The sequence below is a fragment of the Haliotis rubra genome, unplaced genomic scaffold, assembly GCF_003918875.1.
Source record: "Haliotis rubra isolate DU_JTF1 unplaced genomic scaffold, ASM391887v1 Scf2132, whole genome shotgun sequence".
Classification (NCBI taxonomy): Eukaryota; Metazoa; Mollusca; class Gastropoda; order Lepetellida; family Haliotidae; genus Haliotis; species Haliotis rubra.
Window position 1 is genome coordinate 1 of NW_025766151.1, and position 63,365 is coordinate 63,365.

The 63,365-nt window shown below is 39.0% G+C and overlaps 5 protein-coding genes, 1 long non-coding RNA gene and 1 pseudogene across 6 annotated transcripts; 1 reads left to right on the forward strand and 6 right to left on the reverse strand.

Moving 5' to 3' along the window:
• Window positions 1–6,554: 6,554 nt before the first annotated feature.
• LOC124276807 lies at window positions 6,555–14,055 on the reverse strand. Its single transcript, XM_046712462.1, has 3 exons — window positions 13,762–14,055; window positions 9,596–9,714; window positions 6,555–7,116 (listed from the first exon to the last, which is right to left on the reverse strand). Exons 1-3 carry the CDS (start codon window positions 13,946–13,948, stop codon window positions 6,712–6,714), a joined length of 711 nt encoding a protein of 236 aa, XP_046568418.1. The 5' UTR covers window positions 13,949–14,055; the 3' UTR covers window positions 6,555–6,711.
• Window positions 14,056–14,221: 166 nt separating this feature from the next.
• On the forward strand, window positions 14,222–21,511 carry LOC124276809 (cell growth-regulating nucleolar protein-like). Its single transcript, XM_046712464.1, is given in 8 exon segments — window positions 14,222–14,300; window positions 14,723–14,869; window positions 15,498–15,612; window positions 16,853–16,963; window positions 17,347–17,430; window positions 18,485–18,612; window positions 18,615–18,948; window positions 19,242–21,511. Coding segments are annotated over 7 exon segments (1,035 nt in total). The 5' UTR covers window positions 14,222–14,300; window positions 14,723–14,744; the 3' UTR covers window positions 19,380–21,511.
• Window positions 21,512–24,422: 2,911 nt separating this feature from the next.
• Window positions 24,423–26,632, reverse strand: LOC124276811 (alpha-(1,3)-fucosyltransferase C-like). Its single transcript, XM_046712466.1, is given in 3 exon segments — window positions 24,423–25,077; window positions 25,079–25,787; window positions 26,467–26,632. Coding segments are annotated over 2 exon segments (1,167 nt in total). The 5' UTR covers window positions 25,760–25,787; window positions 26,467–26,632; the 3' UTR covers window positions 24,423–24,591.
• Window positions 26,633–29,961: 3,329 nt separating this feature from the next.
• On the reverse strand, window positions 29,962–35,333 carry LOC124276810 (protein toll-like). Its single transcript, XM_046712465.1, has 2 exons — window positions 35,279–35,333; window positions 29,962–32,533 (listed from the first exon to the last, which is right to left on the reverse strand). The coding sequence occupies exon 2, from the start codon at window positions 32,287–32,289 to the stop codon at window positions 30,268–30,270; it is 2,022 nt and encodes a 673-aa protein (XP_046568421.1). The 5' UTR covers window positions 32,290–32,533; window positions 35,279–35,333; the 3' UTR covers window positions 29,962–30,267.
• Window positions 35,334–38,742: 3,409 nt separating this feature from the next.
• On the reverse strand, window positions 38,743–44,256 carry LOC124276808 (ADP-ribosylation factor-like protein 2). Its single transcript, XM_046712463.1, has 5 exons — window positions 44,016–44,256; window positions 42,775–42,852; window positions 42,467–42,540; window positions 41,474–41,705; window positions 38,743–39,412 (listed from the first exon to the last, which is right to left on the reverse strand). Exons 1-5 carry the CDS (start codon window positions 44,074–44,076, stop codon window positions 39,180–39,182), a joined length of 678 nt encoding a protein of 225 aa, XP_046568419.1. The 5' UTR covers window positions 44,077–44,256; the 3' UTR covers window positions 38,743–39,179.
• A 2,078-nt stretch (window positions 44,257–46,334) lies between these two features.
• LOC124276812 lies at window positions 46,335–49,733 on the reverse strand (annotated as a pseudogene).
• Window positions 49,734–51,061: 1,328 nt separating this feature from the next.
• Window positions 51,062–55,332, reverse strand: LOC124276814. The gene is made up of 5 exons (XR_006898664.1): window positions 55,026–55,332; window positions 54,426–54,498; window positions 53,348–53,421; window positions 52,457–52,709; window positions 51,062–51,856 (listed from the first exon to the last, which is right to left on the reverse strand). It is a non-coding gene; the product is annotated as an uncharacterized LOC124276814 (long non-coding RNA).
• Between the last annotated feature and the right edge of the window lie 8,033 nt (window positions 55,333–63,365).

The window sequence follows — 63,365 nt, forward strand, 5'->3', positions numbered from 1 at the left end:
CACGAGCGAACAGCTTTAAACCATGGCCCCACCGCCCACGGGGCTGTATGAGCAAGTATGATAACATACAAGATATACGCAAGCATAGATTGTCAGAGTTCGACGTATGTTAACGTAGCAAAGGGATGCCCAGTATCGCCCAGTTAGATTCGCGCTTTCGACCCATGGGATTTCATTTACAACCATCAGTTCGTTGCAGGCGAACGTTACTGAACTACCAACAGGGCTGTTGAAGACGTTACTAACAACGCATCATCTTTTTTGCTCCTTTCCTGTAACACTCTTCACCCTCAACATCTGGCCCTTGCTTCAAGATAAATGGATAGGACCTCCAGGCCCCTCATCGTGGCGGTGCACCGGGTACTTCAAAAGAACTTTGTCCACATAGACTGACAAGGGCGTATAAGGTTTTATTGCTGCTTCTTCATTTGCTATGGTAACTTTGCCCTTCTCCACGAGCCTCTGTGTGACTGTAAAATATTCAAACAAACGTAAGAGTACTCGTCGGAAATAGAAAACAAAATGAGGGTTTTCACATTTACATCTACAATTTATGTAGTTAATATGTGTAAGTAAAATATTCTGATAAACTAAGTTTGGCCTAACTATAGTCCCAAAGTGGTAGGATATGGAAACGTCAAAAAAGGACTTTTACTGAGTAGAGATGTAGTGCAGAAGTATGAACATAAACGGTCCAAATCGACTTAGATGAAACAGACCATGGCTTTATGCAAATTAGAGTGCGATGATATTGTACTACAAAGCGATCAATTTTTATATGCCAATTTTTTGAGAAGTGAGATTATGGCTTCATCGCCAAATGATAGGTGACGTGAAAACATAATAACTTTAAAACTGAAACTTGTCACTATTGAAACAAACAGGTAGGGAGGTTCGTCTCAAAAATACAAAACAAGAACGGGTGTCGCAGACAGTGGTTGAAGAGGTCGGGCCGGGGATAGATATATCAGCTAAGTGATAAGATAGTCCTTTAGGGGAATTAAACTGGGGAAGCAAAACGGTATGTCATAACAATTTACAAATCTTCTGGATTTGCTGCAAAGCCACCCTTATATGGATTGAGGACATTAAAATTTCACGATGGCTGATTTTAAGCTTTCTATGGGTATCATGCTCTTTACGCAACTGGAACATGGAACTTTAAGAAAGAAAAGACACGTAAGATGGAAATCAATGGATGAGACATATTCAACACACAAGAAAAAAAAGCATAAAATATCTTGGGAGATGACACTGTGCCTGTGGGAAGCTACATGCAAAACAATGCTGATCGAGTCGACGGTCCGTCGTCATACCAGTCTGTCCTAATTGGCATCTATAGTGCTGATCTGTTGTTTTCAGCAGCTATTCGTAATCTTTGCCCCGATTTCGACGGTAAACATGCTTTTCTGGATATTCCTATTGCGCTCATCCCACTGAATGCCCAGTTAGGCCGATATTGGGTTATTTCGTACTTCTTTATTTTAGCAATTATAGTAACTTTTAGGGTTCTGTTTAACAGTCTAAAGCAGAGTTTTTTTCTATTTCCCGGACAATACTTTATTACCGAAATCTTAACGAGGGATATGCTGTGCTGGGTCACAGCATATTTACCACCAAATCCTACTCAATGATTAACCATAATACTATCAAGGAAGGTCTTTCTCGATAATCACAGAAAGTGTTTGAGACAAGCAGAATTATCACCATGTGAATCCGACGACAAATAAACGGCAAAACACTTCGCTGCTTAAATTAATGGGCATTTGTAAATAAACATATTGGAAACCAAGATGGCATTCTACATATCTAATTTCAGAGCTGCTTGAACGGTGACCACAGCCGCACCTACAATATTCTATACTACACATGCAACGTCGTCATATGAGCGAAATATTCTCAAACACCGACCCGTAAAACCAATTTCACCTCACCTCACCTTAATCTTAACAGGAAGGAGACATCACTCAGAATGATCTGGAAATGCACTTAAAATCGGCTGAATAGTTTGGCTTTGAGCGCTTGTCATGGCATATGGCATAAACAAAACGGACATTGAGTACCATCATATATATGTAGTAACGCCCTAGGGACGCAACTATAAATTATAGACACGATACTTACAAAATACATGTACATGCATTGCTGACATTAAAATTATCAAACCAAGAACTTTATACATGCAGGAGTCTTTGAATGTAATGACAAGCATGTTGTTTCCTCATCGTCGTGTTGGAAGTTTTCTATATATCTCCTCCTCTCGTCTTTCATTTTCAAAATAGAACCTGTAATTTATCCAAACTTCTACTGGACCGAAGTCACACCCTTGGACTTCAGTGACCTTCTTGTGTTCATTTCTGTCAGAATACTTCGGTTGGTGAACTGGAGTGATATTTTAAAACGTTATTTACACTTCACTGGAATGACAAAAACACTCAACAAATCGTCTACATTGTTTGGTCACCATACAGTCTCCTTTTTGCCATTTAAGGCTGGGTTTTCAAAACGTAATTCTTACACTTCACAGGAATGGCAAATGCACTCAAACATTGTCAAAATTGATTGGTCACATACACTCTTCCTTTTGCCATTTTAGATTGGATTTTTAAACGGTTTTGTCACTTTACTGGAATGACGAAAGCAGTTAACAACAACAATACTTTTTAATGATAACTTGGATTTTACTCATTGAGGACCATTGAGATATGAAGTAAATGGAAACTATGTAAAGCACTAAAACTGCAAATTATGGATAAGACAATTACTTTAGTAACAATATACGGACCAAACACCGATGCGCCAGAATTTTACCATAGAAATCATCCTCAATTATCATGAGGTTACAATCCGACAGCGCTTCTCCATATGTGATTTGGAACTTTGTACAAATCCTAAAATGGATTATTTCAACTATGAAAACGTTAATAATGCAAAAGCTAGAGAAACCTGGTTAGAATTTATGGAAGAAAATGATCTAATAGACCCATGGAGAGAACAAAACCTAGATAGCAAGAGATACACATGGAGACAGAAAACTCCCGTCAAACAGGCAAGACTAGACTACTTTATCGTTTCCAAAAACCTCGAAAGTTTAATTCACGATACCGGCATTGGGGCAGCATACAGGTCTGACCATTCAATAATTTGGATTTATCTAAAGATCAGTGAGATAGAAAGAGGCAAAAGCTACTGGAAATTCAACTATTCTTTACTCTATGAAAAACATATGCAAAAACCAAAATACTGATAAATGAAATCAAAGAACAATACAAATCTTACGTAGACGAAACAGGGAAATATGTCTTCAAAAGTAAACGATCAAGCTATTCTTTGAAACACTTTTGTTAATGATCAGAGGACACACAATAAATTATTCATCCTATAAAAACAAAGAAAATTTGAATATACGTAAACGCTTGAAAAACATAGATCAGCTTGAAATAAAAAGATTCATCACATGATACAGATTCCAAAACAAAGCTACAGGATGAATTAAAAGAAGATAATAGAGAATTAGAGACTATTAATAAAAAAAGAATCAGAAGGGATACAACTACGATCTAAAGCTAAATCGAAAGAAGAAGGAGAAAACAAAATATTTTTCTCTCTAGAAAATCGAAACTTTTAAACAAAGCAATATATAAACTTGAAAACAATCAAAGGAAACCCTAACCAAAAAAGAAGAACTTATAACTGAAACTAAATCGTTTTACCATAACCTATACACGAAAACCATGCGAAAAAAGTGAACCTAACAGGAATTGCTTAAAACATAGACGTCCCAAAGCTATAAAAAAAATATCAACAAAGAAAATCTAGAAGGGACAATTAAGATATGAGGAAATATTAAACAGTTTTAAAAAAAATGAAAATGAAAGAAGTCCTGGCTCATCGGGTTTCACTGTTGAATTCTTCAAAATTTGTTGGTCCAATATTCACGAGTATCTTATAAGATCATTACATTTAGCTTACGAGAAAGGAGAATTGTCTTTGACTCAAAAGCAAGGCATTATAACCTGTTTTCCCCAAAAAGGTAAATCCAAACATTTGCTTCAGAATTGGAGACCTATTTCATTGCTGAATGTAGCGTATAAAATCGGATCATCAACCATTGCAAACAGACTAAAAACAGTCCTACCCTCTATAATAAATGAGGATCAAAAAGGGTTTATGTCAAAAAGATATATTGGTGAGTGTACTCACCTAATATATGACTATACTGAATATATGAATATACCACGAATTCTACTTCTTATTGACTTTGAAAAGGCATTCGATTCTGTTGACTGGCATTTCGTTCAAAAAGTTCTTCTATTCTTTAACTTTGGACCATCGATTAGAAGATGGATAAATACCTTCTTTAATAACATTCAATCATGTGCTGTTGTAAATGGTTTCCTTTCAAAATATTTCAATATCTGAAGAGGGATGCAGACACAGGAGATCCCATCTCCCTTATATTTTTATACTGTGCACAGAAATTTTTGGCAACAATGATTAGAAATAATAATAAAATAAAAGGAATACAAATTGGAGATACAGAATACCTAATTTCCCAATACGCTGATGATACTTCGCTGATACTAGATGGCACTGAAAAATGTTTACAGGCGACATTAGAAATTCTTAGTAAATATGCCTCATTTTCAGGCTTATAAATAAATGTAAACAAAACACAGGTATTATGGATAGGCTCAGAAAAAAACTCTAAAAGAAAATTTTGCAGAAACTGGAATTTAGACTGGAAGACTGACTCGTTTACACTAAATAGGAATTGTATTTACCCACAACATCGCAGAAATGGTTGAACGCAACTATAAAGATAAACTTAAGACTCTCAAAATATCAATGAATCAATGGCTAGCAAGAGATCTAACTCCCTTAGGTAGAAATACCATATTGAAAAGTTTACTTTTACCGAACTTAATCATTTATTTGTAACTCTACCCAACCCAAACGATCAAATGATTAAGGAAATTGAGCAGCTCTGCTTTAAATTTATATGGAAAAACAAACCAGACAAAGTCAGTCGAGAAACTATCACAAAGAATTATGAATACGGAGGAATACGAGCCCCAGAGATAAAAAGTCTTATTCAATCACAAAAAATATCATGGATTAAAAGACTCACCAACTCAGATTCAAAAGTAAGGAAACTGCTACAAACGAAGACACATTGGGACCTCGACAGCTTTATACAAACATGCGAAACACACATACTTGAAACAGTAATAACACAAGAAACAAATCATTTTTGGAAAGACACTTTGAAATCATGGGGTAAATTCGTAACCAGAAAAGCAGAAAAAGCATGTGATATTTTATCCCAACCCTTACGGTTAAATGACAATATTAAAATAGATTGAAAACCAATCAATTATAAACATTTTTCAAGCAAAGGGATTACTTATATAAACGACATGTTTTGACGCCCAAGGTAACTTTTTAACGGTTGAACAATTAAAAAAAATCGTTTGGGTGCAAAACTAACTTCCTAGAGCGTCAAGGAATAGTGGAATCAATTAAATACTACTGCAAATCCATAAACATCCATATTGAAGAAAAAATCCAAGCCCCGGTCTTGCCATATCTTTTACGAAATATAGTAGGAAACCCAAAAGGATGTAGAGATATCTATGACATACTCATAAATGGTAAATCTAGAAAACCTTTAACATATCGAAACAAGTGGCAAAAAGAACTTAATGAGTCTATTGACGATAATATACGGGAAACGATAGAACAAACAACCTTTAAACCGTATAATAGTGTAAAACACTCGTGGTTCCAATACAGCATACTGCATAGGTTTCTGCCAACAAATGATTTGCTAACAACAATGAAATATATTCCAACACATGCACATTTTGCAAATCCGACAAAGAATCAATTCTACATCTATTTTGTGACTGGAAAGTCACAAAAGCTCTTTGGAAGAAAATAGAAGAAAGGATATTCGAAAAATCATGGTTAAATATTATCTTTTTAAAGAAAATATTATTCTAGGATATTGTGAAAAAGAGAAACCATGCTCCGAATTTGTTAATAACAGTAGTGAAATATAATGTATACAAAATGAAACAAAGAGATAAAACACCAAATTTGAACTACATTATAGAAGACGTAAAGACAACATATTATGCTGAACGTTTTAATGCCTATTCAAATTGCAAATACGACAGCTTCACAAAATTTTGGTCACTATGTCACAACCTGTTCTGTTAACCTAGCGCTATATATAATGTACTGCTGTTATATTTTCAAGTACCTATTCATTTTGCCTGTAAATCGACTTTGTATATATTTGCGGATCGTGTTTATACCAACCCGTTATGTAATGAACTGTATGGCCTGGATGTATGGAGAATAAAAAATAAACAATTATATAAAAAAAAAAAAAACACTCAACAAATTGTCCAAAGGGTTGGTCACATACAGTCTCTTCTTAACATTTATAACTTGCGACTTGTTTTGGTTCTAATGGTCGGAAAGCAAACAAACATAGATGACCCTCATTGAATTGTTCTCACCTATATGCTGTGTGGTATTTTCTAGAGGTCTTGCCATTAAATTAGCGGAACTGGCTGGGTGATCGACGGAGAGTGACGATGCTGGCATTCTGTACCGGGGAGGTTGCGGTGGCGGTGGCGGGGAGGTTGCAGTGGCGTAGTGGACCATATCCAAAATGTGGCGGATTTGGATAAGATTGAATCAAGCAGAGGTGGTTGTCCCTGATAGCGTGGAACAGGAACACGTGGGTACTGGTAATGAGGTTGCCAGTAGTAAAACTGGTTTGGATCCACAGCATAAAATGGCCGTTGTGGATGAGCAGGACCTGGAATGCGGATGATACACTGGATGGTTGTAAGGAACATCATTTGGGTGTCTTGGTGGTAAACCATGTGAAGTCTGTTGACTTCCGGCTGTGCTGGAATAGTTCCTGTTCGATGACATGGATTCTTCAGAAGTACCTGCTCTCGTCCGCGTCTGCGGATTTTCCACATTGTAGTTCATCGACTCAAAATGTGACGGTTCTTCTGGAATGTCCTGACGAAGCCGATCATTTTCTGTAGGAGATGAGGAACCATTGTTTGCACTCAGAGAATGCATCGTCCCCTGTAATTTATTTCATTATAATATTAATATCATATATTAAATTATTATACATTTTATTTGTACTGTTTTATTTGTAATTGTATTTGTAATGTTGTCAGCCACCTATGCAAACACAAGTAGCCCTTTGGTTGAAAGAAAATCTAAACAAATACATGGATTTCAGTTACATAAGCATTCAGATTAAGACCCTTTGAATGTCGTTCAGGTATACGGGTAGTGTTTGGATTGGTTTATTTTCTCAATATCAATAAACAGAAATACTGACTGAATAATAGGCTATGTTGCTGCATCTCAGTACAATATTTTGGCAATAGATAAAATATCAGGAAGGATAATAGCTTTACAAAACAGCTGCTGTCAGTATTGAAGGTATCGACAGAACTTCTGATGAAAACAATATTAACAAATATGAAAACAAGTAACTTCATTTCCTCAATGTTTCAAACCCGGCAAGAATGATTTATGTTTGAGTGGCATTCTAGAAAATGATGGTATAGAGATGACAAGACTTATGGATGATCAACTTCTTTCATTTCAGAATAGCGACGTTTCGGTATAGCTTCTTATACATGCTTGAAAACGGTCATATCTAAAGAGTGGTTCTATTTTTGCAGAACAAGCAATACATACTGCAACACATAGCCCTTTAAGTAATACCATAGCCAAAAACATGAAGCATGACAACGTTTTGCTTCGATCCTGTTCTGGCAATTTCAGGAGACATTTTTACAGAGCCACTAACGCAGTGCTTACTGAGGCGAAATGACAGTGGCCATAGAAAGGTTTTCAATATAGCAGCCATCGTGGCCATTTGTAAATCAGATTCGAAATTTGTGAACACATTCAGGTGTCAACATTGACGGGAAAATTGTTTGAAGTATCAGCTTCATTGGTTTAGGGCTTTCTGAGATGATGTTTACTATGTTTTTAATCACGAATAGATTGTCTTCAACAAACGTTTACTACAAAAGATGGCCATCTCACTGTTCAAATTATGCATAAATCAAAGATGGCTACATGCATGTTGAAATTCCAATTTTAATGACATAAACAGACATGAAACGCTTTATGGTAACATACATTCATACAGAATTTCAGCTGTATCCATCTAGTAATGTCACTGTTGAATTCGAATATGTAAAAGGGTTAAAGACGGCGACTACAAAAGCTTACGTGGCACCAGACAAGGTGAGTTTAACAGAGGACAAACCAGAGGGGCGGAAACTGGGCCATATATTGCCTACATGGATAGCACATCGTTCCGGTTGTAACATTCAATTTCGTTTGCTCATCCCACGCTCTCCTTGATGAAACTAGCCGTTATACAAATATAAATCGAGAAAAAAGAACTTGCAAACTATGTAACTTAAAATTAATTGAAGAGGAACACCACTTTTAATTTGTTGTCCATTATACTTGTATAGAAAAATATATTCCATCATATTATTATAATTATCCGAACACTACTACATTTCCACTATTGCTAACAAAATCAAATGTAAAAATGTTGATTTACTGTACCTTGACCTGTAATTTGATAAATGAATAAATAAATCAATAACTACTCTGGATATGATTTAATGTAAATATGTATATACTGTATGAATTGTTTATTATACTCAGAATATGATCTTAATGTAAATATGTATATACGCTATGAAATGTTTATTATACTCAGAATATGATCTTAATGTAAATATGTATATACGCTATGAAATGTTTATTATACTCAGAATATGATCTTAATGTAAATATGTATATACGCTATGAATTGTTTATTATACTCAGGATATGATTTAATGTAAATATGTATATACTCTATGAATTGTTTATATTGTATTAATATTGGATTGTACAATAGGCCCGTGGCTTGTGAGTACTGGAATAGTTTGAGAAAGCGCTTCTGCTACATCCACATGTGAGGAACCTGAAGCCGTTTCAGAGACATGCAAATACCTATCAGAGAACTTGATAGGATTGAGTGAGTGAGTTTAGTTTTACGCCACACTCAGCAATATGGTGGCGGTCTGTTAATAATCCAGTCTGGACCTGACAATCCAGTGATCAACAGCATGGGGATAGGAGTGAGTAATCATGATATATTATTTCTCGTCTTCTCGTCTTATGGTCGTCTCAACATATGCTTTTCAGCAACCCTGTGTAATGTTTTAGATATGACATTTAAATGAAACCCAATCTTGTGTACATGTATATGCACATATTGTTGTTTTGAAATGAATGGAAATATAACCCAAAAATGGAATATTAGAAAAAAATGATACATTATTTCACGCCGCTCTTAGCAATATTCCAGCGATCATGGCGGGGTAGACCAGAAATGGGCTTCACACATTGTATTTGGTTTGGTTTTTGTTTAACGCTGTCACACATTGCTCCCATGTGGGGAATAGAACCCGGGTCTTCGGCAAGACGTGCGAACGCTTTAACCACTAGGCTACTCCACCGCCCCTTTACATGCCTGAGGTTCCGGTGCGGGGTTCTTCCATTCTGGCGGCACATTTTGAGTTCCACAAGGTGATACAGTAAGCTGACATCCTCCGTAAGGAGGAAAACCCTTGTCCAGGATTGCAACTGCATCTGCAATGGTTAATGGATGAACATAACTACGTCTTTACATAGACTGATTTCATTTACCGTTGTGTTTTTTTTAATCATTATCTTGCTAATTGTCAGCACCTTTACTTAAACACTGTCGCCTTATGATAAAAAAATATACTTGCTTTTTGAATGGCTTGACTTCTAGTGAGCCACAAAACCTGTGTTTTGTATAAAAAACTCGATGTCTTCACAGCATAAAACCTGTGTTGTGTATAGAAAAATGTAAAAAAAACCTATGTTTTGTACAGGAAACTGAATGTCTTTAAGTACAAAACCTGTGTTTTGTAAGGAAACTATACAAAACAAGTGTTTTGAATAGGAAACTGAATGTGTTTACACTACAAAAACTATGTTTTGTAGAGGAAACTGAATGTCTTCACAGCACAAAACCTGTGTTTTGAAAGGAAACTATACAAAACAGGTGTTTTGAATAGGAAACTGAATGTGTTTACACTACAAAAACTATGTTTTGTATAGGAAACTGTATGTCTTTACAGCACAAAACCTGTGTTTTATGAATGGCTAAATGCCTTTAGAGTACAAAACCTGTGTTGTTTTTTGATAGGAAACTGTATCTTTTTTACACAACAAAACCTGTGTTTTGTATGGAAATCTGCATGTCTTAACAACACAAAACCTGTTGTGTATAGGAAACCGTATGTATTTTGAGCACTAAGCATATGCTTTATATTGGAGACTGTGTCTTTACGACACAAAAGTTATGTTTTGCATTGGAAACTGTATGTTTCACAGCACAAATTAAACCCGTGTTTTGTATATGAAGCTGTATGTCTCTACAACGCAGAGCCGTTGTTTTGTACAGAAAATTGTATGTCTTTTCAGCACAAAACTTGTGTTCAATCTTTATTCATACTGAAGGCCACAGGCCCATAGTATACAAGAACATAGTACACAATATCATAGAAAAGAATAAAAATAGTCAAATCACAATATGTCATATCGCATCAAAATGTACCACATCATATAACATCGCATTACACATACTTTGTCGTATCACATCATATCATAACACCCAATATTACATCATGTCATATCATACCACGTATCACATCATATCATATATCATATCATATCGCACCACATCATACCATATCGTAACAAATAACAATATGAGTACATACATTCTATGAATTATTATGTTTATTTCTTAGAGACAATGCTTGATAGATAAAGGTTGACAACTTACGGATAAGAACATTGTCACCAGTACTCATTAACAAAGAAAATTTCACCCTATCGGGATATACAGAATAATATCTTTGGACATTTTTTTTTCTTAACTCACAATATAATGTGCAAATTAAGAGGAAGTGATATTCACCTTCTACACAATTAAGATCACAAAATGTACAAATTCTATTTTCCCTCTCTATTTTATGATATATCCCTGTTTCGATTGCCAAGTCATGTGAGGAACACCTAAACCGAGCAAAAGCCTTTCGAAATTTCTTGATATTTAGTGAGAGCAGATAATTCTCTCTGTATATATGGGATTAAAGCATCCTATAATAGAAACATTTACTTGACAATGACAGTGCTCCTACCCATTCTTGTGTACATATATCTTTGAGCCTTTGAGTAACATTATTCACAAACTTTGTATGAAAGTCAACATTTTGCCTTTGCCATACCTCCCCAAAACCTATTGTATTTAACAATTCTCCAATGTTAGTCACCCAGTTAGTCTTCCCCGTTGTTATCGTACATTAACATCATATCATAAGTCTGTCTAGGGTATCTATCAGATGGCATATTTAACAGACGTATCCAATATTTTATTATTCTAGCTTTAGCAAAAATGTGTATGGGAAATCTTCCACAATCTCCACATACCATGGCATTAGGTGTATTTACTTTCACTCCTAAAAATTTCTTGCAAGTATATAAATGTATTTTCTCAATTACGTCAAAATTATTGAAACCCCATACCTCGGAACCATACAATAGAATAGGAAGGATTTTTGTATCAAATATTTTGAAAAAAGAATGATAATCAACATCTACGAGTTTGTGAATACTTTTAAGAACCCCAATAAGTACCTTTTTGGCTAGTGTGGAACAATATTTAGCATGTGCTGAAAAGCCAAGACGATTAGTGAAGTAGACTCCAAGGTATTTATATGATTGTGTGACTTGGAGCGACTCTCTCTCCTTTATAATACCATTTTTCCGTTTTAGATTGTTTGCCCCCATTTTTGAATACGACTATTCTAGTTTTCTCAAAATTAACAGTTAATCCTGCCTCATTGCAATAATTGCAAACTTGTGTTCTGTATAGGAAACTGTATATCGTAACAATATGTGTCTTGTTTAGGAAACTGTGTTTTCACAACACAAAAATCTGTGTTCTGTATACACTATAGGAAACTGTATATCTTTACAATACAAAACCGGTGTTTTGTATAGAAAACTGTATGTCTTTACAACACAAAACCCGTTTTCTGTATACAGTATAGAAAACTGTATGTCTTTACAACACAAAACCTGTGTTCTGCATACAGTATAGAAAACTGTATGTCTTTACAACACAAAACCCGTGATCTGCGTACAGTATAGGAATCTGTATGTCTTTACAACACAAAACCTGTGTTCAGTATACAGTATAGGAATCTGTATGTCTTTACAACACAAAACCTGTGTTTTGTATAGGAATATGTATGTCTTTACAACACAAAACCTGCGTTCTGTATACAGTATATGAATCTGTATGTCTTTACAACACAAAACCTGTGTTCTGTATACAGTATAGGAATCTGTATGTCTTTACAACACAAAACCTGTTCTTTTATAGGAAACTGTATGTCTTTACAACACTAAACCTGTTTTGTATAGGAAACTGTATGTCTTTACAACACAAAACTTGTGTTCTGTATACAGTATAGGCATCTGTATGTTTTTACAACACAAAACCTGTGTTCTGTATACAGTATAGGAATCTGTATGTCTATACAACGCAAAACCTGTGTTCTGTACACAGTATAGGCATCTGTATGTTTTTACAACACAAAACCTGTGTTCTGTATACAGTATAGGAATCTGCATGTCTTAACAACACAAAACCTGTGTTTTGTATAGGAATATGTATGTCTTTACAACACAAAACCTGCGTTCTGTATACAGTATATGAATCTGTATGTCTTTACAACACAAAACCTGTGTTCTGTATACAGTATATGAATCTGTATGTCTTTACAACACAAAACCTGTGTTCTGTATACAGTATAGGAATCTGTATGTCTTTACAACACAAAACCTGTGTTCTGTATACAGTATAGGAATCTGTATGTCTTTACAACACTAAACCTGTGTTCTGTATACAGTATAGGAATCTGTATGTCTTTACAACACAAAACCTGTGTTCTGTATACAGTATAGGAATCTGTATGTCTTTACAACACAAAACCTGTGTTCTGTATACAGTATAGGAATCTGTATGTCTTTACAACACAAAACCTGTGTTCTGTATACAGTATAGGAATATGTATGTCTTTACAACACAAAACCTGCGTTCTGTATACAGTATATGAATCTGTATGTCTTTACAACACAAAACCTGTGTTCTGTATACAGTATAGGAATCTGCATGGCTTTACAACACTACACCTGTGTTTTGTATAGGAAACTGCATGTTTTTACAACACAAAACCTGTCTTTTGTATAGGAAACTGTATGTTTTTACAACACAAAACCTGTGTTCTGTATACAGTACAGGAATCTGTATGTCTTTACAACACAAAACCTGTGTTTTGTATAGGAAACTGTATGTTTTTACAACACAAAACCCGTGTTCTGTATACAGTATAGGAAAAGGTGTGTCTTTACACCACAAAACCCGTGTTCTGCATAGAAAACTGAATGTCTTGATGGCACAAAACCTGTCTTGGGCAATTTGACAATATCCTCAGATCTTGGATATGTTTTCCAGTCCTGTTAGTCACCCTCTTCTATCTGCCTAGCCCGGGTAAGCCCTACTATACATATAACAAGTATGAGAATAAATCTGACCTTCCACACTGTGGCACAGTATAACCCACTCCGGTGTGTTCGTGACAGACAGCCTGTGTAGTTGGCAGATTTTTCTATTCTGTATCCCAGCTAAGTCGTCCAGAAGACGTTGTATATCCTGATGGGGGTTAGGAGTTTGAGGAAAGCCTTGTAAAAGAACACAACGTTGATGTATTGCGTCCTCCATATTGTACACCTGTCTACTTTCTCTTTCCCTTTGCGATGTTTCCCTTCGTCATACACAGATATAGCCCATACAATTAGCATAACAATAGTGTAGATCTATATTGTGACACTCGCCATGAATTTATATACTGCGCGCATTCTTTTTAACTTCCCGACGTGCCCCTATGTATCACTGATAATGAATCCTGTTATCTTATGTGTTAAAAGTTTCCGAATACTGAAAGAAGTTTCATAAAATCACCAGTCTAGGCGTGGCATTAATTTGCTTTGTTGTAAGGGGCTTTTCGCTGAGGTGAAGCGGCTTTAGGAAACAGTGTTGCTTCCGGTTGTTTCCACACGTGTTGCAGGATACGGTTAGTTTGTTATTATGATAATCCAGATGCACATAATACTGACAACTATAAAGTCCGTGTATTCATGATATTCTTGAAATAATCACATACTGACATTAATTCATGAATCCATACATCGGCAGAAGTAAAATAAGAATACCGAGAGTGTATGATAATAGGCTACTAAAGGCTCGTCTTCATTATGTTCATAGTTCTTTGACACAAGGTATAACTTCCGCCCGTATCCCCCCTAAATTTTAACAATGAGATACAATTAAAATACATGTTAAAACTCATCCTTATCAGATAAATATATATATTCAGGTGATATGATTTGACTAGAATGAAATTTAAGGTGGGATACAGACGGAAGTCTTTCCTTAAACATATTATTAATTCAGAGTATATCAGAAAAATCAACATTGTTTGTGATGTCCTTTCAGACAAATCCTGATTAGCTTGACCATGGTGTTTTTCTCCTGTAACGTATGTAATGAAGCCCTTAAAAAGAACCAGGTTGAAAAACACTGCATGACAAAATGTCGAAACTGTCAGTCTGTATGTTGTATTGACTGTGGCCAAGACTTCTGGTGAGTTATTATTATTTTATTATTATTATAGGATATTTATATAGCGCACATATCCACGCACTAGTGCATGCTCAAGGCTCTGGTATTTTTTCCCTCGATCATTGGATGTCAATCTCAACGGCACATCGCATTATCAATCTCAACTCCCTGGGGATCATACAACTCTTGCAGCCACTAGGTGCACCGAGTTATTGTGGCTTTCTCATCCTAACGAGTTCACTAATTGTCAAGGTAACCATGGCTTCATTTTCGTTTAATACATTACAAGACGCCACTTCACCCTATCATCATAATAATCATGTCAACATGATATGTTTTTTTATTTTATTTGTGTTCATAAACATTGCTAAAAATACATTTCCACTATGCCAACTATACACTTTACAAAAGCATGGATCGATTAAGCCTCATAAAAATGCTTAACTCCCCGAACTGGCTAGTTGAACTTGTTGTTATGTAATTTAGACAACAAAAAGAGCTGTTTACGAAGAATGCCAGTAGCATGTTCACCTGATGTAGGGGCAAGAATTAGCCTAGAAATGTTGTGTTGTAAATAGTAAAGAAGTTGTAAAACCATACCATACGTTGTTGTGTTTTCCTGTTTGTTCAACTCATGTCATGGTTATAGGGGAAATGACTTCGAGAAGCACACAAAGTGTATCAGTGAAGACCAGAAGTACTCTGGGAAGGGATATGTGGCCAAAGTCAACAAAGGCGAGGCCAAGCAGGATCGCTGGATAGAGGTTAGTGAAGACTGCATTGGGAGTGATCTCCCTGTCTTAAGGAAAATTGTTAATGTAACCGTAACATGATCGTGCATGGAGCTGTGAGACTATTGGTTTGTGCATTGTGTAAATGTAAGTTTTCATTTTTAGGCCATGATGTTCTTGATGTGTATTCTTAAGGAACGATCGTAAAATTATTGTCCCCCTGAGAGGGTACGTAAATCCCAAAACTCTGAAAGTCAATTTAAACTTACCTGTATTTTTAAACGTAGTATTCTTGTTATTTTAATTTTGGCTAACATTTCTTATAATCGCCAACGGCTGAAGGGATGGTGTAAATCCAACTAGGGTCCATGCAGGTAGCAAAGGTACTATAAGTCCCCATGGTCCCTAGTAAGGTGATCTACCTTCTGTTGTTGGCAATCTATAGCCTGTTTTTTATATTGTATTGTCCCTATAGTGCTATTAGTTTTAAACTTTCCACGCTAGTTTTAATTCTAATTGTGATATTTTAGTTGTTTTACTGTCTTTCGTCGACAGGTTTTTAGAATTATACATATATTCCACTTCAAAATCAAATATGTTCTCGTCACGATATGGCTGAAATATTGCCGATGTGAAGTTAAATAATAACTCACTCACTCTTAATGAACGATACAGAGTTAATGAACATGTTTAACTTTATACCCTCATCATATCCCACTCGTCACCATGATGAAGACGCTGTGAGGAATCTGGGTATCTCAGTATCCCAGATCAATGATAACCCCAGGGTAGAACTGGTTTTCAGCAACCAATTCTTGTCGTAAGAAAGCGGTGGGGTAGCCTCGAGGTTAAAGTGTTCGCTCATCACACCGAAGACACAGGTTCAATTCCCCGACTGCTTTAATGTGTGAAACCCATTTCTGATGACCCCCACCGTGTTAATGCTGCAATATTGCTAAAAGCGGCATAAAACTAAACTCACTCACTCGTAACAGGAACCTAACAGGTTCAGGTGGTCAGGCTCGCTGACTTCGTTGACAGTAATGACACATGTCATCATATCCCAGTTGCAAAGATTGATAATCATAATCAGTGGATTGTCTGGTCCAGACTCATTGTCATATTGCAGTAGTAAAAGCTATATTGATTCTTAGCTTTATGATATTTTTTAGATTTATTAGTAATCATAGTAACTCACTTATAAATTTAAAGGATGATGTTATTACGAAAGCTGTAACCATGGTAACTGATATTTTTTATGATGATATTACAGCAGGTCCAGTCAGCCATAGATAACCAGAGGGGAGGCAACCCCAGACTACGAGGCACCCTGGAGAGCATCAAGAACTATCCTAACATTCCTCGAAAGAAGAACAAGTTTGAGGTCAGTAGGGCTGTCACTGAAAAGAAATTGTAATATTGAGAAAGAAGTATCCACAACGTGATATTTATACTGATTATTAAGGTTAATTATTATGTATTTTTATAGCTGTAATTTGAAATGTTTGCCTTCTCACAGCTCCATCTTAACCATGGTGATCTTTACATAAGTAAATGTCAATATTTATGTGTCAATGAACTATTGATTTTGTTTTGGTATTCATAAGTTTGTATGGATGTAGTATCGCCATCAATACTGTAATAATATCATCCTATAACATGACATGCTTAGGTTTTGAAGAGGCATATCAGTTTGGATTTAGTTTCGCTATTACAAGTTTAATGATGTGTAATTGTATATTCAATATTTCTTTTTGGGGGTTTCAGAATTTCCTGATGAACAGCCTACGGATCCGTGATCCAGGCTTAATCTCCCAGCTGTGGAATGTGCTTATGGAGCAGGCTGTCAAGGTGAAACATAAGCACCTTTGGTACTACAGTATGTCAAGATAAGACTACTGTCACAATATCACATATATGACAATGGACCCGTGAAGGTCCGGGTTAGAATATTGATCTTCAGTAATTTATGTTTGTCGTAAGAGGCAACTAACAGGATCGGGTGGTCAGGCTCACTGACTTGGTTGACACATGTCATTGGTTCCCAATTCCCAGATCGATGCTCATGCTGTTGATCACTGGATTGTCTGGTCCAGACTTGATTATTTACAGACCGCCGCTGGAATATTGCTGAGTGCGGCGTAAAACTCAACTAACTCACTCACTCACCTTTGACAATGCTTGAGTCATGATATCATACATATCATAATGCTTGTCCTGATATCACACATATAACAATGTTTGGGTCACAATATCTTACATATTACGATGCTTGAGTATTGATATACGTATCACAATGCTTAATTAATGTTATCATTGATATCATAATGCTTGAGGAACAGTATCATACATATCATAATATGCAAGTAACGATTCAATAAACAATACAATGTTTGTGCCATGATATACATATTGTAATGCTTGAGTCATGATATGATTGATATCTCAATGCTTGAGTCACATCATACATATCACAAAGCGTGAGTCATGATATCATGCACATTGTAAAGTTAAGTCATGATACCGAACATATCTTGTTGCTTGGGTCTCGATACCATACATACAATGATGCTCGAGTCTCAATATTGTACATGTCGTGCATGTTAACCATGTAAACTGTTTGCCATCTTTTAGCATCTTCCATGTCCCTCAGCTTGCATGGCTAAGATGTGGTATTCACTCACTCACCCCTGAAGATCCGGGTTAGAATTGATCTTGAGTAACCCATACTTGTAAGAGGCGACTAGGTTGACACTTGTCATCGTATCCCAATTGCGTAGATCGATGTTTATGTTGATCCCTGGATTGTCTGGTCCAGACTTGATTATTTACAGACCGACACCATATAGCTGGAATATTGCTGAGTGTGGTGTAAAACTCACTCACTCACTAACTCTTGTTTCAGAACATGCAGCACGCTGCTCAGGACAAGCAAGATCACAATAAGGCAGCAGCAGAAGCTGAGAAAACACTGACACAACAAACATTCAAAACGGTGTCAGTGAAAATGGACACGCAGAGAAAGAGCAGAAACTGAGTAAGAGAGAAAGGAAGGAAGAAAGGAGGAAAAAGATGAATAAAAAGGAGAAAAAGGACAAGAGTGGAGCAGACGATGAAGATGAGGAACCAACAGAAGAGCAGTCGAAGTCAAAGAAGAAGAAAAAACGGAAACGTGAGGAAGAGCAGGTTGAAGTCAAGGGAAAGAAGAGGAAGAGGATGGAGGAAGATGAGGTGGAGGAAGAACCAGATGAGCCTGAAGAGGAGGAGGAGGAGCCTGTTAAGAAAAAAACTAAGTTTGACTGGGAAAGTGTGATCACTGAAGTGTTGACATCGAAAGGGGAAATTGCAATCAAGAAATTGAAGAAAAAGGTGGGTATCTGTTTTCGTTTGTTGTTTGAAATGTTCAATGCTGCTCTCAGTAATATTCCAACTCGGCAGGATGTAGAATGATTGACATGTATGTGTTTACAGTCTTTCTTTTTGTACCCGAGGTGATATCAAAATATCCGCCCTCTGTGTATGTCTACAATCTCTCTCTCTGTGCCCTCTGATATTCGAAAGTATCTATTCATGTCTCTGTGCCAACTGTGATATGTGATATTCGAGTATCTATTCATGTAGAATGATTAATGTGTATGTGTTTACAATCTTTCTGTCCCCAGGTCATCTCGGAGTATCTATCACAGATGGGACCACCAAAGTCCGAGGAAAAGCTTTGGGCTAAGTTTGAGAAGAAGGTTTCCAAAAACCCAAACTTCAAAGTAACCAAAGAACGGGTTAAACTTGTAGGAGAGACGTGATATAGGATTTGTGTTTTATGATGGTATCAATATGTCTACACTGTTAATGAAAAATAACATCTTCAACAGATGTTTATGACTTGTCTAATAACTCAAAGCGAGAGTGTAGACTGTTTTACTGTGAAATTGAAATAATTTTACAAAGCATTAAGGAATTTATTCTTAACAATGATACCCAAACATAATGTTCAAAATAGTGTAATTTGAAGGTATGGAAATGAATTCCATGCTGTTATTTTAAACAGCTATGTGGTAATATCAGTACAGCCAAAGTAGAGGAAGACCTTATCAACATAATCACTGGTCTACTTCTGAGAATGATATGTGTTAAATATCAAGACTCAAAAGTTTAGAGTGTCCCAAATTGTAGATCCCACTTATCGTAAATACCCTATGTCATGTTTCACACAGCGATCATAATGGTACGGCTATCATAACTCTCACTCTCACAGTTTAACATGGACTTATGACAGTCGTTGTGCAATGATGACTTCACGAAACTAGACCACAGACCTTCTTGGTCTCTTTCATCATTTACAGATCCAGAGGGTGGTTCAATGGATGCTCACTCCCAGAGAGGGATGGTGGGGTAGCGTAATGATTTAAAGAGTCCACTCGTCACGCTGAAAATCCAGGTTCGATTCCACATACGGGTACAATGTGTGAAGCCCATTTCTGTAGTCCTTTACCATGATATTGCCATGATATTGCTAAAAGTGATGTAAAAACATATTTACACGCTTCCAGAGAATTTCCATTGCAGATGAGTGTAGTTGAATTTATTGCTTAGTTTTTGCTCACTATGAATCTAAAGCTATGGTAGAGAGTGGATTCAGAATAGATGTGTGAGTATGATCTTAAGCCACTTGTGCAATATTTCAGCAATATCATGGTTGGGGATACTGGGAATGGGCTTCACACATTGTACATTTGTGGAGAACTGAACCAGGACTTGAGTGTGACAAGCCAACGCTTTAACCATGATAACCATTAGGCTAACCCACCTAAGATGTGTTCATAAAGTCTGAGGGGAAGTATTTCTTTCTGAAATGTACTTACAGTTGATGATAACATCCCTGATAGTCCAGCGTATCATAATTCCATTCCATTATGATTACTACTCTGGAACTCGTGAAGATCTGGGTTAGAATATTGATCTTCAGTAACCCATGCTTGTTGAAAGAGGCAACTAACCGGATCAGGTGCTCAGGCTCACCGACTTGCTTGACACATGTCACGGTAGATTGATGTCTTTGTATACCAGTTGCGTAGATCGATGCTAACGCTATTGATCACTGGATTGTCTGGTCCAGACTCGATTACTTACAGACCGCTGCCATATAGCTGGAATATGGCTGAGTGCGGCGTAAAACTAAACTCACTTATTCACGTTACTACTGTAGACTCATTCCATTTCATTTTAAATCCAATACAATTGGCAACACACTAATAATAGCCAATCATTAGAACTACACAAAATTGCTTACGGGCACTCCTTATAAGGGAAGTAACAATGTCGTGTCTCAAATACAACCTGGAATTTCCGGTAGCAGTAGGCATGTCCCTAGCCTTTATTCTTAAGAAAAGATTTTGTTTATCTGAAAGTTCATTCTGATTTGTAAGAAAGTCCTTGATTTAGAAATATATATTTGATGGACTTGCTTGAATGAGGCTGCTAGTACTACTTGGCTTGTTTTAATGTAGATCTGTGCCAAACTGATTCAAACTCATGAGCAGCAGAAATTTTGTGCTTGATGAGAAATGATTGGGAAAGGTTGTAACATTACTTCCACAGCACACATTCAGTGGCGTAGGGATCCAGCTTAGAGCATGATGGAATGGTTGTATAATAATAGTCTGGTGGGTCAAAGATGGCACAATGAAAAAAGGTGGTTCAATCCACTTAAAGTAAGTAAACAATATTTTTGCATTTCATGAATTTTTTAGTGTATTATCTCAGTCATTTTACTGAGGCCATATGGCGGAGGGCTCAAAGGGAGGTAACTGTGTATCACTGTTCTACTCCCATCATCCTTCACTGATTGTATGATGTATCTTTTCACTTATAGAATGGAAATGTTGTTACATCATTGTTGGAGAAGAATGGAAATAAAGTTATCTACAAACATAAAGATTGTCCCATTGTTTGTAAATGTTCTCATTTAATAAGATATTACTTGAATAGATACCACGATGTATGCACGTCTGGAGAAAATGTGCTGAGCCCAAGTAGCCTTTGTCTGACAGGATTTAGGTGTTTGTTGTTGTATGCCGCACACCGCAATATACCAGCTATATGGCAGCAGTCTGTAAATATTCCAGTCTGGACCAGACAATCCAGTGATCAATAGCATGAGCATCAACCTACATAATTTGATATGATGATATGTGTCAACCAAGTCAGCGTGACTGACCACCTGATCACGTTAAACACCTCTTACAACAAGCATGGATTGTGCTTCACATTACAAACAAATACAAATTGTCAGGTGAGCAACAGAGCTTGTTGGCTCTTTAATTTATTTGGATGTAACGAAAATGCTACGCTACAGTAAAAATTCAAACAAAACCATCTCTGGAATATTGCAAGTGGAAAAGTTGGAATGACTTAAACAAAAAAATATACACCATTGTATACATGCGTCGCTTCACACAAATGCTTTGGTACACTTAAACCAAACAGGGTGATGAAATGAATAGAAAAATAACCGTATTTGAATTATGAAGAATTATTTGCACACAGCCCATACAAAGGTCATATAAAGTAAACATATCAAATTAACATAGAAATTAAATATTTTACTGAAACACTTTGAAAACACACACAGGTCCACACAAAGACCAACTGGAAGCTCGTGTCTTTTTCTGACAACATAAATGAGGATTCAAACTCGGAATAACTTATTGCAATTTTATCTGCCCTCAGGCGTCCCTATCACAAAACACTTATTCTTTGTGTTAGTTCTCTGAAACTTATTTCCCAAATTCATCGCTGCGTTTTTACAGAGTGTCAGTCTATACCAACCATACAATGATTGTCTTGATGGCTTCTCTGGATTTATCAACCCTGACAACTGATGTTGTCACTGGTTACAGTTCCTTGTATTTCTGTCCAATAGCCAAGTTCCACATAAAGCAGCCTGCGATCCAGCAGAACTTACCATTACCATTTTCAGTGGAACCATTACAACACTGTGAACCAAACTCCTCCGATTAAGTGAAATGTATGAAAAGAATTTTTTTTTTAAAAACACATTTTCTGAAACAGAAGAGATAATGAGTGAGTGAGTTAAAATTTAAAGTTGTATCGGCATAATTTTAGCCATGGAGAGAGGAACAAGACAATAACTTTGACAATGATACACACATAGTGATGAAGATGACAATGACTTCAGAACAGTCATTGCCAAACATGTAAACTCAAAAACAATAAACAAATAATAATCAACAAGTAATCAATTGTCTTAAAGTATAGTGGGAAGTTTTGCAAATCTTGATGAGTTGGGAAAATATAACATATTGAAAATTAATATTTTAATCAAAAACAATATCAAACATGGTAATAATGATTACTAATTATTTTAAATGTGTTCGACTCAAGTTACCCAAGTATTCCTAACTGATTCAATTTGAGGCTACATGTCTGAATCAGGTGATGATAGCCTTATGTAAATACAAATTCATCAGTATGCTGACTAGGGATGCCATCGATAAATCGATGCTTTTTCTAAGACGATACAATTATCGATACATTCAAAACTGTATCGATATTTAGTTTTGAAAGTATCGGTTTAAATATGTTTATGTATTGTTTACAATTTGCAATTGTATCATTTTTTTTTATGTTATGAGAGTTATAAATGATTATTTTTCATGCACAAAGATGGGTTTTAGAACTTTTTAATCTCTGAGAATAAAAGATCTTGATCTTTTCGCGGACAATTATAAAATATGAAATATTAATGTTCACAATGAACTAAATTTACACAAGAACGCCCGCAAAAATAGGTATCGTGATACGTATCGAATCTTGACATGGGTATCGTAACATGTATTGATTCATGAAACTTATGTATCATGACATCCCTAATGCTGACAACATCCAGGTTTTATGCGACGCACAAACGTGTGTCTGGTACACACATGTATAGAGTGAGTGAGTATAGTTTTAGGCTGCACTCAGCAATATTCCAGCTTTATGGCGGTGGTCTGTAAATAATTGATCCTGGACCAGACAATCAAGTGATCAACAGCATGAGCATTGATTTGGGTAAGTGGGAACCGATGACATGTGTCAACCAAGCCAGCGAGCCTGACCATCCGATCCCGTTAGTCGCCTCGTACGACAAGCATGGATTGCTGAAGATCAATTCTAACCCGTACTTTCATGGGTGCATATGTATAGACTTCACACAGAAATAACATTCACAGAGGGACACACAATATTATTCATTGTACCTACAACACATAGGCTTTGCTTAGTGTTGCTTCATGTAACCTGCACAAAACAGATCTTGATTCAATTAATCTACAATACAACAAATGTCACTTGATGTGCCCCAAAAACTGTCAGATCTAAGACTCTTCAGAATTTACTAAGCTACCCTGGGATGTCTAATAATAATGATGATGATGATACTATAGGAAATAAATATGCGAACATAATGTGATAATATACCCAGTATTCATCATTAAAACGATCAGTGGGTGTTTGGCAGTGTAGTGATATCTGACATATCCACAATTCACAACTATGCATTTAAATTAATCACAATAGGTAATGTTCTTTAGCCAGAACTGTCACTCTAACATTTAATGTCTTCACACAGGTTTTTGGAAGGTCAAGCCATTGTACATTTACATGTAAGTAAGGAAATTCAGAACAACAGTCCGACAAATTCAAACCAAACAAGAAATTCATGTCTGTTCACAATAAAGTCACCTTCAGGCCTTTCCAAGACCCAACAGTGACATTCAAGTGCTTCTGTCCTCAATCAACTCATAATAGAAAAGAATATTTTGCTGAACAGTTAATATGTTGTTTGTTTGTCTGTTGTTTAATGCAGATAATATTCTGGCTTTACGGCAGCGGTTGTAAATAATCGAGCACAGGTTGCTGACAACCAATTCTAACCCAGATCTTCATAGGTCCAAAACACTTAATAAAATCATGAACATGCCATTGTTACAGAGGAAGCCACTCCACACAGCATCATGATACACAACCTTCTCCATATGGACAAGTGTCCTGCTCGACCCATCCCTTGAGATCCGAGTACACCTGTGTGGGCTGCTCGACATCATGCAGACGTTCACAGAGGCCACACCAGTTCATGCGCGTCCACCCATTGGGGACTAACTTGTAATCCTTCTTCCAGGAAAAATAGGAATTATAGAGAGATTCATTCCTCGCAACTTTCATAAGATACTCAGCCAGACTTCTGACATTTGGAAAGTCATCCACATTTATGTAGGACCCAGGGGGCACCATTGTTTTATAGTCAGCTCCGCCTCGCACAACCGGGATCTGATCCCGAATTATTGGCCGCCAGAACTTTTCTGTTAAGTAATCCCGACAATACCCATTTTCAAATGACAAATAGAACTTGTAGTCATCAAATACTTCTCTGCAGCTTTTTTTACAATTCAGATTACCACATTTACCATATATGTCAATATCTATATACTGTTTGAGTTGTCGAACAACATTCATTCTTTTTGCTGCGATCATTACAGTTGCTGCTTACCCACAATGCCATTTTTGTTTTCTTCCTGTGATAATTTTCTTTCTTGAAATGCAAAATTTTGTCTTGAGGACTTAAAGGCACCCATCGCCCATATGGAGAAAAGATTGTTGCATCTTTACGATACCAACTGGTCCAGTTGAATACCCCATTGAACTTGCTCAGTGGAAGATAAATATAATTAGGTGGTTCAGTGTTATGCAGAATCCAGATCTGATCCGTAGTTCGTGACAAGGGTAGCGGACTGTCTGGATGGTCAGATAGATCTCGGACGTTGAACAGCACAGAATGGCTGGACGTGAGGAGGTGTCTGTTTGTGGTCACCTCACAGTTGGTCACTGGACAGTCCTGGAAGACATTGTGGTCAGCGTCCCACACGAGACCTGTGAAGAAGGGTGTCCACAGAACAACCAGCTTCCGGCCATCACCGGTATGGCCAACAGGGGTCCCTGCATCTGGGAAGATGGTCACGAACCGAGGATCTTTGGAATTGTAGCTCCACTGTGACTGTGGAACACCTGACTGGTTGCATCGGAACCAGTTGTACAGTATAGTTGTCGACACTATCCCTACAACAATGAACAACAGCAAACAGAACTTCCTCTGTCTTACTCGAAATGGCCATCTTGGAAACATTTGGTCAGCATAGCAGACTTTTCAACACCTGAAACAACAATTTTGATATATAGTTGATATGACCTTCCCTACAACACTCCAATATAAACCATAGAATTTTGTCATTGATATGGCTATCTAAAATGTCTTAAACATTGTTCATCTCCTTGAAAGTAATTGAAAGATATTCTTTTCTTTACAAGACCCCATGAACCTAATATTTCAATGAGTGGAAATTAATAAAGGGAACCTTTACCATTCAGTTTTAGTTGCCTTGAAGTCTATCACAAAGAATTAGAAATCTCTGTGGCTAATTTCAATATTTGGACATTTTTGCATTGACGATTGGTTCTAAAACTACTTGTATATACATGTTACTTTTTTCTGGAAAAATCTGTATTTTGTAAATACTGACAGACAACGTGTTTCTATCTTGTGTTTTAATACGTTTTACCAGAGACCATATAAATATGCATGGTCTCTGGTTTTACTTTTAGAGAACACCAGATTCTATCAAATATATTTGCCCCATCATCTCCTGCTCTGTTATCATTCTTCCCGTCCCCATGACAACGCGATAATCCAATAATCGCTAAGCAACAGAAAATATAAGCAACTAAAATTAAAACTAGTCCCAAATCTGCAAGATCTGGATCCCCTAGTCCTAGCGTACAGTGGCTTTCATTCGAAGACCAACATCAACGTATAAAAACAGATACAGGGAATACCTCTTCACTTTGGAAATATCCTCTCCTTTCCAATCAACATATTCACTCGAGAACGATTACATTCATATGTAAATCGTTGTGTCTAAAGCCGCCAAATACGTGTGTCGCAAAATATCGGGCACCTTGTCGTCAAACAATAACTGAACTCCTCACAGCGCTCTACTGGCTCAATGGATCAAAAGCGCATCCGCCGGTACAGTTTATTCAAACATGTCCTCAAATAAGAAGCTCGGTCGGTTTGAGCCTTTGTTGTGGAGTTTTAAAGAGGGGATGTAACTCTGCCCGAGTACGTTTATTGTCAAATAGATCAATATACCCAACAAAGAAGGATCGAGACAGGTGGGGATTCTCGATGAAGCGTGATGCTCTTAGCTGTCGGTATTTATTTTCCACTTTTTCCAAAGTCTCATGCGAAAGAAGTGTTTTAGGCAGACTAAGCTTCCTAGCACATTGTTTTCTATGCATCAGTGTAATAATGTTTTAAACGTAAAATACAGTAACGTTATTTGACAGGGCTTGTAACGCTAAAAACTGCCATCAAGGTATGTACTGTCACTGACGGGGTCTTAGTACTATATCCTTTTATATAGTACTAAGACCCCGTCAGTGACAGTACATACCTTGATGTCAGCAGTTACAGGCCCCTGTGGACCGGTGTTAAAATAGCATACATGTGTTGTCGCGTAGGGACCTAATAGGAACTAAATTGTTGTCAGTCTTGTTTCGCACTTAGATATATGACGGCGGTCTGTAAATAATCAAGTCTATAAAATCCGCTGATTGATATTGTGAGAAACCAAGTCACTGACGGAGGTTGACTATCCTGTCTTCTCATACGACCAGAATAGTTGGCTGGTGACTTATCTAACCCGGAATTTCTGCAGTAGTCTGTATCAGTTCGAATTCAGTTCTGTCGGACCCTTTCTGAGCAGCAGAAATCCTAAATTTAGCAAGTCTAGATCTTAATCTCCCAGCTCTCTGAGGATCCTTTTCAAGTTAAATGACGTTATTTGTTTCTACCAAAATTATATATACTACCCATCAAATGTTTAGACTCACTGGTGTAAATGTAGTCACTTATTTTAGTCAACAGTTCTAAACTTGATTTTGCAAAATATTCCATTCAGTTGAAAGGTACTGTTTACACATTAACTAATGTATTGTGAAACAAATTCGTAACGTTGAAAAGATTATTGTCATGTGTTAATAAATGAAATAAATAAGTAGAAATTGGCGAATTCTTAACAAAACTTTACACCAAAACGCAGCTGTTCACATTAACGATATTTGCAGATGCCTTTTAGCAATTTGATGCATGATCCTCGTGCAATTCATCTGCAAAAAATGAAGTTGGTTCCACCAAGTTAGTGGAGAAATTCATCTTCGATGTAACCATATATATACATAACATATAGTGAGTGCTTTAGGTGAGTCTAAACGTTTGATGGGTATATATAGTATATTTCAGGAGACTAAGCGTTAGTCTATACCCGTGGATATATTAAGGGTTACACCACCATATTACCCAATCTTTGGGGGACATAAACTGACGTACTGAAAAAAGAACACACCTGGTGCTTTGGCATTATTTTTTAAAAAAAACACAAAAAACAACAAATATTTTGAAAAGTGTTCTGATTGTAACTTGCATGTATTTTGTGTCAAAGTACCACAGATTACCCAGCTACGACGTTCTCAGTACGTCATGTTCCTCGCCCGAGGTTGGCAATTCAATAAATGTTGACTGGTTAATGGCGTGCCCCGAAATGGTCGATAGACCCAGATGCCGACAGCCCAAAGTCCTGTCATCACCGTGTTTAAGCTCATGGGGTGACCCAACGCTGTTGATGCTGATGACGTCGCTGTGAGCATCCGTGCACAGATTGAAAATGCGAGATGGAGACTCGGTCTTCCAGTTCTGGGACTGTCAGATGTCTGGCCAATCTGGGTGACACGCGTGTCATTAGTTCGATGATGGCCTTCCCCGTACAGCCGAACGTTCTGGCTCGTTCTCCGGTGCTGATAATCTTGGCATTTTGATTTGTGCCATTGACAGATATATCACTAACAGTCCCGACTGTGGTTTACACTGCTGGTTCATGTCATGCACGTACGAGTCAACAAAATCACGATTTTCATGATGGGGCAGGGGCGGTGGGGTAGCCTAGTGGGTAAAGCGTTCGCTCGTCAAGCCGAAGACCCGGGTTCGATTCCCCACATGGGTACAACGTGTGAATCTCATATATTGATGATAAACATTCAAATCCCACTCTAGCGATTTTACTTGCAGTGTTAACAATTTTGTCTATTTTAGATTTGAGGTGAACTGAGAGAGACCCGTACCAACAATGGAATGAAAATGTTAAAAAATTCTGAATAAATGCTACATAAAATGATGACATCACAGATGGGTTAACATTAAAAGATCTCAGTTTACGCATGAGATGAAGACGTTGTTGACACTTTTTGTATAGGGCTTCAGTGTTAGAGTTCAATGTTCAGCTTAGAGTCAATGAAGGTTCCAAGATACTTATACTCCGACACTGTCTCAACACATTCACCGTTGATTATCACTGGGAGCATTTCTGTGGGTTACTCCGAAAGTCAATTATCAGTTCCTTTATTTTTGTGACATTAAAGAGTAAGTGGTTTTCTGCACACCAAGTCGTAAATGATTAATGTCCTCTTTATACAGTTCTTCAGAATCAGTGTCGTTCAGTTTGCCGACAATTGCTGCATCATCTGCGAACTTTACAGTTGAACAGGTTGAATTGGAGCTTGCACAATCATTAGTGTAGAGGGTGAAAAGAACAGGAGATATTACACAGCCTTGTGGTGCACCAGTGTTGGTGGTCCATTTATTCGATACAGCCCCGTTAACTTCACGTACTGCTGTCTGTCCACAAGAAAATTTTCGATCCACTTGATGAGGTATGAGTTACCGCCCATGTCTAACAGTTTCTGTATCATGATATGTGGCTGGATAGTGTTGAACGCAGATGAAAAGTCAACGAAGAGGATCCTGATGTATGATTTAGGTGTCTCTAGATGTTTATAGACATTATTAAGGAGTGACAGTGTGGCATCAACAACTCCTCTCCTTGACCAGTAGGCGAACTGAAGAGGGTCCAGTATGTCGGCAACCTCCTGACGGAGATATATACTGGAATATTGCTAAAAGCGGCGTAAAACTCAACTCACTCACTGAAAAGGGCATTTATGGTGTTTTGGCAGCATGTGCACAATGTTTTGAATATGTTAGTCACAATCAGTAAACTTTACTTTTGGGAAATGATTCCAAAAGGTGTATTTCAAGTGCACATCCATGTTGAATTGAGTCTTTATCGCCAACCTGTATCTGTTTCAAATCCTGTTTCACGTGTGGATTGCAACACTTCAACTCACTCAACTAATCTATGGACCTAGTGACTACTCTCTCAATGACAACATTGCAAATAAATATTAATTCCTTGCGTAACTGGGTATATTGTTTCACTATGACAAGCAGTTATTATATGTAATTGTACAGTGCGATAGTACCGTCACACGTCGCCATGCCTGCTTCTCACTCATGAATTTCTTAGGAAAGCTAAAAATATCAAATGTTGTTCCCTCAAGCCACATGTTCAAGTTTCGGCCACCTTAAACAGTCTCTAAACTCGTCACAACCACCAACCCATCTTACATTATCAAAAGGCTCAGCTGACACGAGCACCGCAAGGCTAAACACGATTTCAGACGGTCACACATGAGAGTAATTACAAGACACACAAATACAGGACAGGTGAGCACAGTTCCTCTTTAAAACATTTTATTACCGGTATGGACCAGAAATTTAAGTTTCTGCCAAAACAAATTGTCCCCCGTTCTCAAATACTCCTTCCTGTTTAACGCATTCTTTGCAGCCTCAGATCTTACATTATCAACGTCGATGTTGTCGTAAACAACCATGATAATGTTGGACTCGTGGTCTTTGTGTTTATGCTGTGCCTGGTCATATTCAAACGATGTCCAGTTCAGGGGGTTGAAGTAAGTATCGGACACTATGGATATAAACCTCTTGCTTTTGTCAATATTATCCAGAATTTCTTCTGCCTGCGAGACCCCCACATCAAAATCCCGTAAGGGACAGCAAATTCGAAATCCTTCATCATTATTTTCCAAATTTTCCAAAAGGACATTTTTCACCCAGAGTACAATGTCCATATTGTCGTTATCAAACGACAAGTAACCATGGTAATCAAATTCTGCCTCTTGATCGTCGTATCTATGAACGGGTTGGACTTTTCTTCCTCTTATTAAATACATTACGAATGGGAGCTTTTTTCTACCCCAAACTCGACATGCTACAGCAGCGAGTATTACCATGGTAACAGTAATGCTAACGCCTACTGTTACGGGAACCACTAAATCACTGACACAGTCAATGTTGTCCTGCATGGCGGATAACGTCACAGGCAACCCATCCTTGTAGCATACCGAGCGCTGATTGGCTGGATCATCACTCCTGACGTCTATCCAATCAGAAACCCACGTCAAATCACAAGAACAGTGGAGTTTGTTTCCCTCCAAATGAACATTACTGAATCGCACAACTTGTATTTCTTTCGGCAGCGTCGTCAACTGGTTGGAAGCAAGATTAAGCATAGCAATATTCCCCATGTGTTGTGCTGCACCCCCTTCTATAACGTGCAGTCTGTTATTGGACAAATCAAGGTATGTTACAGATGACAGGTATGATCTAAATTCAAGTTTTGAAATACGATTCCAACTGAAGTTTAAAAATAATGGCCCCGAGGGCATCTGGTCTGGAAATGAGACGAGAGATGAACAGACGACACGTGTATATTTGTACGCTGGGACTTTCTGACATTGGCAAGACGTGGGACAACCTCCAAGAACAGGACAGACCAACTCAGTCACGGGCACATCGAGGGCATTCTGACCACGAAGTCTCTGAGGCGTGACACAGTTGAAGGACAGCTGTTCACGCACTGTCTTTGGTAACATGAATGTATCTGATTGAAGGAGATGTCTGAATTCATACATCAGACAGTCACACCGCCAGGGATTGTTCTGAAGAAGAAACCCCATTGCTGCACATTTCATAGTGAGTACTGTGTCTGGATCGTCATCAAAGTGGTAGACATCTTTCAGAGAATCTATGATCCACACTGAGAAGTTATTGAAGGTGAGATCAACGAGTTTATTCACACCTAGTTTTGATGTCTTAAGTATGTCCACAATAGTGAGATTTGGGGTGTTTCTGAAGCTGCTTATGTGGTTATGACTGAAGTTAAACGTCGAGATTCGATTATTCTTTGTAAAAGGCCAAGGTTCAAAGTACGTCAGTCTGTTATACGACAAATCCACTCCTTCGACACAGCTAACATTGCCGTCAAAAGCATATGGGGATATCCGATGAATACAATTATGGGATAAATACAGAAACTTTGCGACAATCCCCTTGATCTCTAGGCCACTGATCTCGGTGAGGTTGTTGTGGGAGAGACGAAGATGGTGTATTGTGATATTCAATCTTTCAAAAAATCTATTTTTAATTTCTGCGATTCCATTGTACGACAAATCAAAGATATTAACTTGTGTGTTATTCAAGGATAGGAAGTGTTCTGGTTTGTCAAGAGAACCATTGAGGACGCTGATCAGCGACGAGTTGCAGTAAACATCTTTTGTGTGGCAGGTACAGTTGGTCGGGCAGCTCGAGCTGATATTACTGAAGGTGGAGAAATTACAGCCAAACATAATAGGAAATGTCAACGAGGAAATACATACGACAATGTGGATGATTCTAGAATATCCCATAGTTGTTCGGGATTGGGACGGATTTACTCTTCCTTCTGAACGTGTAATGCCATTAGAGGTTTAAATTCCTGTACCTAAGTTGACGTCAAGGTCAAGGTCAGGTTAAAGGTGACTGCTTAAGGCCATTCCGATGACACCGCCACCATCCTGTATGACTGTCTCCATGAACGAAGAATTTGAATAGCTTCCATGGGTGGTCCGCTTCTTTTCACACTGCTAAATATCAGGCAAGTTCCTTCTCCTGCTGCAAAATACCAAAACTGTATTAAACAACGCTGTCGACTATGTCGCACTATGTGGAAATAATCGTTAAATTGCACTAATGCAAGTGACCATGGACCATTCCCACAAATGAAAATATAAGCCTATGATAAAATATGGAGTTACGATAGGTCGTAATGCTACACACGCTTTGTGGTTGGGGAAGGTTTGTAAAATGCCTTGTTCTTGTTTGTAAGTACTGTGTCCAAAGTACTCTTATTGGGGCTTAGGGTGGCCGAGTTTTCAAAGTTGTGGCCCTTGGCCAGAAGTTTGTAATTGTTCTTTCGAATCTCACATTGGCCCCGGCTGTTTTGTCTAGATATGTCAACACCCAAACCGTACGTGCTGGGTGTTGTAAGATATGGCTGGGACGGGTCCAAATTTTCTACCCGGTATCCCACCCCCTATTACCCTACTCTACCCGGATACCCGTTACGTTGATTCCTGACATCAAATTTGCAAGAATTAGCTCGGAGGCTAAAATTTCGAGTTTTTCAATATCTTAACCATCTATTATATTCATAAGAAGTCAAATTCAATACCAGCCTTATAATCACGAAAGAAACATATTACATTGTTTAATCTATTAGTCACATGATCATAACGGGTCCGGGTATTGAGACGGGCACCCGGGTCCAATTCATTACACACCCGTCCCGGGTATCAAGAGTTTGGGAATTCCTCAAAGTACCCTGTGAACAGCTGAAATATTGTCCAAACCCACTACAAACCCACCTCTCTCTCTCAACATGTAAATTTTCTTTCTTTAGAATTACAAGTTTTGGCATTATGACACGGTCCTAGAACTTTGTAAAAATATTGTGTTAGTCTTGAAAGTGTAACTATTTGCAAACATTGTAACTCTTGGTGATTGTTTTACTTGTATGCAGTGTAAGAAATATATAGTTTCCAAATTTTGCTGGCCAGTCGGGCTAGCTATGCCTGAAAGTTACTAGCCCACAAAATAATTCACTAGCCCGAAATTTGAATGTAGAAATGTTACAGAAAGGTAAAATACCATCATTTATCAGACCATAATCTTGCATGATTTAAAAGTGTATTATAACTTAGCAACTCGGAGAGAGTGATGTATTTACAAAATGAACCCATGAAAATTCATTAGCCAGTCGGGCCAGTGACTGTGGAGATTTACTGGCCCGACTGGATTTTTACTAGCCACGGGCTAGTAAGCCAGTGGCTATTTCGCACACTGCTTGTATGTAACTGTCTTTCCCCATCTACGTCAATAAACTTTGGTCGTGCTCGAACAATCGCCGTGTTAAAACATTCAGGTATTATACCTATGAAATGAGTTCGTTTAGTCATATGTCTGTGTTCTCTCTATTGTGATTGTCAAAAACAAGCAAGCAGTGAAAAGTACAAAGCGTAATTCCTTTACGTGGGGTTTCTTGGATTATATCTTGTTTTATAAGTCTGCAATATTTCAGCTGAACGACGTACGAAGGCCTGTCAACAATCTGTTCTGGACCAGGCACACGATGTCGATCTACGCAACTGGGATATGATTACTTATATCAACCAAGTAGGCCCAGCCAATCACTCGATCCCGTAGTTGCCTCTTACCGCGAGCAGTTGCATGTGTGTGTGTGTGTGTGTGTGTGTGTGTGCGTGCGTGCGTGCGTGTAAGTGCGTGCGCGCGCGCGTGTAATGTGTATGTGCATGTGTATATATTCCATTTTACAAATCAAAGTCTCTTTCTTTAAAAGTGTAAGTGACATTACCTGTGTCACTGCAAACTAGGTCTATAGATTTACTGTTTGAGTATTTGTCCTGTCCATGTAACCAAGTGTCCTAGTGATCGGATAATCTACTGATAACGTCGCCACTACAGTACTGCAATGATCAATACCCCAAACACAGCCTTGCTGGGTCACGTCAATATCTGATAGCAGTCAAAGATTTGAAATATTTATTCAATTACAGTTAATTGCAATATACCATACATGTAGTTTACAACAATGGGGAAAACAGATATAGTTGCAAAAGCATTGGCGTTTTAGGTTCGCTTCCCGATTATGGTCGGATTGCTACTTGAAATGTAATACATATTCATAAAAAAATGATACCAACAGGAACAAGAAGCCCAAACCAGCATGCATTTGTGTTTCCAAACTGGTTTAAGGTTTTATATGATTTGATATAAAGTGTTGTACTTCAAAAATGAAATTGAAATGAAAAATCCTTGAAATGTCCTTATAAAGGATAAAGGAGTTGTTTGCCATAAACGATGTTATATGTTCAGGATATAATATAGGTTTAATATATCTCATTTTTGTATTTTAGTTTCAAACAGATCCATGATTCAGCATGGTAAAATATTGACTACAAGGTGCGTTGCTCTTACCAGACTGACCCTTTGTTTTTTGAAACAACGTAATTTCAACATAGACAACTCCCGTTTAACTGTGAAGGAGTCCCATGCAGTAAGATGGAAGATCTCGAAACGGTATAAGATCTAGATGCTATATTTAGTGCTATAGCATTTCAGTATGATCTTGGTGATAGTTAAAAAGAAATGGCTCAGGCCCTGTGAGATAGACTACTCTTACTTTAAATAATCGTTTATACCAGTGGTTAAGACTCTATCTTGTTGTTAAGTGGGAGAGAAGGTTAAATTTTCAGAATGAGGGCTTTATATGAGTGAATTCTTTTTCAGTTCCATACTACAAAACGATTTCTAGCCTCACGCAAACCAAAGATTACTCACGTCCCATCTAAATACGTCTCTTCTCGTCGACGGCAGCACGTATAATGTCGAGTACATGCAGTAACACTGAACACGGCGTGCAAACATTACTCGCATGGGACGGAGAGGTGCGCTACCCGGAAGTAAGTTAACCGGCAACAAAACACTTATCAAATCTGCCTAGTAAGTAGGTCATGTGACAGTGTGCAACGTATGGATAAAAAATGAGATATGAATATTTGGATAAGAGTGAGTGAGTGAGTTTAGTTTTACACCGCACTCAGCATTATTCCAGCTATATGACGGCGGTCTGTGAATAGTCGAGTCTGGACCAGACAATCCAGTGATCAACAGCATACGTGAAAGGATCGATTTCAAGATACTGTGCCTGGCCTATCAATCTTTTCACAACACAGGACCTTCATATCTTCAGGATATTTTATCCCATATGCTCCAGTAAGAACTCTACGCTCTTCTCAACTTGTCCTGCTAACTGTTCCAAGTTGAAATCATTTGGTGATAGATCTTTGCCGTTTGCTGCTGCATGTCTGTGGAATTCCCTTCCTATTGACTTGAAGTCATCGCCAACCCTCACGTCTTTCAAAGCACGCCCAAAGACCCACTTTTTCAATGAAATTTCTGCCAGCATCTCCATCCCTGTATATATACTTCCCATCAAAAGTTTAGACTCACTGGTGTAAATATAGCCACTTACTTCAGGCAACTGTTCTGAACTACATTTTGCAAAATATTTCATACTGTTTAAAGGTACTGTTTACACGTGACCTGATGTATTGTAAATCAAATTCGTAACGTTGAAAATATTATTGTCATGAGTTAATAGATGAAAAAAATAAGTAAAAATTGGCGAATTCTTAACAAAACTTTACACCAAAACGCAGCTGTTCACATGCACGATATTTGCAGATGCTTTTTAGCAATTTGATGCATGATCCTCGTGCAATTCATCTGCATAAGGTTTGCAGTTGGTTCCACAGGCCCTCGTGTCTTTACGAAGATTAAAGATTAAAAAGGTGTTTTTTTAGATGACCCCCGACTCGACATGCTACACAGTACATGTACAATACATTATGACATAATGTATTGTACTGTGAAGCATTTCGAGTCGGGGATCATCTCAAATGTTTTATGTTTCTTAACATCTTTAATCCTCGCAAAGACACGAAGGCCTGTGGTTGGTACCCCAAAGTTAGTGGAGAAATCAATCTTCGATGGTAACCATATATATATATATATATATATATATATATATATATATATATATACACATAACATATAGTGAGTGTTTTAAGTGAGTCTAAACTATTGATGGGAAGTATAGTTTTAGTATGCTCAGGAAGCGCTTTGAGCATGGCCATGTGTTGTGGAATTAGCGCTATATAAATACCCTACTACTACTACTACTACTACTACGACTACTACTACTACTACTACTACAACAAAATATTTCGATATTTGTACAGTATAATCCTATTATCAGATGACATTTATAAACCCTTTCTTCTCTACCGCCATGGGTGTTTTATAGTTTTAGAAATACAAGTGTCGAAGCCTATGGCATGTTGAAGTATGACATGTTGAAGGGAGCTGTCATGATAAATTATCAGTTCTTGACTTGGTGGCCAGGGCTCCCCTAATTTACTCGTTCCGTCACGTGACGAAGAGTATTCTCTTGTCAGTCCTGTCACGTGACTTCAAACACATATTTTGTAAGTCTCCTCCTTGGAAAAGTGTTTTTAAACCGTGAATATACTAACAAAACCATGGTTGTTTTCTACTTTCACGCAAAACAACTGTTATTTTTTTAAATAAGGTAACTGTATAAACAAATCTTTTTTTCTGATTTGCTCCAAGTTTTTCCCCCTTATTCAGCTTCGGAGACTGACATCATATCTCTTCCAATATGAAATAGGAGCGAAACATATATATCAAGTTATAGTAAATATAACTAAAATGTCCTGAATAAAATTACTTAATATTCAATAAATATAAGGCATGTTATATTTGGGATTACATTTCGTCAGTCAAATACACATTCAAGAACGTTTCTTTTGGGTTGAGTGCCATGCGGGATTCGAACCCACACTCTCAAAGCGAAGCACCTCATCGACACAAAGTCAGGCGGTTGATTAAAGAGTTTTCATACAATACGTGAAGTCCAACCTGTGAGTACTCTCTGCTGGTGTACTGATGACAACCGGGGCGGTGGGGTAGCCTAGTTGTTAAGGCGTTCGCTCGTCACGCCGAAAACCCGGGTTCGATTCCCCACATGGGCACAATGTGTTAAGTCCATTTCTGGTGTCCTCCGCCGTGATATAGCTGGAATATTGCTAAAAGCGGCGTAAAACTAAACTCACTCACCGATGACAACCATAACCGGGATCACGGTTGTCAATGCGTTGGATATTTAAAAATATTTTACACACACACACACACACACGCACGCACGCGCACACAGACACACGCACGCGCACACACAGAGATAATATTGCTCGAAAAACAGAAATCCACAAATTTGCTTTAATTCACATTGTGAAACGCAATTCAACCGAGACAAAGTTAAAACATGTAACACATCTCAATAGATGAGATATGTACATTGTCAACTTTGGATCATGTTATGCACAGTATGAACATTCAGCTACATAATTTACAGTGTCACTATGCAATCAAATAATTTACAGTGTCAGTGTCATCAAATAATTTAGTGTCAATTCAAATAATTTACAGTGTCACTATGCAATCAAATAATTTACAGTGTGTCAACTAATTGCAACTGTGAATAATTTGACACACTGTGTCACTATGCAATTGAATAATTTACAGTGTCACTATGCAATCAAATAATTTACAGTGTCACTATGCAATCAAATAATTTACAGTGTCACTATGCAATCATATAATTTACAGTGTCACTGCAATCAAATAATTTACAGTGTCACTATGCAATCAAATAATTTACAGTGTCACTATGCAATCAAATAATTTACAGTGTCACTATGCAAGTTTACAGTGTCACTTTGCAATCAATGTCACAGTGTCACTATGCAATCAAATAATTTTACAGTGTCACTATGCAATCAAATAATTTACAGCGTCACTATGCAATCAAATAATTTACAGTGTCACTATGCAATCGAATAATTTACAGTGTCAACATGAGATCAAATATCATACAGTTTATCATGCAATCAAATAATATAGAGGGTCAAATTCCAGCACATAATGTCAACATGCGAATATATATTATATAGGAATCATTTCACCACACGTGAAGGGCGACACATGGCACCCTCAGCAACACGTACAACTAATAGGAATGGTTGGTTGGTCAGGTTCGCTGATTTGGTTGACACATGCCATTGTATCCCATCCCAATTGCGTAGATCGATGCCCATGATGTCATCACTAGATTGTCTGGTACAGACTCGATTATTTACAAACTGTTACATATAGCTGGACTATTGCCGAGTGCGGTGTAAAACTAAATTCACTCACTCACTCATCCTCCTCCCACTGGATTATGTGGCCAGGTTGTCACGGATATAGTCTGGATAATCTGACAAGTCTCCTGGTTAGTTACAGAGGCACTGTCCAGCTGATGCAAGTCATAGTATGGGATCATTCAAGTGAAGTGTGAAATACTTTCTTCATACACATACACTGTGTTTCCCGAACCAAATCTTTACTATAGACCCTTTGATCTTGATATAGGTCATTAAACAAGAAAGATCCCATTACATGTAGTACATACATGTTTGGTGCATCACACGAACACCTTGCTGTCACTGGGGATTCGGATCCAACAGATTGATTAAGGCGAATACGAAAAGGAATTGTGGGGATGACACAATGGACAAACAGTCAAATCAATATTTTCATTTGCGTATGGGTCTTCAGATCATTTAAATTCATTCAAATTTTGGGAGGAATTTTTAAAATATCCAAATATTCCTGCCATGTAGGTAAAGATGGACCAAGCTCCCCGTTTCCTGACTGTGACTGCGTCGGTCTCTTTGTTGTGTGGGGAAGTATTCGAGCCTTCACACGGACTCCGGAAGTCCTGGATCAGCCAATCCATGGCGTCCTTAAGGCCCTGCCTGGAGACAACACTGCAGCCTATAATGTTGGCCCCTGGAAGCATACATGTAAGTTCATTCACTTCGAAACGATCTCATTCAAAGCAGATTTTAATTCTCGCTACCGCTAAGCTAAGATCTTGGGACATTACAGACGACGTCAGAACCGTTCACTAGCTTTGAAAACACATCAATTGACTAACAAGAAGTCGATACAAGTTAACCGAGACATGTAATGATAGGCTAAAACTGTATGCCAGTTTTACCCACATGTTCTCAAAATTCTCTTCCTTTCAAAATGTTTATCCGAAGTAGTGAGAGATGAAAGTTTTGACCAGACTCATGATGAACTGTCCTCTGATTTTTTGTCACTGGAGGCGAGAATTAAGATCTTATTTCAATAAGATTGTCAAGTACCTTCCTGAGGCACAACAATCAGTAACTAGGGCATATATAATTGTTGGAAACAAAGTAAAGTCCAAGGCCCTAATTCTTCCTAGTAGAAACATGAACATTTTACAAGAATGTCTTGGTATTGCTTCTCTAATACGTTATAAACTGTAACAGCTATTCTGTTATAATATACTACCGACAAAAAATAAGGGGACAGATGAAATGATAGTGAATGTGAAATTGCTCTGAATGTCCACTAAATCAAATGTGGGCGTAAAGTTCAATATCTGGTGTATCAACCATGTTGGATAACACATTCACGACACCTTGATGGCATACTGTTGATTAATTTCCCGGATGGCTGCCCATGGTATTGCCCGCCATTCCTCCTGAAGAGCTGCATCAAGCTGGACCAGGTTGACGCGTGCGGGGTCCCTGGCGTACACCCTTCGACCGAGAATGTCCCATAGATGGTCAATTGGGGACAGGTCTGGGGACTGAGAGGACCAGTCCAATGTCTGTATGCCCTCTCGTCGGAGGATAAGCTGTGACAATTTGGGCCCGATGTGGTCTGGCATTATCATCTTGGAATTCAGAATTCCTGCCGATGATCCTAGCCAGTGGAGTCACGACAGGACGCAAAATTTCGTCAACGTATCGCTGACCAGTAAAGGATCCATTAACGATGACCAGATCTGATCTCCTGTCATGTGTAACCCCGACCCACACCATGACACTATCACCCCCATATCGATCATGATCAATAATTGCCGCTCTGGCATACCGCTCACCGCTACGGCGCCAACAACGTTTTCTGCCATCTGTGAATCTGAGGCAAAACCTTGACTCATCTGAGAACATGGTGTAACGCCGATGGCGCAAAGCCCGTCCCTGATGCTGCCTAGCCCATGCCTATCTTTGGCGCCCTGAAAGGCCGCCTTGCTTTCAGACGTGCTTGATTGAGCCGGTTTGTAACGGTTGAGTGTGACATTTGTCGCCCAGTGAGTGTACGGAATTCCCTATTGATGGCAGGTGCTGATTTGAACCTATTGCGTAGGGCCATTAATGTAATGAGACGATCCTGTCGTGGTGTCGTTGATTTTGGTCTGCCACGCCCAGGTCTCATTGCCCACAGGCGAGAAATTACACTTTTTGATTTACCCAACATTCGGGCAACTTGACACAATGATGTCACCCCTTCTATCATCCCCACAATTCTCCATTTTGTTTGTTCATTGAGATGCTGCCTCGGAGGCATTTTTCAGCATGTGTTCAACTCTCTTGCATTAGTGATTGTGAGTTCTCCAATACGTTGACAGAGGTTGACTTGTGTGTGCACGTGCATCACGTGTTGGTAATGCTTCATGTGGAATTTCATTGTCATTGGATGTTGCGTTTGGGTGCAACGCTACGGTAACGCACCCTTTCACCTCTACGTTTGCTACATTCAGTTTCTTAGTTCCCTTATTTTTTGTCGATAGTATATATTATGACCGCGTAACCGCAGAGGAACACCATTATTTATGACCTTGAACAATATATTTCTGGACTTTAAAACGAATGTAAACAATTGAATCATTAACTGTTGGTATTTTAATCAGATGGTTCCGCACATTAAAGACTGATGAGATAGAGCTTGAATAAACAAGTAGCAATTTGAGCTTTATCTCAACCTTCATCTCATTTCGACATATATAGGCGATAATTCCTTCCTGAAACTTACGGTGTGTCTTGAGTATGTTCTGGAAGTCCAGTGCCTCGGCAACCTCTGTTACTGTCATGGCGTCCCGTCGATCCTGTTTGTTGGCAAGGACGAGGAAAGGAATGTCCTTGTGGTCTTCATAATTTGCGGTAAGCCTCAGCTCCTCCTGAGCCTCCTGTATGCGTGCCCGGTCGTCGCTGTCCACCATGAACAGGACGACATCTGGGTGTGTGTAGTAGAACCGGCGTCTATACTGGAACTGGGGAAAACAACAGGTCAAAAGTGTGAACCAACGTGGCAATGCTCGACAATCCAGTGATCAATGTCATGAGCATCAATCTATGCAATTGGGATGTGTCAACCAAGTCGGCGAGTCTGACCACCTGTTAGGTGACTATTACGCGTGAGTTTAGTTTTACGCCGCCTTTAGCAATATTCCAGCAGTATCACGACGGGGGGACATCCGAAATGGGCATAACACATTGTACATTGTAGGGAATCGAACCGTGGTCTTCGGGGTAACGCTTACACCACAAGGCTACCCCACCGCCCGTCACGCCTGTCACGTAGCAGGGTAACACTGTGGGTGAGGGAATTACTTGGGTGTAGGCCGTTATTAATATTATTTTATCCATGTGTTAACGTGGCGTGTGCCCAAGGCGATAAAGACCTAAGACATTACACCACGCCAGTTACAACAAAAATGTGATTTTTGTCAACAAATATGCATACATGCACGCACCCACCAACACGCACTGCCCGCTTTCAAAGTTTGCATGTTACGTTATTAACATCGTCAACTGAGATGCATGTCATAGAACTTAGTTTAATCCTTATCGACTTTACATGCGCTTGACCATTGGCAATAATTAGTTAGAAAGTCACACGATCCTTGTTGTATAAGAAAACCGATAGATTGAAATAAATCATAAATTGTGAATATGTGATATTATAACATCCAAAGTTTAATTCTGATCTACCAAAATTTGGTATACACCCTTTGGTATAACTGACCACACGACGTCTTTGCTCAAAGTCAATCAGGGTCACGTTGATGTTCTTGTAGAGTAGTGTCCATTTGGATTCACCTAAAACATAGTACGAAAACACTATTAGCTGATGCACAAAAAGAAAGTACACGCCTGATTCTATGGGATTATTATCCCAAAACAACGGCGCTGGTCGTAAATATGCTGAAAAGGTGTAGTGACTGGCTTACAAGCACACTTGCGTTACATCACTTCTAAATACCCCTCATGGGCAAGTTACGCAGATATATAAGTTATCATGCTAAATACATTTTATCGTAAGAACCTACTCACAGAGGGTATGTCGTGTTGGCTGAAGGCCTTCTGACGTTATTCGGTGTAACAGTGACGTTTTTCCTGCATTATCAAGCCCTGGAAAATATAAGGACATATTATTGGATAGGACATGTTCACCTTACCATCTAAAAGGCATACATATTTATGCATACTGGCTTCTTTCACGGGGTCTGGTGTCAGGTTTTTGCCTAAATATAAGTGGTTGAAACGAAGACAACAATAACTCTTTATAAACGTTTGGTTCTTTTAATAATTTCAGGCTGTGAAGATCAAGGTGAGAATTGGTTTTCACTAACCCAGGCTTGTCATAAGTGGCAACTAACGGGATCACCTGTTTAGGCTAAATGATTAGATTGATGCATGGATGCTCATGGTGTCAAATACTGGATTGTCTGGTCCAGCCACAGGAATAGCAGGGATATTTCTGATTGAAACAGTGGCAACAACAACAATAACAACAACTATCAGTTCGGTGATTTTGTTTTAATATGAAAGGTCATTTCAATAGTTATGAATAATGAGGATTTATTGACACTGCCTGGTCAAAAGGACTGGCCTAATAAGGTTAATCGTACATGATTTAATGTCACTGTTTCGAAACGTCACACCCTGCTACCAAAAAGCAACAGACGTACCATGCTTATGCATGTATACATGGAATGTTGTTTGTTGAAGAATTTTAAGACATACATTTCTAAAAAACAAGGAGCGGTGGGGAAGCCTAGTGGTTAACGTGTTCGCTCGTCACGCAGAAGACCCGGGTTCGATTCCCCACATGGGTACAATGTGTGAAGCCCATTACTGGTGTCCCCCGTTGTGATATTGCTGGAATATTGCTAAAAGCGGCGTAAGTCTAAACTCACTCACTGAGACACAGCAATAATGATTCCACTGAAGCGGCAACTCACTCACTCACTCCAAAAACAAAACAAAAAATGATCCTTTGCGCAGGTTTCTTCAACAGCTCATTATAAATGTCAGTTTTAAAAAATGCGTGAAACTGTGAACATGCCAAAAATATACCAGCCTACATTTGTCCCCTTGTAAAAAGGAACGCTTATATGGTATCAGTAAATCAGCACATTCTGTAAAATACATAGACTCTAACTACGTGAGTTTTCTGAGCCATAATTAGGAGGTAAATGTGTGACGTGTTTAGTCCACGTGCTTCTTTTGGTCATGCAGTCTTTTACTATGACTCGATGACTACCTTTAACGTAAAAGTACTATGTACATACCATGCATGAGAACTTTCACTTCCTTCCTTAGCCATGGCAGCATACTAATATATTGTCCCATTTTGTTTATCGATTGTTGCCTGTGTCAGCTCTAAGCTCAGTACACCGTATACGTTCTTATATTCTGCCCGTCCTCTTCAGTACTACTTGAAATACAGCCGAGACGACTGGTGTGTATAAGTATATATACATCGAGCCCACACCGTGGATTTCTAACTCTGTCAATAACACGTTGGCCGGGCGTACGTTACGGTAATTCCCGTGGACTGTTACTGATATCGGATATTGATGTGGACACGGTCAAAGTACGCTATCTAAGGCAAACGTGATGCATTATCCACTATAACCTTACAGGCTGATATCGTGCAGTGAACACTCCGGAATATGGTTTTACCGATACACAAAGTTTTATGATCGAATGATCGTCAGGAACGACTGTTATACCGCACTAATCTCTGTCTTTGTTTACCTATCAAATCGACGGCAGTCGGAAGTACATAACGGTCAATAGTCCAGGCGGCTTGGATCACTGAGCAAGAGCAGCATTCCCAGAGAACCAGGCTAAAATCCGTACAACTTAATAATACAAGCGCAGGTAAAACATCCACGGATATTTGCGTGACGCTTAGGATTAATAGGATTTATGAAGAATGTCCGTAAATGTTTTAATCTTTCAGTTTATAATCATGTAGTTCATTTAGCTGTGTAAATGTCCTATTATCAATATATTTTTAGGAAGAATTTAGCAGCAGATAGATAGGTCTTCGTATTTTCACTGACACCGCAATTCATAGTCGCTATAAGAGTTAAAATGTCATATATACACAGTCGTGCAAAAGGTATTCTGCACTTGACGTAATTTCCATAGACTTACAGGTTAATTTAGTGTAGCATAAATAATTTTCATGAATTTAATTTTTGTAAGATCCAAGTAATATTTTTGCAAATTTTTGAGGAATCATCTTACCTACAATCACATAATTTATGTTTAATTTTCCGTTGCCAATTTATCGAATGGCAACAATTTAATTAACATATGTACAGTGCCGTGAACTCCTTTAACATGGCGGCCCATGGGAGTGTGCATTGTGGAACCATACGTAAGTTGATAAATGTGATGTCATTAGTTAAATAGTGGTCGGAAAATTAAACTGAAATTATGTGCGCAGAGCAGAGATGATTTGAAATTTGCCTGTCAGTATTTTACAAAGATCCATCCCAAACTCACATCATGAAAATTATTCATGCTACACTAAATTAACCTGTAAGTGTATGGAAATTACGTCAAGTGCCGTATACTTTTTGCACGACATACGCTTCAGCATCTCATGTAGTGCACGTTTAAAGCCAAATGCATAGATTATGCTATAAACAAACGCGTAGTGCAAAGCTTCTTCAGCAGTGATGCTTTTGTGTCAATGAGCATTTAAATACTCGCTTTAATCAAAGTTGGATAAAGTATATTTCATGTTCTACTGTTTTTTGCAATAACAGGATATGCTAAGTCAGCACTGCGCCGGAGTGTGAGTACCACATCCGTTTCAAATCTGAAAACTTTTCACCTTCGTTACAATCACAATCCGTGCAGTGATAACTTTTGCAAAGAACCGTGCAGTAGTCGGGACTGGTTGCGTTTCTAGTCAAAGGAGGTAATCGTGTCTATATGAGAGATCCACTGGTTTGTCCGTCCTAGAACTCTTAGCTCATCGCTAAACTTTTTTAAGGGTAGGTTGCCACATCTGTCGTGGGCTGACAGTGTACAACCGTGGGCTTGAGCTAATCACATACACCAAACCAAAGTTATGCGTCTTGTCTCAAAGGGATTCTGTTTTGCAAACGGTAAATATATTACGAGAAATGTCAAAGGTTCAGTTTAAGTATATCAAAGTTCATGTGAGAGGAATGCTCTGGGACTCGAACTCGAAATGGGCCAGAATAACAGCCTTTATCCCTACATCCCTCAGTATCGCAGGCAAAAAATCTTCAATAGAACTTTGTGAGTTTCAGGACAACAAATACCAATTGCGTTTTAATGGCTTACAATATAGTTACGAATGTTCTTAACATTATGCGCGTAAGACGGAATACAGCTTCGTCTTGGAAATGAACAGCGTTCGGTAGATATCTTTGGGTGTCGCATCAGTAATGGACGAAGATGAGTCACTTGTTTGGTACTTGCCATTGTTTACACTATTTTCACTTGCAACATAAACTAATGAATTCATCTGTTAATCATTCAAATCGTGTATAAGATTCAGATAATGTAATGACTGAAATTCCACATTCTACAATTAACAAAACGGCAAAATATTTCAGATATTTTAGAAAGTAGCCATCTATTTTATTACGATAGCAATTACATACATTTTGAAGTTCCCAGGGGACTGAAAACGCCCGGATTAAAAGAAACGAAGTCAAGGTACATTTTGATGTGTGTTGTCTTCTAATCCCCTCACATAATTACCCTATTGTCAAGGAAGACTTCAATGCACTATCAGTTGTCAAAATGAAGAATTGCTAACCAGGAACCTATAACTAATGGTTTCGAACCAACGAAAATGGACTCATTCATTCAAGCCCTCTGTGCCCAGAACTGAAATTGGTCTCGAAGGTCTGCACAGACTACTGTGCTCATTATCCTACAAGTCTTTGTTCAACCCAGTTTCGGTAGTAATGCTTTGAAGTGCTCCAGATTTCCTTTCACGTAAGTGGACGTTGACCAGGGAGTCTTTTCAGTCTTCTCTGTTCCACCGCGTCACCTCTTTCCCTTGTCACTAGGGTCAACTTCCCGGCTTTTCCGTGACGTCTCAAGTTCACGAGACAACCAGTCCATAGCTTCATTCAGTCCATCCCTACGCTGGCACAACATCCCATAATGTTGGCTCCCTGAAACAAGTAATTCGATGTTCTTCACAAGATTATCTTTTGTTTGCTAGTTTGTTGTTGTTTAACGTCGGACTCACTAATATTCCAGCTATGATACAGCGGTCTGTAAATAATCGAGTTTGGATCAGACATTGACATCATTAGCATCGATCTACGCAATTGGGACACGATGATGTGTCAACCAAATCAGTGAGTCTGATCACCCGATCCCGTTAGTCGCCTCTTTCGACAAGCATGGGTTGCTGAAGACCAATTCTAACCTGGATCCCATATGTTTGCTAGTCTGACTAACATGGTGTAATTTTAATTTTAGATTTCCGGTGGACACTGCTCAGAAGTGACAGTAAGATATGTATGGCGAGCGAGTTTGGTTTTACGCCGCTTTTAGCAATATTCCAGCAACATCACGGCGGGGGACACCAGAAATGGGCTTCACACGTTGTACCCATGTGGAGAATCGAATCCGGGTCTTCGGCGTGACGAAGATATGTATGGGCGCGAGAGAGCCTTTATGTTTCAACTTACTGTGCATTTTCCGTACATTGTCGAAGTTTACTGCCTCGGCAACTTCTGGCACTGTCATGGCGTGGGGTAGATCCTGCTTGTTGGCGAGAACGAGGAAGACAGCGTCCTTAAATTCCTTCTCGTCGAGCAAGCGTCCCAGCTCGTCTTTGACTTCCTCAATACGTTCCCTGTCGTTGCTGTCAACAACGAAGAGTACGGCGTCGGTGCCGTGGTAGTAGTACCGATATAGAGGGCGCTGGTGAACACAGGGATTGTTTTCAATGACTAATATGTTACATATCTTGTTATCTTCATATACTAGTATATTGTTTTGGCTATTTGGCCCCCTTGGCTTATCAAGTGAGTGCCATTGGCTCTGTGTGTCTGTATAAGTGTGCATGCGTTCATGCAATCCCTCTTTATCCCAAAGGGACTGACCAACTGACTTTCAGGGACGTTTAATCTCAAAATCCTTTAAAATAATCAAGTTTCAGACTGTTGAAAAAATAAAATTCTCTGCTAGAAATATACAAATTATTATAATTAAGGCTTTGCCCTGAATATCAAATGGATGGTCCATAGCTGGCACTGATGGCGTGAAGATAGTGTTTCTACAAGTTACTACAGCAGTAGCTATGGTAAATGTTGGGAGTATGTACTTACTACGGCCGACCTTCCGCCAACATCCCAGGCTATAATGCGTATGTTTTATAGGACACCGTCTCTTGAACAAAACCTGAAATAGTTGAAACATATTGTAACCAGCAGGCCGTCAGCCCTTGAGGAGTGAGTGAGTGAGTGAGCTTTGAGTTTACGCCGCACTCTGCAATATTCCAGCTTATATATATGGAGGTCTGTAAATAACCGAGTCTGGACCAGACAATCCAGTGATCAACAGCATGAGCATCGATCTACGCAATTGGGGAACCGATGACATGTGTCAACAAAGTCAGCGAGCCTGACCACCCGATCCCGTTATTCGCCTCTTGCGACAAGCATGGTTATTGAAGATCGAGTATTCATACCCGGACCTTAACGGGTCCGTCAGCCTTGACTATATATCTACAGTCTTGAGATTCATATAGAAAACCAACTGGTTTAAGCCACATTAAATCTGTGAAAGAGGATACTCGTATTAACTGAACACCAGCAGGTCATCACATTGATGACATTTTAACCAGCTTTTTGATCGGTCATCATGACGAGGCAACCTGCCTTGTTTCAGGTTCGAGTGAGTTTAGTTTTACGCCGCACTCAGCAATATTCCAGCTATATGGAGGAGGTCTGTAAATAATCGAATCTGGACCAGACAATCCAGTGATCATCAGCATGAGCATCGATCTACGCAATTGGGAACCGATGACATGTGTCAACCAAGTCAGCAAGCCTGACCACCCGATCCCGTTAGTCGCCTCCTACGACAAGCATAGTCGCCTTTTGTGGCAAGCATGGGTTGCTGAAGACCTGTTCTACCCCGGATCTTCACGGGTGTTTCAGGTTCGAGTCCTAACACTGTATTACACCACCCCTCAGCAGTGATACTCACCTATCGTTGGGTTAGTGTCAACCACCTCTCCAAGTTTCAGCTTGTACAGTATAGTTGTTTTCCCAGCAGCGTCAAGGCCTGCACAGAAACATGACGGAACCTAATATTACTGTGTCACTCAGCGACATATGTGTTGGTATTCGATAAGTACCATCTTGTTACGGGTTTTCGGATGCTTAAGGAAATCCGTTGTTGGTTCGATTATCAAATGAACAATTACAAATCATGTGAGTAACTTAATACAGGCAACTTTATCTTACACATGAACTGAAATCCGAGTATATGAGCATCCTGCCTCGTTATAACGCGTGTTCGGTATGAAACAGCAGTGGATAGTCACAATCATGTTAAAATAGTGAATACAAAATATGTGACAACTGCCTACATTTGAAAGAGAGTAGTGTTAGTTAGTTACATATATACTTTTATAACTTTCTGATTTGGACATACACATGACATAAATATGATCAAGAGCATTATTAAAGGGTATAATCTGAAGACCGGTAAAATCTGTAAAGTTCCAAAGAAAAAGATAAGGACGGCACGATAAGTATGAAACGGACTGTTAACAGACAACCATACACCTACCATGCATAATCAGCTTCACTTCCATCTTCTTAAACCATCTGTGTGACGATCTACTCACGTACTGACCCATGTTAATGGGCACTGTTCAGAGAATTACACGGAAACAAAGTTATGTTGTCAGCTGTCACTGAGCGAATGACACAATCATCGTCAATAACGACTGTTACATATACCGCCCCCATCTCGTATGTTTGTTTACCTGGCAAATCCACGATGGCCGGAAGTACGTCACGGTGTACAACAGGGAGAATCATGCAAGCGCACGTAAAATATCCCTGGCAATGCGCTTGAAATACTTTAAGTCAAGCAGAATGCTCATATTACCAGTATGTTTGGACGATATCATAACGACTGAGTTTTATTTATTCAACTTTTCGTCTTCGTAAATGGATATATATTTCAGGTATCGTTCTTCCCATACAGCTGGGTCTGTCTATAAATATAGGGGAATACAGTATTTGCGGTCGGATGAAATGTTGGCATATTATGTTTCCAAACCTGAAACAGCTGTGAGCTTCCTCGAGCTTACCAACAACGCAAAATTGTTTGTTGAGCGAAGGTGTCGTGAAAAGAAAATTCAATGTTCGCTTTCATACATTACATCTCACATACAACTAAATACCATATAATAAATTATTAATGAATTATATGGTCTCTGATACAACAAATTGGCAGATTGTATAATCTGTTGTATCTTCACCTGGTTCTGGCATGTCTAAGGGACGTAGAACCTCATCGAGCGACCTGGCTACGTACGTATCTGTGAGAGAATTGGGTTTACAGCTGCTCTGAACAGTATGTGGTTGTGACATCACATATCAGGGGCGGTGGTGTAGCTCAGTGGTTAAAGCGTTCTCTCGTCACGCCGAAGATCCAGGTTCAATTCCCCACATGGATACTGACTGACTGAGTTTAGTTTTACGCCGCAGCAAATGTCCAACCATCACGGCGGGGACATCAGAAATGGGCTTAACACATTGTGCCCATGTGGGGAATCGAACCGGATCCTCGGCGTGACGAGCCAACGCTTTAACCACTAGGCTACCCCACCGCCCCCACATGGATACAATTAGTGAAGCCCATTTCTGGTGTCCCCCGCCGTGATATTGCTGAAATATTGCTAAAAGCGGCGTAAAACCATATTCAGCTTTAGTGACGCACGCTGGGCTCTTTCCCGTTTATCCATGACAAATAGGAGTGATGCATTTGAACCAAACCTGAGTTGATCCTGACACAACAAAGGGACGGAACTGCATTGCGATCCATTATATCCATGTGATGCACGTAATTGTTCCGATTCTCCCTAAGGTATTGGTTGGCACGCGGGATTTAATATTTTTCGCTGAGTTGGAAATATAGCAGTCATGTGTAGCGGCATTAGTTAACTTCTTTGCTAGATGCACCTAACTGTACATGGCTGAAACTTGCGTTCCATCTTTGTAAAAACTGCTGGTTGCTGGTCCGAACTCCACATTCACAAGGCCTTTAAGGGACATTATCCACTTTGGTGACCAAGAACTGCTTTCAGGCAACGATATTTAATCCAATGAATTTGTGAAACAAATGATTCCTTTTATGTGTAATTTACACAGTGATGCAATATGTCGGTACATCGGTCAATATACCGTTTCATATAACAAGAACAATTTTAAAATGCGCATATAATCAAATACAACCATAAATGATGATTGCAGTGTACGTGATGAAAAAAACAGATACGTCATGAACTAAACAAGAATATCTTGTTAAGCTCCCATGCAAGCTTAAATCTGTCTAGACTCACTTAAGTATGGAAATCATTTCTGAGGCAAAACAGTTTTCTATTCTTTATTAACCAGTGGACACTTCTTGGGGTGAATCTCATATAGTAATCTGGAGGATGAACAGCTCATGCTAAAATCGAATGACAAGTGCCATGTTATACTCAGTCAGTAATATACATATACATTGTGGTCGGTGCTGCATTGGTTCCGTTCAGTTGAGACGAGCTCAGTTCTGGGTTCCCAGCAGTCGTATTTGGAAATAAACCACGACCTGTTATCACAGTAAGCTATTGTGCCCATTATCATACAAGCTGGAGTTCAACCCAGCTTCGGTATGAACGCTTTCAGGGACTCCAGTGGTCCTTTCATGTAGGTGGACAGAGACCAGGGAGACTTTTCTGTCTTCTTCCCCGAAGACCCATCTGTTTCCGGGTCACTAGGGTTAGCATCCGGGCGTTTCAGTGACCTCCCGTGGACAAGTGCCTGTGACATCCAGTGCAGGGCGTCATAAAGACCCTCACCAGAGATAGCACTGCACGCCATGACTGTCGCTTCTGAAATAAGACATTTGAATGAGTTTCTCTCATTATAGCTAAACAATGACGTCATACTGTAGCTCACCTGGATATGTAGTCAACAGATAATGTTCATATTGTCAAAGTGAGTGAGTGAGTGAGTATGGTGTGATGTCGCCTTAGCAATATTCCAGCCCATATGATGATGGGGAACACAAGAAATAAGCTTCACGCATTGTACTCATGTGGGGAATCGAACCCGGGTCTTAACCACTAGGCTACCCAACGCCCCTCAAAGTGTCAAAGGCGAACTGTGCATATACATTAAACCAATACATGGAATAATACATGTCTTAATGTATTTTCTCCAAATTCAGTCTATAGATATTTTAGAATTCATTCTCTTTCACAAATACTTATTAATTCCTTGTCTGTCATATTTTTTAAACAAGATATACTGTAAGAAAGAGGACTCACAAAGCTCATCCAAATACGAAATTATACACTATGAACAAAAACTGATCATTGCATTTAGCATTTCATGGCGGTATCTGAGTTCAAACATGTATAAGAAGTTTCACTTAACGCATTCTTTATGGTGCATCTAATGATATACCAATTATATATTCCTCATCTTACTATGTGTTTTCTCAGTATCCTCGGGAAATCCCACTGCTCGGGGCAAAACCCTGGTACTGTCACTGCACCCGAGATAGTCCTGCTTTGTTGGCGAGGACGAGGAAGACAGCGTCCCTGGAGGTCCCCTGCCCCTCAACCAAGCGTCCCAGCTCATCTTTGGATTCCCTCAATACGTTCCCCTTCGTCGTCGCTGTCAACCAATGTAAAGAGTACGGCGTCGGTGTTTGGGCAGTAGTGGCGATACAGAGGGACGCTAAATTCGACAAAAAGACATTTCATCATTGAATTCCATGTTTGGTCAGGATTGTTTATAAAGGTTGAAATGGAGTGACGACGATGACATAAGCATATTTGGTCGCTATTAGGATATCGTGCAAACATATAACAACCACTCTTTGTAAGGCATTAGGTAACAAACCTGTGTGGGTACATTACGTGTTTCACTGATTTCTGCACATTGCAACCTTTGGGAATCGAACCGGTCTTCGTAGCGAGATGATCAACCGCCTTAAGCACCGGCATACTCCCACCGCCCCCTGAGTATCATGAATATGGGTGAGCTATAAATGCATACTTCCAAAACACGCGTATCGTGTGATCTGTGCATTATTTATTTCAATCGATTGCACCAAACCACACCCTCAGACACTTGGTTAGAATCGGTCTTCACCAACTCATGCTTACTGTAATGGACAACAAACGGGATCGCGGCAAGGGTCACTCGACCCATTACATATGTCATGTCATTACGAAGATTGATGTTCATGATATCAGTCACTGGGGATTGTCTGGTCCAGACTCGATTATTTACATACCGCTGTCATATAGCTGGAATACTGCGGAGTGCGGTGTTAAATAAACAAACACGACAAAGGAGTATCCCAAACTTACGATTTTACCCCTTCCACCTACATCCCAGGCTGTTATGTTGACGTTCTTGTATCTAACTGTCTCCACATTGAAACCTGAAGTTACAAAACAAAATCTGTATTCAATCTTTTTGGAGGGACAAACCCAAAACTCTTTCGATGAGCTATGTATTGCAGTGAATGAGGATAGGAAGTTTACAGTTACGGGTTGCCAGTGTAAAGGGTGACCTGAAGATGGCAAATCGCCCTGTTTCCATCATACATGGAACAACAAATCATCTGACTGTTACAGCAGGCCCTGCATGGCTGATCTATCCTTCATAGGAATATTTCCGAATATGTGTAAAGTTTCATTAAAGGATACCTGTTTGTTTTAGTGATATTATACAAATATACTGAACAACATTAGAAACGCACCACCCATATAATACGAAATATCCCCGTCAGACTGAAATGTACCATGATATCTGAGCAATCGGCGCAGTACCTTATGTGGTGCGTTTCTATTGTTGTTCAGTATAACAAACAATTAATACAGACATATTCATACCTGATGGGATAATGAGGTGTGGTGAGGTGAAATTGGGCTTAACGTCGTGCTGAGAATATTCTCGCTCATAGGACGACGTGCATGTGTATGTGTGCGTGCGGGTTGCTTTGTACCTAGCCCAGACTTACGCTGGTTTTATTAGTGTTAGCTCCAATTGAGATACATATGCCGCAGTGAACCATATTGAATTCTACCAAATATTCAGACACATATCATTATACTGACCTGAGCTGACAGTCCTTTATTGTTGTACCCATTAATGCCGAGCACCAGGTAGGGACCAACAAGTACCATATTTTAACGTCCTTTGGTATGACGCGGTCGGGGATCGAACCCGCAACCTTCGTTTCTCCGGCAGACGCTCTGGAATCAATTACACCACGGAGGCGGTCAATGGGATAATGGAACCCAAAAAGATGATGAATTATTAAATATATATCATTGAAAATTTAAAATATTTCGAGCATTTCTTAACTGTGGCCCTTTAATGGATCCATTCAAAACATTTATGCATTTGGTAAACTCCCCGGAAGACAATAATTTCTTCTACCAATTGTTGGAATGGCAAATAACCCTCCGAGTTTTAGCATGTACAATAGTGGTTTTCCCGGCAGCATCGAGCCCTGAAAGAAAAATTGTAAAGCGTATCATCCTTAATTTGATAAAACACACCCTACAAATATTTTTTAAAAAATCACTGAAAACAGATCGTGTATAAGTTTTTTGAATTCCAAAGTGCAAACAAATATAAAGCAGGAAAGAGAATGATGATTTTAAGAGGGGTCGTTTTTCTGGGAGGCTAAGTTTTACATATGACATGCAAAGGGTGGGGTGTCACTCACTTTTGCTACACAAAATTTAGTAGTACCTGCCAAGCACGAAACTGTACTTCATGTTTGTTGATCAGTGTAAGGATACTAAATTCGCTTGCGCGTGACGCAGCAGAGGTTGGGTCGCAACCCAGTGTGGGAATTTGGAGGGATATATCGTCCGGGTAGTCGTGGGCAAAACAAAAGCAACAACATATGTATTGGTCTGACCGAGGATTCGTGACTAATGTACCTCTTTGACATTTACTAATTGGAACTATAGAAGCAAACGTAAATAAAAACAAACTTACGAGAAAGTAAAACAAAATGACTATACCTACCATGCATGAGTGATCCTGGAATTTTCTCTTCTTCTTAAACCATCCAAGTTTTGGCGAAATACCGCCCCATGCTGAGCCAGGTTAAAACACACAGGAAATACTATTTAGCTCTTTCACAAATCTCAGTAACTCGTTGTTTTGAGAATTACTTGACTTGAGGTGTATGTATTGACACACACCTGGGTATGTGCAACGTTCTTCTTTATCAGCTGCCGTCGTTTTTTGAAGAATGCGTAAACAGCATAATCGCTTTCGTTGTTAATATCCAGCGCTTCACTACTACCACGTGGTTTTGTTTACCTGTCAAATCCACGGCGGTCGGAAATCTGTTGCGCCGTATAATCCGGATATGTGAATTACAGGAAGATACATAAAATATACACGCTCTAGAAACGTCCAAACTGGCAAGGTTCTGAAAGGTCTAACTTGAATGAAGATGTCTGCCAACGTGACAGTCGAATGTAAACGGTCAAATTCAATAACAGAACCAAACCTTAGCTGTCCGGACCCAGGAGAGATACTAATCCAGTGCAGTGTGGGATAAGCTCGCTTTCAATTCCTATGTAAGTACTGATTATCCAGGAAAGGTTAACTAACCTATAAACGAGTTTGAGACGTACGCCACGCACACACAACGTCGCGACAAGTAGGCTGTTAGAACTAAAGACGCCGAGAAAGCACAAATGTTCATTTTCAAATACATATATGTTTTGCACTATGATACAAAAAATATCCATGGTCCAAATTTCTGTATCTTCTCCCACCGTGAAGATCAGGGTTATAGAATTTATCTTCAGTAACCCATGTTTGTCGTAAGAGGCGACCAACGGGATCGGGTGGTCAAGCTCGCTGGACTTGGTTGACACATGTCATCATATAGCTAGCTGGTGTGTAGATCGGATGTTCATGCTCTTGGTCATCAATGGATTGTCTGGTCCAGACTCGATTATTTGCTGGTATCTGCCATATAGCTGGAACATTGCAGAGTGCAGCATAAAAATCCACACCTACCTATCTGTATCTTCTCTGCACTGTTTTACAAAGAAACACGTGGAACAAATGGTATTATGGTCCGTTGTTTTTATTTTGTACAATATAGATCTATTACGGTAAAATATTTAACATTCGAAAAGTATTTTTGTTAGGACATAAAATGTGTACACATGTATTTCATAGAAAATTCTTCAATACAACATAACATTTGCATTTCAGGAAGTTAATAGAGCGAAAGAAACCACATAAATAAAGCATTGCTATCATACATAACATTTTATATTTTGTCATTCTTTTCAAAGGTCCAAATTGTTGCTATTAGGTAAAATGTATATTTGGTAAGGATTCAACAAGAACGACATATGGAAAAATATAATACTTGGTATATATAACATGGTGCAAATATAATAACTTGGTTTATATAACACATGGTACAACATAATATTTGGTGTATATAACATATGATAAATATAATACTTGGCATAAATCAAACTATTTTTTATCATCAAGAGGCAAAACTGATAATCTCAAGCAACATTTCAAGAGAAGTCTCTGATGTAACCAGGTAAATTCTATATTTGGTAACGATTCCAACGCTCACTGATCTCGTTATATGTTCTAAACCAGACCTAAACAAGGTTGAAAACGAGTGCCACGAGAACTACATATCCTATATATGATACTCTGGTTCTACCTAAAGGGACCCTCCACCCATTATATTTATATCACACTTAGGCCAAAACAGATAAACCCAAGTGGCATTTTAAGTGGTGTCCTACCCCATCTGTTTGAGTAGGTAGAATCTATCGCAGGCAGCACTTGGTGTACATCGTCATCATGAAAGTGCTACATGCCAGTTTGTATATAAAACGTCTTGGGAAACAATTAATCAATTAATCTTCATTTCATACATACATGCTTCACAAGAGGTAAAATTCATCTCTCTAAATAGAGGGATCATCAAGACTGTTCAAGAGGGTCAAGTTCTCATATAATACATCAAGTTCCTTAAAAAGTTCACATAATGCAGAGATATCTACATCTAGAGCAAATTATACTTTAGGTCCCTTTACAACCACTCTAGATTTCCAACTTCAGAAGTCCCATTTCACACAGAAGAGGTCCAATTCTCATATAGTTCACATACTGGTGAAATATTCTACCGTTCAGGAGTAGATTATATTTTGTGTCCCTTTACAACCACTCAGATAATCAACATGGTGGTAGTTCCATTATTAGTAGAAAGAGGTCCAGTTCCCTGCTATAGTCTTCACATGGTAAAACATTCACAATCTAGAAGAGAGATAGTATTTTGTCCTTTCACAATCACTCTAGATTTCCAACAACATGAAATTCCATTACACAGAAAGAGGTCCAGTTCCTCATATAGTTCAATATAATGGTGGAAAAAAAGATCACATCTAGAAGAGATAGTATTTTGTGTCCTTTCGTACAATCACTGACTTCCAAATAATGGTAGTTCCACATGAAAGAGGTCCAGTTCCTCATAGTCTGCCATAATGGTGAAACATTCAGCATCTAGGAAGATAGTATTTTGTGTCCTTTCACAATCACCTAGGATTTCCACAGATGGTGTCTCATTACACAGAAAAGACGGGGTCCAGTTCCCTCATATAGTTCACATAAATGCGAAATATCTACATCTAGAAGAGAAAAGCATTTTGTGTCCTTCACAATCACTCTAGATTTCAACATGCTAGGTTCCATTACACAGAAAGAGGTCCCAGCTTTCAGCTCATCAGGCTGGATCACAGAATGTTGTCAAAAATCTTTTAGATTGTGTACATTATCACCATTCGTTGTGATCTTTAGTCGGGCTTTGTTTGAGAGTGATTTTCCCAGATCTACTGGTGCCTCCCCTGCCTGACCTGAACGCATACACCCTGGACGGCATCACGAGCCCACTCCTTCACCTCCGTCCCCCTTCCCTCCTGAGCGTTCTTTCTCCCCGGCCTTCTGGCCTCCTTCCTGCCCTTCTTCCCGCCCTCCTGCCTCTTCTTTAAAGGTCCTCGTAACAACTTCGCCTGTTGACGATCCCAGTGCCGACCTGTTTCTGTGACTTTGGCACCAGGAACTTTCCTTGACGACACGTGGAATCCATCGTCAGCCGCACTACGTGGTCTGGGTTAATGATGATCTGGCTCTCCCGAACTGTGTACACCATGACCCCAACCTCCTCCTCCTCACTCTGGTGCACTGACTTCCCGATTGGTAGCCGAAGGGGCGTCAGCCTGAGAGAAGTGGGGTCGCCATCACTGGTAATGCAGGGAGCGCATATACCTTCTTCTTCTTTATTCCAGTTTCTGAGACAATTTCCCGCTGTGGTCGACTGCCAAGAAAATAGTAGTCTTATCCCTGACCGTCGCTTTCTTTGTGGACTCGAACAGTTTTAAACCGAGAGAATTCAACTACTGAAACCATATTCCCACCGTTTGCGTCAATCCACGCGGCTATTGATACACCCCATTCTCAGTGTTCAGTGGAAGATAACAGTCGTCGTATCATTGCGACATAGTGACATGGAACGCCAAACAAAGTATCCAATTGTGCCCAGCGCCACATCAGTTGACTGCGCCATGGATGTCGTTCCATGCGAATGACTTTAGGTAATTTACGGGCGGCCGAAGTCTGTGAATGCCAAAATGGCAATGGCTGGCCAATCACGACGTCGCCTCCTGAACGGATATGTAATTGCATGAGTCGCTTTTAAAAAGGTATACATGAATATATTACACCTACTTTTAAGACAAATGGTTAGTATTCAATTAAAAATCAAGAATTCCAAAACATACACATCCAGTGCTTCATATATTACAGCCAGGAAATGGTGGCGTGCCTTTAACAATGCTAACAACGGGTAATAATCATAGGTAAACTGAACAATCTGCAAATTGTGTTAGAATCCCACCCCACTTCAAACGCCACAGTACGTAAAAGATGTAGAGTACAAGCAATTCTAATTATTACTGAAACAAATTATACATTTTACATATCTAACTACTCCATCTATTTATAAGTAAGTTTGAACTTCAATAGGGATATAAGGAAAGTTATCCCGTTTTATTAATTTACATTTCTATTGAAACTTATCAAACTTATTGAAGTTCATGTACCGTTAGGATATAGTTATACGCCCAATACTGATATGGTGTTCGTTTTGTCAAATGTAACAATGGCCAGAAAACAGAAATTCTTTATCAAGTCGTATTGGCTTCAGTTATTTTAATAGTTACCGAGATCCTATATGGTTCTTTTCGGGATTGTCAGCTCATTAATGATATAGAGTGAATACTCTGATCACTGCTAACACTACGATACTAGACTTAAAATGACTGAAAATAGTGATCTCATGGCATTCAGTTGGATATCCGGTATCCAGTTGATATCCGACCAATATGTCATTGCATCACCTGTGAGTATGAATCTGTTGATGTCAATACGATATATTATAATATAGCAATGACATACATACGTAATGTACGTACGTACGAGACATTTGTAAAATTGACTGCCTGAGAGTGTAGGAGATAGGGGCTTGTAACGCATAAAATCTTCCGAGTTGTCCCTTTAGCGTTATGTCCCTTAGGTAATGAATGCTAGAACTCCTCCCAGCGTAATCTCTTTGGTTACACACTCTGCACTGTGTAGGAGCTGTACCAGTTAATGTGTGTGCGTGCGTGAGTTACCAGCAAAGTTCTCTTTAATGTTAAGGAAATACTTATACACAGTTACTCAGTTATTTGAATCACTGACCCATTCTTCAGAGACTTTCCTACTCCTGCAAGCAGCAAGTGGGGCTTTTCCAATTCCCCACAAACTCCAAGGCATAAGAAACTAAATTCAGTAAAATTAGGCGATTTCTTTCAGAAAAACTCATTGCAGAAAAAAAATAAACACAGAAACAATTTGAAAATTTCAAATAATATACTCCAAAGAACCCAAGAATACTGACGACATTGTTGTACATTAAAATGAAAGAATCTTTAACTGTAAGTAAGGCCTCCTGACCCAGTGGACTAAAGAATGTTACAACTCCAAGAGAATGCAGAAAATAATAGTTTATTACAATTAAATTGTTTTCATGTTGTAAAATGTCCTGGTACAAAATATAATATAAAACAATATCAATAAATGTTTAATCAATATCCAAAAATATTTTTAACCATAAATAGAAATGTCATCACAGCAAGGCACGGAGCAATGAACATAATTGTATCATTATCACTCCAGTGTATTACATGTAGACCTGTGCATTGGAGTGGTGGGGAGAAAGGTCACTACTCCTCACAAGGGAACAAGTAGAACATAATAGTTTTTAAGTGCATGGTGTCTTGATATTTGCAAAGAAACTCTGCACTTACAATCACAAGTCACAATAATACACATGGTGCTATCATACACCTGTGCATTGATTTATAATGGAAACGGAGTCTTGCAAGCCGCCTGGTACATATTGTAGTAAGTTATACATGGTGGTTACCAGCACCAGTGAGCACACCGACCACCCATTGTCAATATCGATGTAAACGTGACTTCGCGAAAACACATGTATATATATAGCAGTACAAAACAACAAAAGATCACCGTAAGTGTAGTGTTAGAGCCCCTACCTCGAAGTGCCTGGTCTGATCCCAGACCGCCATACCAAAAAGACGCTAAATATGGTAATTTGTTATCCCTGCCTGGCCGCATTAATGGGTACAAGGACTGGTTGGTCTGAGTCATAATGTGGTCTGAGTGGGGTGTCATGCTTCACCATGTATGGTATCTCAGTATTAAAACGGTGTTCAGCTTCACCCTGGCTAGTACAAGCCGCATACACACACACAGCACGACGTCATTAAGGAGCTTAAAATATTCTCAAGCACTCCACATTAAAAAAAATTCCACCACCACAAAACAATTAAGTCTCCATCAGGTAAACCCATTACTGATAAGTATCAGGCACTATCAAGCATGTCTCCTCCCTATCCAGTCCTATCAGTCTTGGGTTGAAAGACCAGCATGGGCCAACGGACCCAAGTTGTTGCTGCTGCAATTTCAGAGGAACCCATGCTTGCCGGTGGTCAGGCTAGCCTATCTGGTGGACACACTTCATATATCCCATTCAAGCGTAGAGAACGTATGCCCATGCTGTTGATCAGTGATTTTCTGGTCTGGCCACTCCATTTCCTCCAGACCGGGTGCTATAAAGTTGAATATTGCCAGAGTGGTTTTCAAATAACAAAACAAACTAAAAAATCCCGGAGCACAGACCATCAGGATGATCATAGTCATATCACAGAATGCTCTCCTTACAAGTCACCACAACTTGTCAGCACACCCTTTTGAAAGTGGTAACCGTCCCTTTACATAAGATGAGACCGCCCAGGTTTCAAGTCATTGTCTGAGCCTTCCTTTTGCATGAAGCCTCGACCACGCTTTCCTCTGTTTCCTCAGTTTGTAGGCGAAGACCAGGGTTGGAACCAGTACCTAGACTTTGGTACAAATTTCACTTAGCCAATCCAATGTTCTTGCTTCAACTTGACCTTCAGGGTCACTGCTGAACATCCAAATATGTTCATTCCTGGTAGACAAAAAATTGGAAATGATGTTAGCATGAATACAAAGGTCATTATTGATTACCACGAATTATCCTTAGCTCTCAGACATAAGCTGTCTTGTAAAAGCATGTATTTTCTAATAATTATCCTGTTTGCATGACATCTGCATATACTGCTTGTATGACAACTGTCAGTATCGGACCCATGACGTAAACTGATACTGCATGGATGACTACTGACAATAATGCATGACATCTGCATATACTGCTTGTATGACAACTGTCAGTTTCGGACCCATGACGTAAACTGATACTGCATGGATGACTACTGACAATAACGCATGACATCTGCATATACTGCTTGTATGACAACTGTGAGAATCAGACCCATGACTTAAGCTTCTACTGCTTGTATGACAACTGACAAATGAGAGCCCTTGACATCAGCTCAAGTTTCTTGAATGACAACTGACAGACCAAGACCTAAGGTGGTAAATGAAGCTCTGGTACATTCAATCCCATTCAATCCCATGACATAATTCACACTACTTACATTAAAGCCAACAGGGACCAATGAGTTTTGACTAAAACTAACACAAAAAATACTCACTTCTCATAGAATATCCATAATGACATAAATTCTCATAGTTCATCTTTCATGTGATTTCCTCCTCCACTCATGCTTGGGACTCCATAGGTCCTGCTTGTTGGCCAGAAGCAGAAAAGACAGTTTCCCTCAGCTCATCCTCCATCAACGCTTTCTTCACCTCATCAGCTATCTCGTCAAACTCTTTCCCGATCAGTGCTGTCTATGACCAAACATCACAGCTGATGTCATATGGTAGTAGTAAATGAACGAAAGGACGGCAGGGAAATAGAAAATGTTTTGTTTGTTTTGTTGTTGGGCGCTTTTGCACTCAACCATTTTCCTACGCAATATGATGTCAGTTTACCTTAAATAACCTGGCGAATGGGGTAGCCTTGTGGTTAAAGCGTTGGCTGGAATCAAAAGCCAAAGGCCGTGTTCGATTCCCACATAGGTACATTATGTGAAGCCCATTTCTATTATTACGGCCATGATATTGCTGGAATATTATTGCCAAAAAGTGGCATAAGCCAAACTTACTAACCGACTGTGGTGCGTATGAGGGATGGGATGTGTGTGGTAGTGTGTAACTTTGGTGGTTATGGCAATTGATTCCCCACATGGGTACAGTGTGTGAAGCACAGTTCTGCAATTGTTCCATGTCGTGATATTGCTGGAATATTGCCCAAGGTGGTATAAAGCCATACTCACCTACCCAATAATGGTTGGGATGACCCAATCTTCATTTACTTGACTTGACTCTTTGATGAGTCAAAACCTTTAAAAGTATTTAAATTGTAAATGGCTGTGTAAAACACCAAACCGTCAAGTCGGCTTGTTAAACTACTCACCTGTTTATCCCTCTCCAGAGCATCCCATGCAAAAATACTGATATTTTTATGTGTAAATCGCTCAACATTGAAGCCTGGAAGCATAAAACACGGTGTATGAATTTTCATGGTAACATCGCTAGTTCTTAAGATAATAAGGAAATACACCATCATTACTCATCATAATGATACCAAGGCACAACCTACAGCCAGGACCCGTGAATTCCGGCAGAATGGGTCGAAGAGGCTTAATTATGGATCGGTGGTCAGCTTCATTGACCTGGTTGACATGTCATCGGTTCCCAATTAAGAAAGACTGATTGATTGTTCAATTGACGATAATGAAGATTGACCAATTGAATACTGAT

Bases quoted from the DNA above. Each gene is read 5' to 3' on its own strand.
- LOC124276808 (XM_046712463.1), bottom strand. From the start codon at position 44,076: ATGGGACAATATATTAGTATGCTGCCATGGCTAAGGAAGGAAGTGAAA. The intron at 42,853-44,015 runs GTATGTACATAG...TATATTTTCCAG, and splicing joins AGTGAAAGTTCTCATGCATG to GGCTTGATAATGCAGGAAAA. The intron at 39,413-41,473 runs GTAAGTTTCAGG...GTATGCTTCCAG, and splicing joins GAACATACTCAAGACACACC to GGGCCAACATTATAGGCTGC.
- LOC124276810 (XM_046712465.1), bottom strand. From the start codon at position 32,289: ATGGGATATTCTAGAATCATCCACATTGTCGTATGTATTTCCTCGTTG.
- LOC124276807 (XM_046712462.1), bottom strand. From the start codon at position 13,948: ATGGAGGACGCAATACATCAACGTTGTGTTCTTTTACAAGGCTTTCCT. The intron at 9,715-13,761 runs GTCAGATTTATT...TAACCATTGCAG, and splicing joins ACTGTGCCACAGTGTGGAAG to ATGCAGTTGCAATCCTGGAC. The intron at 7,117-9,595 runs GCATGTAAAGGG...AATAAATTACAG, and splicing joins ACCCCGCACCGGAACCTCAG to GGGACGATGCATTCTCTGAG.